Source organism: Cryptomeria japonica, unplaced genomic scaffold (assembly GCF_030272615.1).
Source record: "Cryptomeria japonica unplaced genomic scaffold, Sugi_1.0 HiC_scaffold_182, whole genome shotgun sequence".
Taxonomy (NCBI): domain Eukaryota; kingdom Viridiplantae; phylum Streptophyta; class Pinopsida; order Cupressales; family Cupressaceae; genus Cryptomeria; species Cryptomeria japonica.
The window spans coordinates 198,315-270,403 of NW_026729004.1; the positions used below are offsets into that span (position 1 = coordinate 198,315).

General features: G+C 34.0%; 4 protein-coding genes across 4 annotated transcripts; all 4 read left to right on the forward strand.

Moving 5' to 3' along the window:
* Positions 1-14,665: 14,665 nt before the first annotated feature.
* LOC131867732 (putative germin-like protein 2-1) lies at positions 14,666-15,419 on the forward strand. The gene is made up of 2 exons (XM_059215539.1): positions 14,666-14,792; positions 14,887-15,419. The coding sequence occupies exons 1-2, from the start codon at positions 14,666-14,668 to the stop codon at positions 15,417-15,419; spliced, it is 660 nt and encodes a 219-aa protein (XP_059071522.1).
* A 16,523-nt stretch (positions 15,420-31,942) lies between these two features.
* Positions 31,943-32,696, forward strand: LOC131867733 (putative germin-like protein 2-1). Its single transcript, XM_059215540.1, has 2 exons — positions 31,943-32,069; positions 32,164-32,696. Exons 1-2 carry the CDS (start codon positions 31,943-31,945, stop codon positions 32,694-32,696), a joined length of 660 nt encoding a protein of 219 aa, XP_059071523.1.
* Positions 32,697-49,214: 16,518 nt separating this feature from the next.
* Positions 49,215-49,968, forward strand: LOC131867734 (putative germin-like protein 2-1). Its single transcript, XM_059215541.1, has 2 exons — positions 49,215-49,341; positions 49,436-49,968. The coding sequence occupies exons 1-2, from the start codon at positions 49,215-49,217 to the stop codon at positions 49,966-49,968; spliced, it is 660 nt and encodes a 219-aa protein (XP_059071524.1).
* Positions 49,969-66,486: 16,518 nt separating this feature from the next.
* Positions 66,487-67,240, forward strand: LOC131078323 (putative germin-like protein 2-1). The gene is made up of 2 exons (XM_058015991.2): positions 66,487-66,613; positions 66,708-67,240. The coding sequence occupies exons 1-2, from the start codon at positions 66,487-66,489 to the stop codon at positions 67,238-67,240; spliced, it is 660 nt and encodes a 219-aa protein (XP_057871974.2).
* The last annotated feature ends 4,849 nt before the right edge of the window (positions 67,241-72,089 follow it).

Here is a 72,089-nt window from a genome sequence, read left to right on the forward strand (position 1 = left end):
ATGAGGTATAAGTAATTACTTGATCATGTTCCACGAGGATTCTATTTATTCACCGGGTTTCTCGTCTCTCTATGAAAGATTCGCACGTCAATCATATGAGTCCTGCAAATAGTGGTGGTTCGGGAATCTAAATAGATTTAAACACTAGCACAAATAATTCATGACATTCACTAAACCTAGGGTTCTCTCTCAAGGTCATTGTGGTTAATGCTACACCAAAATAGAATAATGTGGCTTTGGTTATTTATGTACAAGATTCAAGTTGGGAAAATCCAAAATATTGGAAAATGTAGACAAAATGCATGACCCAATGGTGAGCAATATCTCCGATATTTTTTATGTTTTGCAAGAACTTGAGTTATTGTTCATTATTTGAGTAAGTGGTCTTAATAGCATGCATCCAAATAAAAGAGAGTGATTGCAAATTCTAGAATTGAGGTAGATCTTCAAAGGAAAGGACAAAACAATAGTGGACATGTTGCATCGAGTTGAGCCATGTGTGACCTTAGATATCCAAATTTAAAAAATGTAAAAGAGACAATTTACATTAAATGATATAGAACTCTAGATAACCAATAGATTTATTTGACTCACAAATTTGTCATTGAAGAGGTTTTAGGTCAATACAATACAACTAATTCAGGTCAATAATCTATTGTTGCAAGTCTTTACAAATATGATGTCATTTCCTATCACCGAGTCATCCATAGGTGATCATTCCTTTGGTTTTAGCTTGACGATCTATCTAGATCACATACCGGTTCCATAATTTGCATCGTAAGATCTTTTATATTGGTTCCATCATTCTAATATATCTCCACTTGCACTAAAATCAGGAATCCCCATTAAAAATAGGGTTTTAAGGAAATATATTTCAATAGAACATGCTCTATCCATATTGTTGACACAAATTTGAGTCAATCATTTCATAATTTTTTCACCCTCAAATCCAAAAATATAAACTGGTGATAAATTTTTACAACCTTTCGAAAAATATAAAAATATAAGAAAATCATGTGCTAACTGACTGAGGAGAAAATTTATGAAAACCCCTAAAATTGTAATGAGTTACTCAAAATGAATTCAAGTCTAGACTTTTGGTGGATCAATGTGCCCTTGTTTAACCACCTAGAATAAATAAAAACAACAATCACTGTTTTGCAACACTAAGAGTGAATTTTGTGGAACCCCTAAGTTCACAATAGCTACCTCAAATATGCTAAAAATCAATATTGTAATAGACTGGACAAGTTCTTGATTGAAAGCCTCTATGAATTATAATTTTCTTTTGTCAAATCGAGAGAGATATGAGCTTCACATGTTGACCTTCTTAATTGATATACAAAAATAGAATAATGCCTTGAGGTCCGATAACAGTTTATAATATTCCTTATGGAAGAATTCGCTACATACTATATCTCCAAGGGACTCCAAATGCAATGTCGTATTCAACACATGTCTTTGCAATGACAATCGTGTCCTATATCTAGAACTCCTAGCAATATAACTGAGGTGTAAACCACTAAATTCATCTAGGCCTCCTAATTATCTAATATAGCTTATGACCAATTATAACTAATTTAAGGTATGTGTACCACATGTTGGCATATGCATTGAATAATATACATTATAATATCATATCCTTGGCTACATAATATATTTCGCATACTCCAAACAATATGATTTGACAAGCACTTTATAATAGTAGAGGAAATGAAGATAAACAAGGATAATGAATGAAAACATATAAAGTTGCTATTATTAAGACCAATATTCGAAATCTTCATCATGCTTGACTGGTTCGCCTACATATGAACTTGATCTACAGAAGATGGGGATGTGTAAATAATTTTCTCTACAACTAGATGAGCCCCATACAAGACAAAAAGATGAACAGTCTGGAGAGATCTTAGATTGATATTACTTTAGTTATTGTGTGTTAGATGTGTTTTAATTCCTCTAGATGCAACTTAATCACGCACTTGTAATTATACATATACCCGTTCAGGTCATGTCCAAATAAATAATTTCATTGAAACATCTATTCTCATATTGGTGACATGTAGAAGATGATTGTTGCAATAGTCAAGCATGTGGATTAAGCGAGTCTTCCTTATAATGCAAGCTAGTGAATTGTGAGCGTTCTAGAAAAGGTCCAAAATGTATTTGAAAGGTCATTAAGCATTTGGCTTGTAAAACTTCTGAGATGATAATGGACTAAGCACCTCACCTTTTCAGCATTTTTTTATTAGGATAAAACAAGTTTTGAAGGGGCCCCAAACCCCTTTACAAACAGAGGGTTTGCATTGAGAAATGGACCAGACTACCTGACAGTGGACAACAGGTTTTAAAAAGGACCTGAAACCTTCTGGACTTACGTGCATCCACCAATCAAAATATGAGCATCACAAAACAGGATGGCACAACCATAAGCTCGAAAACAACAAACAAAACATCTCAAAAAACGGAGAACGAGGGTTTTTCTGGCACCCTCGGCCAACTAGAAGCGTTTTCCTAGGCTCCCTCAACTTGTAATAGATTCGTAGGACCACATAAAGCCACAAAGACCAATGCTAACCAAAAACCAACATTGGCCAAACTTGGCCCTTGAAAACTGCTAGCATCCAACCTGTCCCTACAAGAAACAAAAAACATGGGGTTTTTCTGAGCTCCCTCAACCACCGTGGGTTTTATCATGGCTCCAAAAACCATATGCTTTAAAATATGCCATACTGAGAGAAACTTTCCCAACAACCAACTCTCCACCTCTATAGGAGACGCACAAGAGTCAGCAAGAACATCGGCATCAACATCCTTACAGCCAAGAAGAGGGGCCCCATCAACACCCCAACGACACTTCCAGGAAACACCAGAAACATCATACTCCACCTCAATAGGAGACAAGTCAACTCCAACTACATCCATCTCCCCCTCAATAGAAGGGAACCTTCCACAGAGAATCCCACGGACCCGAAAAAAACAGCACTCCAAAACAGCCCAACTCGCAAGAAACCAAACAAGCAGACCAAAAACATCATGTGTTTCAAGACCGATACACAGAGGGAACTGCCCGAAGCCCATTCGGAAGGTAAATAACACCTCAAGGACCACCAAATAGTTACATGAGCCACAAGAATCATTATACTCTTTGTGGCACTATTGGTCTTGTGGATTTAGAGGAATCACATTATTGCATGGAACATAAAAGGGTGCGAGGATAGCATTGTTGGTATTTATGAGAGAATGTACACAATTTCAAGAGAAGTGAAATATGAAGATAGAACCAAAAAAAAATTCCTTCATATCAATGTTGGCTTCAGTAGTACCACATTTATATCAACGTAATATGCAATATTTTGTACTTAAATAAATATTGGTTTCCGTGGCATGTTGAATTATACCATCCCGTAAATTAAGTTAAATATCAAAATGGAGGAAACAAGATCATAACATTAACCAATGCCAATGACATTAGGAATAAGAAAAGGCCTAGTTGTTATCTTTAAGGAAGAGCTAGGAACTTAGGTTCCTTTTCCTTTTGTTGCGAGGGATTGAGATTTTTTCTAAATCATGAGAATGAATCTAAATGGCATTGATGCATGAATTAATATCTGTTCATTTTGAGAATCTTTGTTACCAATTTACATAATCAAATAAAAGGAGTATAGCCATAATTTCCCAGTTTTGGCAAATGAGGCTCACACATTCATTTTCCTAATTGTTTGCAGCTCACAAGTATGCAAGCATCTCCCATGCTAGACTTATCAAATTCCTAAGACTTGGCTCAATTTTTGCAAAGCCAACTGAGAAAATTCAGATGAAAGTAGATATGAGAAGCATTATTTCAGTACAGCCACTTCAACCTTTCTAATGTGACAAGATTTTGGAGTCCTATTTTTAGAGGACCTGCGAATTGCAACGAATGTTGATCTACCAGGTATGTCACTTTCAATAAGATATGTAAAGTAGGAAAAAAAAAAAAAAAAAGGGAGTTAATTATATATTATTTTTAAAATATATTTTGGGGAAGAAATATATTGCAGTTAATGTCACCATGAAGCTTTATGCCTGTACTTTTTATTTGATACGTACAGAACAAATTCACTTTTTTAGGATTTGGTTTAAGTCTGGTCTAATATCAATTTTCTAAAATTTTATTAATCGCACATAGCAGCCCCGACATGCTTAGCGGTTACATGAACAATGGTTAAAAGTAAATGATATGTTGTAAATTGTGGTGTTTGCAACCTAGATATAGAGATTGGTAGTTAGAATGAAACTTTAACAATTTGCACATGATTGGAAATGGCATATTCTAATACCACAACGAAGATGTAATCTGTGAACCTTACCCTTCACAAATTGAAACTTGTAAATAAAGAAATGTGTAGCTGTACAGTGATAGATTAACAAAGAAAGACAAATCATAATTTCTAATCTATTTTTGAATTTGGCTCAAATGATCGAATCTGTGAATGCAAAAAATTTTATGTGAAGTAGATTGCTAGAATTTAATTGGAGATCTTTGGAAAAAAACAAATTCTTATTTTAACAGTTGAGTATAACTGATTACAACACAAATTACCAACCAAGTCTTGCATTGAAGAGTAGGAGCTCTTTGGTAACACTTGCAATGAAATATTCAATTATTTCCAATTGATATTGCATGCAAGCAAGAGAAATTTGGTATACTTGGAATGAAAAGTTAATTATTTTGAATCCACATTGTATGTAATCAGTTCTATTCTCATTTTTTGATTACTACATATGCATTGTGCCTCATGTGTATGTCGGTATGTAATAGTAGGGGGATATGTGAATATCAACAAGGCAACAAACCCTTGATACAACAATGAATGGGAGGCCCTTCTGACCGTCATCTCCAGTGTTGATTGTTTCTTTCTCTATCATTAGCCCATGAAATTTATATATTTCTAATGAATACACTTTAAGGGGAAGTTGGTAGAACCCACCTTTATTTATTTGGATCTCAATGTGATACAATTATTTCGAGTGCAACTAGTCATCTCATTGATAAATTTTCTAGCATGAGGCATGCAGATGTTTGAATGTGTGGGTTGAACAATTGGACTCTATGAAATCAATAACAGAGACCTATAAAAGTTGGTGGTAATACGAGCATACCAATTTTTTCTAGTATCGAATTCACAAAGAACAATCATGCCAAATCCATTCATTTGAACACCTATATTGAGGTAGACTTGATAGGATTTTACATTCTTCAAGATTGTGGTGTTGCATTCTATCTTGACCGTTGCAAGATATCTCATTACTATGTGAATGGTCTGCTAGAAAAATCATAGAGTCTTATATATCATTTCAATTGAACTGGTGGAGAACCAATTAAATATGTGTTTCTCTCAGATGTATTTATATTTCAACTATTCTTAATTCACATTCAATTCAATGATCAAAGATAAACTTTTTAGCAATGAAGTTTTAAAATTACTACTAATTATATAAGAGTTTTATGGGAGCTCCTCAATCAACAATTTGAGTGGATGGCATACTGGGTTTAGGCAAGATCTAGTGATCACAAGCTACGCATATTTCTAAAAATCTGATGTGATTTTAAACTCTTAATGTTATTTGAGTGTCTCACAATGGATGCACATGTTAAGGTTATAGTTGACAGATATTTGTTAGGTTTCACAAATTATTACGTACTTTTCCACAAATAAAGTGTTGCAACATTTTCTTTCTAAATTCTTTGGATTAAGGTGGAACATTGTCAACTAAATTTCACTATGAAAGAGTATTGTTATTGATTTGAGAATAATCTTGAACATCTTGATGTAGAGTAGATATATCCTAGACTATGAGAGGTGCATGGTTGACAAAGGAGTACATATTCATGTAGAATTTAATGAATGACAATATGGATTAGATGGGAGATATCGTAGAGGTGGACCTGGAAACCATGCGATTAGAAGGTAGCTTTCACACAAGGAGGTTTAAATTGACAACCATGCCATGTGTCAAGAGGAGAGGATAAAGGAGATGGCTTTGGGATGGGAAACAACGTGCTAATAGTTACTAATAGTTAAAATTCCCATGTTTTCTCTAGGGTTCAAGTCAATTGGTTGGATTGATTCACAACAACAAGAACCTATGGGGCACACAAATGGAGCTAAAAAAATTTGGGGCTCTGTTAGAGGTAAACAAGCCTAGTTTCACACTTGTTGTACAATTGTATCATGTAGATTACAAAATTGGAATTCGCAAGGCTGATCTAGAGGCCTCGCATGACATATTTGTGTGGTGCATAATTGATATAGATAGCATTGAACAACTTGATTTTAAGGGAAAAGTACTTATAGGTAAGAGGTAATTTGAAAGATTCATAGGAGAAAAAGAGAAAATTCTATAAGATCCATCATTGCTTGTATTTATTTTAAAAGAAATGGTGAAGCATGCTATAGAAACTAGGTTTTGTCTATTGTTAATAATAATTTGTACATGTATGCTTTATTGAAATCAAAAGGGGGAAAATTGTTTTTTTGTTAAAACTTATTTTTAATTATTGAATTATTTGATGTTAAGGAATAATTAAATTTTTAGGCTGTAATGTCGTAAATCGCATACATTCGCAACTTCACCTACGTTTTGTGTGTACTTTGGTGTCCATTCGCTTAATATTTTTGTAGGCTCATTTTAGTACTTACATAAGCCTTCTTCTTTACCAAGGTGCTCAGGCCGCATTTCTCATGGACATTGGTTTATGTCACCTTTGCATTAGTCCTATATTTTCTTTTCTCCCAAAATTTTTGAACGTATATTATCTAGATACGACTTTTTCACACGGACATTTGCACATCATGATAGCATCCTACAAAAAAAAATATGCAAGCATTTCTAAACAAAATTCAACTTTTTGGCTTTATAGGGCAGTTGCAATGTTTCGAGATGAATCTAAATGAATCATCAGTATTTTTTCATTCCCCACTCTCTTTATGAACCTTTCTTTTATTTGGCCTGCTCTCTCTTGGCTCTCTCTTTCTCTCTCAATATCTCACACGCTACTCTTAATCTTTTCACGCTACTCTCACGATATTTGTAAAAAGTTGGATTCTGATGTCTCTAAGTAACTCCATTTAGTTTGATTGATTCGCATTAATCAAAATTTAAAGACCTCCCACCGAGGGAGCTAGAGGATGATGGCTCTTTTGGAGGTAGAAAAAAGTAGTTTCATAACTATCACAATCGCCTAATGCAGATTCTAAAATTGGGGAATTGGAATGGTGATTTAGAGGATTCACATGAGATAGTTGTGAGGTACATAATTTATTTGGATAGAGTTGAACAACCGAATTTTAGGGAAAAATAACTCATAGAGAAAAGGTAATTTGAGAGATTTCTTGGAGAAAAATAGAACTTTTTATAAGATGCATGTTTTTACCTTTTTTCAAAAGGAATGGAGAGGTAGTCTATATAAATTCGGTCTTGCCTATTGTCAAATAACAATGAGTAGTTTCATCCTTTAAAAATTAATAAAATATATATTAAAATTTAGTTTTTTAGTTTGCTGATTAAACTTTCTTTAATTATTAAGTTATCTGATATTTACGAATATCAAAAAAATTATTTGAATTACATGAATTTAAGTAGTCGGCTATGACTGAATTCGGATCAAGATTCGAAACTACTAGTTGTGAGGCCCACCCTTTGGTGGCTTCGATATTGGCATTATTGGACCATGATTGAATTCTAGGGCTGTATAAGTTTTTAAAGTTATTAGTATTAACACATGATGATGTTATTAGAATATGTCAAATGTGGAGTGCATCTGTAGAGCAGTTTGATTTTTATATATGCATATGATGAGGACAAAAATTTTGATAGTTAATTAGGTATTTTGATTTCCATGTGATTATAGTGGGTTAATTGATGCTTTGACTTTATAAACATGAAATTCATCTATATCGTGAATTATTAAATTATCAAATTTATTAGAAGTAGCACCCTGTCGGGTTTATGCTTCTAGAAAGGAGCACTTGGTTTGGATTTTGATAGCTACCTTTGTTCATTTGAAATAATATTAGAACTGTTATAAAATGAAGAACGATTAAAGTTGAATGTAAATCTTGACTGTGGATTCGCATGGTCATTGAAATATCCCAAATGTCTAGTTGGCATAAAAGTGCATGTAGCATATTTGAAGTTTTAAAATCTCTGATCATGGATGCTATCACTTTTTAATTCACAAAAAGGAATGGACTAAAGGGATGAGATTATTAAAGTTGTAAGATTCAAAATATTTATTACCTTATTGGGCTTAGTTTTCCTCCAATGATTATAATCCTACTAAAGATGGCAAAGCTCGAAATATGTTAATAGTAATCTAATCGTGTCGCTTCTTCCTTTTTTGAGAAAGTCCAACTTTTCCAAAAGATTTGTGGGTATAAAAAATTACGGAAATCGATATGAGAAAATATTAGAGTTGATCAACCTATGAGCTTCTGAAGAAGAACAACATGCGAAGGATTTGTGAAGTTGGAGGGGTTTCAAATTAATTCATGGCCATGTAGAACGGCCACAATCTACTTCTTTCAAAGAAGTTCACATTCTCTAAGAACCTGAGGGAAGTGAAAATGGATGGGATGAGTTCTATTGTAACTTACAAGATGATAGAAAAGGATACTGTAATCAGTTGCTAGGGGTGAAAGGTTAAGAGAAACCATAAATATCAGGACATCCCTAGCCTACATCAAGGCTTAATATACTACCTTCACCAAATCTATTTGCATAGAACCTCTCCTATGCTCTAATCTAGCCTAATTTTGGTATCAAAGAGATCAAAGTGAAAGATGGCTTCAAGAGCCCTCAAAATTACCAAGAAACCCCTTAGAATTTCTAGTGGTTTTGGAATTGCTTCCACATAAGCATTCAATCTCCCTAAAAATTCCCAAAAGGGCAATTCCCATATCGAGAAAGATAAAAAAGGGAATGCCCTAGAGATAAAGAGCTAAAAATTGTGTCAAAAGAAGATAATGTTAACAGTAGACTGCATGTAGAATTACAATCTCTCTTGGGATACCAATTTGAAACTGCGGAAAGAAGTAAAGATAAAAAAGAAAAACACATTAAAAATCGAAAAAATAGAAAAGGCAAATCTAAAAAATGAAAGGGTAATGAAGGAGAGTAAGAAGAGGAGATCGACATTAATTGTGGTAATTAATATCCAAGACAAAGAAATTTGAAACTAAAACGATGACACATATATGATAACTAACACTTTGAAAGTGATATTGTACTCAGTTGAGGAAAGAAAAGGTCAAGTATTTGACCTACCTACAAAATATTTCACTTTGGACCTATCCCTTAAAGACGTCTCCAAATCATAGTATCTTATCATCGTGGAGGAGGAGGACTTGGAAACCAGCTTGGCTTCCATAGCACCAGATCCCACCCCGCTTATTTAAACTTCACAAAGAAACAAGAGTGTTAAGCATGGTGAAGAGGAGGATAACGATGACTATGAGATGGAGGTAAAACAAGGTAGACTGAAAGAGAAAACAAATTTATTGGGCAATAGAGATTCTCAATTTGGGGACTCAATTTTCCATTTTCTTGCTATCATTAAGGACCTAATGGATTTATTCTATGACTTCTCGACCTATTTGGCTGAGTATCGCAATAGGCATAAGTCTAGGGTGGAACAAAAAAGGCACAAAGAAAAAAGAAATTGAACCAAATATGGAAGGTGAAAAGAGGCAAAGAGGGTGCTACTTGAGAGAACTAGAATTCAAGACTAAAATTGGTCATGAAAGAGTTTGATGCTCTTATGAGCCTCCATAATATGAAGTCTACATAGTTTTTCGTGGTTTGTTATTTCGGTAGTGTTGGGGTTGTGTTGGTGCAATAACTTGTTTGTTATTGAGCTTCTCTGTTTTAATATTCTAACTTTGGGCATGGGACCCTCTTCCCACCTTATCTAATCAAAAACAAATTTTTTGTACACTTTTAATATTACAAATCAATGTTAGATGTGGTTAAAAAACATTAAAATATAGTCAGGTCATAGTATGATGTTGCATTGGACTATGTTGGTAGTGAAGAATTAAATTGTTTACGAGTTTATTTTTATCAAATGAATTGTGGAAACCTCATATCTTTAATTAAATTGTTATCAAATGTATGATTATGTGTGTATCTTATTTCAAGTTATATTGGAAATAATTAATTTTTTTATTTGAGCGTGTAGGAAATTTTCATAGCTAATATAAATTGGAGTTCCCTAAGAGAATCCTAGTCATTTTCAATTCCTAGTGAAGCCTTGACCTTAGTTAATGATAGGGACTAAGGTCTCTGATTTTAGTAATTGTTGTAATGTGATGTATTTTGTGTTTTAAATATAGTTTTATTTTATTTTGATATTTGAGTAATTTAGCATTTGCGTCCAGCGGCATCCTTATGGAAAGATAGATTTCACACTGAGTAGGTTTTTGAATGACTTTCAAGTGTTTGTTTCATCTATTTATAAGTGTACATAGACCCATACTGAAACACTTAGGAGATGGAGGTAAAACAAGGTAGACTGAAAGAGAAAATAAATTTATTAGGCGATAGAGTTTCTCAATTTGGGGACTCATTTTTTTCATTTTCTTACTATCATTAAGGACCTAATGGATTTTTTCTATGACTTCTCGATCTTTTTGACTGACTATCGCAATAGGCATAAGTCAAGGATGGAACAAAAAAGGCAAAAAGAAAAAAGAAATCAAACTAAATATGGAAGGTGAAAAGAAGCAACGAGGGTACTGCTTGAGAGAGCTATAAACAAAGACAAAAATTGGTCATGAAAGAGTCAAATGCTCTTATGAGCCTCCATAATATGAAGTCTAAATATTTTTTCGTGGTTTGTTATTTTGGTAGTTTTGCGGTTGTGTCGGCGGAGTAACTTGTTTGTTATTGAACTTCTTTATTCTAGTATTCTAACTTTGGTTGTGGGACCCTCTTCCCACCTTATCCAATCAAAAACAAATTTTATCTACACTTTTTATATTACAAATCAATGTCAGATTTCGTTAATAAACATTAAAATATAATCAAGTTATAGTACGATGTTGTATTGGACTATGTTGGTAGTGAAGAATTATTCTTTTATCAAATGTATGATTATGTGTGCATTTTATTTCAACCTATATTGGAAATTTATTTATTTTCTTTGAGTGTGTAGGAAATTTTCATAGCTAATAGAAATTGGAGTTTCCTAAGAAAATCCTATTCATTTTAAATTCTTAGTGAAGCCTTGACCTTAGTTAATGATAGGGACTAAGGTCTTTGATTTTAGCAATTGTTGTAATGTGATGTATTTTTTTTTTTAAATATATTTTTATTTTGTTTTTATATATGAGTAAGTTAGTATCTGCGCCCAGTGGCATCCTTATAGAAAAAATAGGTGTTATGTTGAGCATTTTTTTGAATGATTTTAAAGTGTCGGTTTCATCTATTTTTGAGTGTATTTAGGCCCATAAAGAAACACTTATGAGTTGGATACCTTTTTGGGAATTAGTCCGTGGGATTTTGCCATCATTTGATCTTGTCCAAGTCTCTTAGAAAAAAGGTGTCGAAAGTCTAACTTGCGGGTGACAGTAAGTAAATTACCACTTTCAAATCCACTCCAACAATTTTGTGAATGGTGCTTCCGCATGCCTCACACATATGAGTGGATCCAAAGGATCCTATTGGGGAAGAGTATACAATATTATTCCTCTCATCCCAATGCTCTCACACGTAGGAGCATTTGTGATATCCACATACCCTTAGGTTTTGGTGAGAAGGGGTTAGAGGAGGTGAATGAGATCAATGTGGTACCTCCTGACCAGGGGAGGGGAGGCCATATGACACATATTGTATATACCATTCTAAGAGTCTTTGTATGGCTTATTATTTTATTTTTTGCATCTTTCTTTTTGGGATTTTTTGGGAGGCCTTGTGGAAGGACTCAAAAGAGTCTTTGAGAAATTTCTATCAAACCCTCCTCATCTATTAAGGAAATATTTTGATATGATTCAATCTTTAGAATGCTATATTCCATTTTGTTGTAAATATGTTAGTGGAGGCTTTTGATTTGATTTTTAAATTTCATCTTTCTATGTCTTTTCTTATGTATATGACACGTGTGTGAGGGTTTAGGCTCTCCCAAGTTGATCAGAGAAACTCATGTGTAGGGTGAGGGATATGTGGAACCTCCAAGGGAACGATTTTTTCTCGTTGAGAAGGAGATTTCTTGGGTATGAGTATCCTTGATTCTTTTGGAAAATCTGTGGAAAAATGGTTCGATATAATTTAGAAGGGATGTGAATTATATGGTGTTGGACTCCCTTAATGGATTTTACATCTGCGTGGAGTATTTATATTGGGAAATCAAGTTTCTCATGGGCCTCTTAGCTTGGGGGTTGGTTGTGAGAAAGCCCAAATGTTGGAAGGTGAGCTCTCCATTGGCTTGTTTAAAAATTGTGTTTTGTAAGATTTTTTGTGGAATCAAATGGGGTGCTACCTTGACATTGGAATGAAAATATTCATTCTCACGTTTGGGTTAGAATTTTTATTACATTTTTTAAATGGGTTGGAGTAAGTTGTTAAAAATTTTATCAAATGGGTCCCTTGCAATGTTGTGTATATCAAGTTGATAAATGATGATGTTGTTGTGTTTAGAAGCGATTATATTTTACTTTTCTAAAAAATATACATATTGTTTAAGGGCTGAGTTTGTTTAAGAAATAACTTAGCGCTTGTGATAATTTGCATTTCATACATTTAAAAGTTATTGATACTTAATGAACAAATTAAAGTTATTAGTAATAGTGGATTAAATTAGCTTTAAGAGTGTGAAATTTTCATGCACTTTTCTTAATATTTTTAGTTAATAAAGTGAAGGGGATGTTTATCACGCAAATATTGTTCTCTTTGTTATCCTACAAAATAAAAAAACTTGCTCTACTTAAACTTTGGTTTAAAATTAAAAATAGTTATTTGTAATTAGATGTGTATGTTCACCTATTTAAAAATATATATTTTATACAAAGTATATTTACCTTTGTAAACACACACACACAGCAAACTTGAGTTTGGGTTTCTAGTGTTACCATATCGGTTAAGGCCCATTAAGCGGGTTTAGCATGATAATTAATTCTTTTAAGAGAATTTAATTTAATATAACTTTAGGAAATGAAAAACCTTAGGTGGAGTTGGTGTGCTAGGTTTTAGGATTTAACATGTCTTGTAATCGTTTAAATGTGATGTGGCCTCTCAAATTAATTAGTCAAGTGAAATAATTTAATTTATCTAATTGATAGTGAATGGTAATTAATTAAATTAAATCTGAAATCAAAGTGTAGTATACTTTTATTTCAAAAATTTGGTTTTAAAAGAAAGTAAAATATCAGCTTAGGATTGAGAAAATTCACTCTTTATTTCGTTTTAATTTAGTTGAGTTGGACTCTTCAGAAGAATAAACTATCGTTGTGGCTAATATTTAGTTAAAACAAACAGTATATTTACTTATTAAAAATATTTAATAGAAAATTATCATTTATTCGTTTGGCGCATTTAATCTCTTTATATATCATTGGTAATTAGTTAAAATTTGTTAAATTTATATATAATTTAGCTTAGTTAGGGTTTACTTAGCTATAGGTGTTAGGTCACGCCATAGAGGCCCGACCGGTTCACTACCAATTAGGAATTAGAGGGAATGTTGCCTTCAGGAGTTCCTCCCTTGAGACATGTTGCATAAGGGTTCCAAATCTCGATCACCTTATCATTCTTGTTTTACGTTGTGCGAAATGAGTGTCATAACGCCCGCTCATCTTATTCCTTTTCTCACCTCGTCTAGCATGAGTCCTATGACGTTGAGTATGTAACATATACATGCGCATGCCACGATGAATTTGCCTTGTACACCAAGTTCATCCTTTCAATCACAAAACAACCCATTCTCTTATTTATTTATTTAAATTCTCTTGCAACCAAACTCTATAATTAACATGAATCCTTAATATTATAAACCAAAAATATTAATGATAATTTAGAACTATTCTTTGTTTTAAAGGCTCACGAATATAACACATATATTTTTATAATAAAACTGAGATTATCCTACCCGAGCGTAAAAAGGTTTTCAAGAAAGACGCAATATAAAGCATGCATGGACGGTGTTTGTGTCAACATCCAAGAAAATTTCCTCTTTTACCAATTCTGAGACGGCTGAGAAAAATGTATATATTAGTTCCTTTGAAGAAGGCCATCGCTCCAATAAAGTCTAATCGTTTCCACATTACTAAATTAATGGCGGTGGCGAGAATATGAGGAAGAATACGTCTAAGGCAGGAGGTAAGCTGATCTTCAGATAAGCATATGCAGCAGAAGATAGAAAATTTCAACGATAATGAAAGAATGGTGAGAATACATCTGCGGTAGCAGGTGAGATAGCCATATGCTGCAGCAAGACTTACTCTGACGTATCGAAAAGAGCAACAACTCTGGAAGTATATTATTATAATATTACAAGGATTGGTGATTTAATATACGGAGTGAAGATGAATTAGTCATAAGGTTTGGGCTATATAAAGCTTGTAATGGGCTTGTAACACACATTCATATCCTTCTGAGCTCTTGTACTATCTGCGTTTCTATTATAATGGCTAACCGAATGATTTACTTCACACTGGGACTTTTTCTGTTGATATGTTGTTACAGCGACAGGGTCATGGCAGGGGATTCCGATCCCTTGCAAGATTTCTGCGTTGCAGATGAGGAAAGCAAAGGTGAGTAAAAAACTTTATACATAAACAATGGTAATGATTTGCTTATTAGACGAGTCGAGTTAGTAATAGATTGATTTGATTTTGCTTTAAACAGTTTTGGTGAACGGGTTCGTTTGCAAAGACCCAATGCAAGTTTCAGCAGACGACTTCTTCTTCCGGGGACTTGGGCAGGCAGGGAACACCGACAATGATGTGGGCTCCAACGTAACGATGGCGAACGTTAAACAGATACCAGGCCTCAATACGTTGGGAATATCGTTGGTCCGCATCGACTACGCAGTGGGTGGAATAAATCCTCCTCACACACACCCAAGAGCCACCGAAGTTCTTGTTTTACTGGAAGGCCAGCTTCTTGTGGGTTTCATTGACACCAACAACAAGTTTTTCAGCAAAACGTTGGAGAAGGGAGATGTGTTTGTGTTTCCAAAGGCACTTGTGCATTTCCAGCAGAATGTGGGGCATGAAAATGCGGTGGCCATATCTGCATTGAGCAGCCAGCTTCCGGGAGTTCAGACAATCGCCAACTCTCTGTTTGCAGCGGATCCTCCTCTCCCAGATTCCGTATTGGCCAAGGCCTTCCGCATCACACAGGAAGTTGTGGATTACATTCAGAAGAAATTCGCATAAGAATTTGCTGTGTTCTATCAAACAAAACAATCAAGAGGGGACCAAGTCTTTCCCAAATTCTTTTTCCTTGCCGTTCAATAAAACAATCTTTCTAGAGTTATTGCCGTCCTCTTCTGCTATTCATAGCATCTGTTTTGAACATGACTATATCCTCCGCATATTCCAAAGATGAAGGATTAATTTGAAGCATCTGAAGGCATTTATGAATATTTTATACAAGAGCATCCTTGTATTAGGTATACATTCATTTGCAACATGTTAACAATATATTCTTTAACATAAATATTGCAGGAACAACAACAAACAAAGTGCTTGACTTGGATAGAATGAGTAACACTATAATTCTTGCATGCCAATCTGTCAAGGGTGTTCTTTAACATAGTCTTAACCTCATTTTAGCTCTGACATAAAAGGTGAATGGTTTGGAAGTAGGAAATAGTTATTGGGAAATATAATTAGTAGTTGTTCTTCAAATCACCCTCACAATCATCCAATGCTTCAAGACTCCCCATCAAAGAAGTCATTCCAGAAGGTTAGGGACTCTCCTCAAGATAAGAATGATTGCTCTAATAAATGTAGTATACCTTCGATGGAATGCAACACGGTTTCATTATGTCTAAATTCCAAGAAAATCCGTAGAACTAGAATATCCATTGCATCCAATATCGCAATATTTGATCGGGGATAATATGATAACCTTGACACATATCACACCTATTCTTACATCAATCTACCTACATAAGGGTTATGATTGAGGGGCCTCTTGTATTAAACATTTCTAATAAGTTGGAATGACATGGAAAATCTAAGACAGTGAAGATAGATTATTGATAATAACACAATTCATTTACATGGTGTTAATTAATTTATGGCCTCCCAAAATAAGCTTTTCTAAATCTCCCCTAATTCATTCCTACGTTATAATAAATATGTCACTGTGGATGTTATGTATGAAGATCTAAATACTAAAGGGAAAAAGGATAATGCTCATGTTGATTTTAAAAACTTTGTATGTAATATTAAAAATATGATTAGTTGAAAAATTTAGCAATATATTACCTTGCTCAATCATAAACTCCCAGATCGGTTACAAAAAAAATTCCTCAAACCATTTCCTCCTTGTATAAGCATTTCTATAGATCATCAAATATGATAACCAATAATTTAACCATAGGTTTCCTATCAAAGCAAATGCAAATCTGCATATGTGAATAAGCACAATAGGATAGGAAAATATTGTTGTCGTAGGCCATGTATGTTTCATGCTGGAAAAATATTATTGTTGCAAGCCTAAGAGGTGCATAAAGGAGCTCCTTGGATCCATGGATATGCAGGTGTAAGTTTGAGAAATATGTGAAGGCGGAAGGATATTTTCATATTGAAGCCATTTGCTAATTGATATGAGGAAGACAAAAGTGTCGTCATATTGAGAAGTTGTCAATTACACTGTAATGAAGAATAAGATAATAGATATAACTGATACATTATCGGTGAGATATGTCAATTTTATAATCTTCTATTTTTCCTATGTATTTTTAGGGCTTCAAATGAATAAAGCTTCATATATAGCCCCTCTAGCGATCAGTTCATTGTGAAGCTTAAAAGCCTCTTCCGTCATGCCTTGGATGTCTATACCTCAAATAATCTAGTAATATGAGAAGTTTCATTGCGCTTGCATCCATCTCCAACTGTATCGATCAATATATTAATTATCAAGCCCATTCTACATTGTTCACATAGATAACAAATAAGGCTATTGTAAGATGACACATTGCTCTGATAGATTGTGCTTATGATCTTTTCTTTAGCATGTCTAATGCCACATATGTGATCCCTTGCCTACGCAAATAGGGAGTCAATGAGGTATAAGTAATTACTTGATCATGTTCCACGAGGATTCTATTTATTCACCGGGTTTCTCGTCTCTCTATGAAAGATTCGCACGTCAATCATATGAGTCCTGCAAATAGTGGTGGTTCGGGAATCTAAATAGATTTAAACACTAGCACAAATAATTCATGACATTCACTAAACCTAGGGTTCTCTCTCAAGGTCATTGTGGTTAATGCTACACCAAAATAGAATAATGTGGCTTTGGTTATTTATGTACAAGATTCAAGTTGGGAAAATCCAAAATATTGGAAAATGTAGACAAAATGCATGACCCAATGGTGAGCAATATCTCCGATATTTTTTATGTTTTGCAAGAACTTGAGTTATTGTTCATTATTTGAGTAAGTGGTCTTAATAGCATGCATCCAAATAAAAGAGAGTGATTGCAAATTCTAGAATTGAGGTAGATCTTCAAAGGAAAGGACAAAACAATAGTGGACATGTTGCATCGAGTTGAGCCATGTGTGACCTTAGATATCCAAATTTAAAAAATGTAAAAGAGACAATTTACATTAAATGATATAGAACTCTAGATAACCAATAGATTTATTTGACTCACAAATTTGTCATTGAAGAGGTTTTAGGTCAATACAATACAACTAATTCAGGTCAATAATCTATTGTTGCAAGTCTTTACAAATATGATGTCATTTCCTATCACCGAGTCATCCATAGGTGATCATTCCTTTGGTTTTAGCTTGACGATCTATCTAGATCACATACCGGTTCCATAATTTGCATCGTAAGATCTTTTATATTGGTTCCATCATTCTAATATATCTCCACTTGCACTAAAATCAGGAATCCCCATTAAAAATAGGGTTTTAAGGAAATATATTTCAATAGAACATGCTCTATCCATATTGTTGACACAAATTTGAGTCAATCATTTCATAATTTTTTCACCCTCAAATCCAAAAATATAAACTGGTGATAAATTTTTACAACCTTTCGAAAAATATAAAAATATAAGAAAATCATGTGCTAACTGACTGAGGAGAAAATTTATGAAAACCCCTAAAATTGTAATGAGTTACTCAAAATGAATTCAAGTCTAGACTTTTGGTGGATCAATGTGCCCTTGTTTAACCACCTAGAATAAATAAAAACAACAATCACTGTTTTGCAACACTAAGAGTGAATTTTGTGGAACCCCTAAGTTCACAATAGCTACCTCAAATATGCTAAAAATCAATATTGTAATAGACTGGACAAGTTCTTGATTGAAAGCCTCTATGAATTATAATTTTCTTTTGTCAAATCGAGAGAGATATGAGCTTCACATGTTGACCTTCTTAATTGATATACAAAAATAGAATAATGCCTTGAGGTCCGATAACAGTTTATAATATTCCTTATGGAAGAATTCGCTACATACTATATCTCCAAGGGACTCCAAATGCAATGTCGTATTCAACACATGTCTTTGCAATGACAATCGTGTCCTATATCTAGAACTCCTAGCAATATAACTGAGGTGTAAACCACTAAATTCATCTAGGCCTCCTAATTATCTAATATAGCTTATGACCAATTATAACTAATTTAAGGTATGTGTACCACATGTTGGCATATGCATTGAATAATATACATTATAATATCATATCCTTGGCTACATAATATATTTCGCATACTCCAAACAATATGATTTGACAAGCACTTTATAATAGTAGAGGAAATGAAGATAAACAAGGATAATGAATGAAAACATATAAAGTTGCTATTATTAAGACCAATATTCGAAATCTTCATCATGCTTGACTGGTTCGCCTACATATGAACTTGATCTACAGAAGATGGGGATGTGTAAATAATTTTCTCTACAACTAGATGAGCCCCATACAAGACAAAAAGATGAACAGTCTGGAGAGATCTTAGATTGATATTACTTTAGTTATTGTGTGTTAGATGTGTTTTAATTCCTCTAGATGCAACTTAATCACGCACTTGTAATTATACATATACCCGTTCAGGTCATGTCCAAATAAATAATTTCATTGAAACATCTATTCTCATATTGGTGACATGTAGAAGATGATTGTTGCAATAGTCAAGCATGTGGATTAAGCGAGTCTTCCTTATAATGCAAGCTAGTGAATTGTGAGCGTTCTAGAAAAGGTCCAAAATGTATTTGAAAGGTCATTAAGCATTTGGCTTGTAAAACTTCTGAGATGATAATGGACTAAGCACCTCACCTTTTCAGCATTTTTTTATTAGGATAAAACAAGTTTTGAAGGGGCCCCAAACCCCTTTACAAACAGAGGGTTTGCATTGAGAAATGGACCAGACTACCTGACAGTGGACAACAGGTTTTAAAAAGGACCTGAAACCTTCTGGACTTACGTGCATCCACCAATCAAAATATGAGCATCACAAAACAGGATGGCACAACCATAAGCTCGAAAACAACAAACAAAACATCTCAAAAAACGGAGAACGAGGGTTTTTCTGGCACTCTCGGCCAACTAGAAGCGTTTTCCTAGGCTCCCTCAACTTGTAATAGATTCGTAGGACCACATAAAGCCACAAAGACCAATGCTAACCAAAAACCAACATTGGCCAAACTTGGCCCTTGAAAACTGCTAGCATCCAACCTGTCCCTACAAGAAACAAAAAACATGGGGTTTTTCTGAGCTCCCTCAACCACCGTGGGTTTTATCATGGCTCCAAAAACCATATGCTTTAAAATATGCCATACTGAGAGAAACTTTCCCAACAACCAACTCTCCACCTCTATAGGAGACGCACAAGAGTCAGCAAGAACATCGGCATCAACATCCTTACAGCCAAGAAGAGGGGCCCCATCAACACCCCAACGACACTTCCAGGAAACACCAGAAACATCATACTCCACCTCAATAGGAGACAAGTCAACTCCAACTACATCCATCTCCCCCTCAATAGAAGGGAACCTTCCACAGAGAATCCCACGGACCCGAAAAAAACAGCACTCCAAAACAGCCCAACTCGCAAGAAACCAAACAAGCAGACCAAAAACATCATGTGTTTCAAGACCGATACACAGAGGGAACTGCCCGAAGCCCATTCGGAAGGTAAATAACACCTCAAGGACCACCAAATAGTTACATGAGCCACAAGAATCATTATACTCTTTGTGGCACTATTGGTCTTGTGGATTTAGAGGAATCACATTATTGCATGGAACATAAAAGGGTGCGAGGATAGCATTGTTGGTATTTATGAGAGAATGTACACAATTTCAAGAGAAGTGAAATATGAAGATAGAACCAAAAAAAAATTCCTTCATATCAATGTTGGCTTCAGTAGTACCACATTTATATCAACGTAATATGCAATATTTTGTACTTAAATAAATATTGGTTTCCGTGGCATGTTGAATTATACCATCCCGTAAATTAAGTTAAATATCAAAATGGAGGAAACAAGATCATAACATTAACCAATGCCAATCACATTAGGAATAAGAAAAGGCCTAGTTGTTATCTTTAAGGAAGAGCTAGGAACTTAGGTTCCTTTTCCTTTTGTTGCGAGGGATTGAGATTTTTTCTAAATCATGAGAATGAATCTAAATGGCATTGATGCATGAATTAATATCTGTTCATTTTGAGAATCTTTGTTACCAATTTACATAATCAAATAAAAGGAGTATAGCCATAATTTCCCAGTTTTGGCAAATGAGGCTCACACATTCATTTTCCTAATTGTTTGCAGCTCACAAGTATGCAAGCATCTCCCATGCTAGACTTATCAAATTCCTAAGACTTGGCTCAATTTTTGCAAAGCCAACTGAGAAAATTCAGATGAAAGTAGATATGAGAAGCATTATTTCAGTACAGCCACTTCAACCTTTCTAATGTGACAAGATTTTGGAGTCCTATTTTTAGAGGACCTGCGAATTGCAACGAATGTTGATCTACCAGGTATGTCACTTTCAATAAGATATGTAAAGTAGGAAAAAAAAAAAAAAAAAGGGAGTTAATTATATATTATTTTTAAAATATATTTTGGGGAAGAAATATATTGCAGTTAATGTCACCATGAAGCTTTATGCCTGTACTTTTTATTTGATACGTACAGAACAAATTCACTTTTTTAGGATTTGGTTTAAGTCTGGTCTAATATCAATTTTCTAAAATTTTATTAATCGCACATAGCAGCCCCGACATGCTTAGCGGTTACATGAACAATGGTTAAAAGTAAATGATATGTTGTAAATTGTGGTGTTTGCAACCTAGATATAGAGATTGGTAGTTAGAATGAAACTTTAACAATTTGCACATGATTGGAAATGGCATATTCTAATACCACAACGAAGATGTAATCTGTGAACCTTACCCTTCACAAATTGAAACTTGTAAATAAAGAAATGTGTAGCTGTACAGTGATAGATTAACAAAGAAAGACAAATCATAATTTCTAATCTATTTTTGAATTTGGCTCAAATGATCGAATCTGTGAATGCAAAAAATTTTATGTGAAGTAGATTGCTAGAATTTAATTGGAGATCTTTGGAAAAAAACAAATTCTTATTTTAACAGTTGAGTATAACTGATTACAACACAAATTACCAACCAAGTCTTGCATTGAAGATTAGGAGCTCTTTGGTAACACTTGCAATGAAATATTCAATTATTTCCAATTGATATTGCATGCAAGCAAGAGAAATTTGGTATACTTGGAATGAAAAGTTAATTATTTTGAATCCACATTGTATGTAATCAGTTCTATTCTCATTTTTTGATTACTACATATGCATTGTGCCTCATGTGTATGTCGGTATGTAATAGTAGGGGGATATGTGAATATCAACAAGGCAACAAACCCTTGATACAACAATGAATGGGAGGCCCTTCTGACCGTCATCTCCAGTGTTGATTGTTTCTTTCTCTATCATTAGCCCATGAAATTTATATATTTCTAATGAATACACTTTAAGGGGAAGTTGGTAGAACCCACCTTTATTTATTTGGATCTCAATGTGATACAATTATTTCGAGTGCAACTAGTCATCTCATTGATAAATTTTCTAGCATGAGGCATGCAGATGTTTGAATGTGTGGGTTGAACAATTGGACTCTATGAAATCAATAACAGAGACCTATAAAAGTTGGTGGTAATACGAGCATACCAATTTTTTCTAGTATCGAATTCACAAAGAACAATCATGCCAAATCCATTCATTTGAACACCTATATTGAGGTAGACTTGATAGGATTTTACATTCTTCAAGATTGTGGTGTTGCATTCTATCTTGACCGTTGCAAGATATCTCATTACTATGTGAATGGTCTGCTAGAAAAATCATAGAGTCTTATATATCATTTCAATTGAACTGGTGGAGAACCAATTAAATATGTGTTTCTCTCAGATGTATTTATATTTCAACTATTCTTAATTCACATTCAATTCAATGATCAAAGATAAACTTTTTAGCAATGAAGTTTTAAAATTACTACTAATTATATAAGAGTTTTATGGGAGCTCCTCAATCAACAATTTGAGTGGATGGCATACTGGGTTTAGGCAAGATCTAGTGATCACAAGCTACGCATATTTCTAAAAATCTGATGTGATTTTAAACTCTTAATGTTATTTGAGTGTCTCACAATGGATGCACATGTTAAGGTTATAGTTGACAGATATTTGTTAGGTTTCACAAATTATTACGTACTTTTCCACAAATAAAGTGTTGCAACATTTTCTTTCTAAATTCTTTGGATTAAGGTGGAACATTGTCAACTAAATTTCACTATGAAAGAGTATTGTTATTGATTTGAGAATAATCTTGAACATCTTGATGTAGAGTAGATATATCCTAGACTATGAGAGGTGCATGGTTGACAAAGGAGTACATATTCATGTAGAATTTAATGAATGACAATATGGATTAGATGGGAGATATCGTAGAGGTGGACCTGGAAACCATGCGATTAGAAGGTAGCTTTCACACAAGGAGGTTTAAATTGACAACCATGCCATGTGTCAAGAGGAGAGGATAAAGGAGATGGCTTTGGGATGGGAAACAACGTGCTAATAGTTACTAATAGTTAAAATTCCCATGTTTTCTCTAGGGTTCAAGTCAATTGGTTGGATTGATTCACAACAACAAGAACCTATGGGGCACACAAATGGAGCTAAAAAAATTTGGGGCTCTGTTAGAGGTAAACAAGCCTAGTTTCACACTTGTTGTACAATTGTATCATGTAGATTACAAAATTGGAATTCGCAAGGCTGATCTAGAGGCCTCGCATGACATATTTGTGTGGTGCATAATTGATATAGATAGCATTGAACAACTTGATTTTAAGGGAAAAGTACTTATAGGTAAGAGGTAATTTGAAAGATTCATAGGAGAAAAAGAGAAAATTCTATAAGATCCATCATTGCTTGTATTTATTTTAAAAGAAATGGTGAAGCATGCTATAGAAACTAGGTTTTGTCTATTGTTAATAATAATTTGTACATGTATGCTTTATTGAAATCAAAAGGGGGAAAATTGTTTTTTTGTTAAAACTTATTTTTAATTATTGAATTATTTGATGTTAAGGAATAATTAAATTTTTAGGCTGTAATGTCGTAAATCGCATACATTCGCAACTTCACCTACGTTTTGTGTGTACTTTGGTGTCCATTCGCTTAATATTTTTGTAGGCTCATTTTAGTACTTACATAAGCCTTCTTCTTTACCAAGGTGCTCAGGCCGCATTTCTCATGGACATTGGTTTATGTCACCTTTGCATTAGTCCTATATTTTCTTTTCTCCCAAAATTTTTGAACGTATATTATCTAGATACGACTTTTTCACACGGACATTTGCACATCATGATAGCATCCTACAAAAAAAAATATGCAAGCATTTCTAAACAAAATTCAACTTTTTGGCTTTATAGGGCAGTTGCAATGTTTCGAGATGAATCTAAATGAATCATCAGTATTTTTTCATTCCCCACTCTCTTTATGAACCTTTCTTTTATTTGGCCTGCTCTCTCTTGGCTCTCTCTTTCTCTCTCAATATCTCACACGCTACTCTTAATCTTTTCACGCTACTCTCACGATATTTGTAAAAAGTTGGATTCTGATGTCTCTAAGTAACTCCATTTAGTTTGATTGATTCGCATTAATCAAAATTTAAAGACCTCCCACCGAGGGAGCTAGAGGATGATGGCTCTTTTGGAGGTAGAAAAAAGTAGTTTCATAACTATCACAATCGCCTAATGCAGATTCTAAAATTGGGGAATTGGAATGGTGATTTAGAGGATTCACATGAGATAGTTGTGAGGTACATAATTTATTTGGATAGAGTTGAACAACCAAATTTTAGGGAAAAATAACTCATAGAGAAAAGGTAATTTGAGAGATTTCTTGGAGAAAAATAGAACTTTTTATAAGATGCATGTTTTTACCTTTTTTCAAAAGGAATGGAGAGGTAGTCTATATAAATTCGGTCTTGCCTATTGTCAAATAACAATGAGTAGTTTCATCCTTTAAAAATTAATAAAATATATATTAAAATTTAGTTTTTTAGTTTGCTGATTAAACTTTCTTTAATTATTAAGTTATCTGATATTTACGAATATCAAAAAAATTATTTGAATTACATGAATTTAAGTAGTCGGCTATGACTGAATTCGGATCAAGATTCGAAACTACTAGTTGTGAGGCCCACCCTTTGGTGGCTTCGATATTGGCATTATTGGACCATGATTGAATTCTAGGGCTGTATAAGTTTTTAAAGTTATTAGTATTAACACATGATGATGTTATTAGAATATGTCAAATGTGGAGTGCATCTGTAGAGCAGTTTGATTTTTATATATGCATATGATGAGGACAAAAATTTTGATAGTTAATTAGGTATTTTGATTTCCATGTGATTATAGTGGGTTAATTGATGCTTTGACTTTATAAACATGAAATTCATCTATATCGTGAATTATTAAATTATCAAATTTATTAGAAGTAGCACCCTGTCGGGTTTATGCTTCTAGAAAGGAGCACTTGGTTTGGATTTTGATAGCTACCTTTGTTCATTTGAAATAATATTAGAACTGTTATAAAATGAAGAACGATTAAAGTTGAATGTAAATCTTGACTGTGGATTCGCATGGTCATTGAAATATCCCAAATGTCTAGTTGGCATAAAAGTGCATGTAGCATATTTGAAGTTTTAAAATCTCTGATCATGGATGCTATCACTTTTTAATTCACAAAAAGGAATGGACTAAAGGGATGAGATTATTAAAGTTGTAAGATTCAAAATATTTATTACCTTATTGGGCTTAGTTTTCCTCCAATGATTATAATCCTACTAAAGATGGCAAAGCTCGAAATATGTTAATAGTAATCTAATCGTGTCGCTTCTTCCTTTTTTGAGAAAGTCCAACTTTTCCAAAAGATTTGTGGGTATAAAAAATTACGGAAATCGATATGAGAAAATATTAGAGTTGATCAACCTATGAGCTTCTGAAGAAGAACAACATGCGAAGGATTTGTGAAGTTGGAGGGGTTTCAAATTAATTCATGGCCATGTAGAACGGCCACAATCTACTTCTTTCAAAGAAGTTCACATTCTCTAAGAACCTGAGGGAAGTGAAAATGGATGGGATGAGTTCTATTGTAACTTACAAGATGATAGAAAAGGATACTGTAATCAGTTGCTAGGGGTGAAAGGTTAAGAGAAACCATAAATATCAGGACATCCCTAGCCTACATCAAGGCTTAATATACTACCTTCACCAAATCTATTTGCATAGAACCTCTCCTATGCTCTAATCTAGCCTAATTTTGGTATCAAAGAGATCAAAGTGAAAGATGGCTTCAAGAGCCCTCAAAATTACCAAGAAACCCCTTAGAATTTCTAGTGGTTTTGGAATTGCTTCCACATAAGCATTCAATCTCCCTAAAAATTCCCAAAAGGGCAATTCCCATATCGAGAAAGATAAAAAAGGGAATGCCCTAGAGATAAAGAGCTAAAAATTGTGTCAAAAGAAGATAATGTTAACAGTAGACTGCATGTAGAATTACAATCTCTCTTGGGATACCAATTTGAAACTGCGGAAAGAAGTAAAGATAAAAAAGAAAAACACATTAAAAATCGAAAAAATAGAAAAGGCAAATCTAAAAAATGAAAGGGTAATGAAGGAGAGTAAGAAGAGGAGATCGACATTAATTGTGGTAATTAATATCCAAGACAAAGAAATTTGAAACTAAAACGATGACACATATATGATAACTAACACTTTGAAAGTGATATTGTACTCAGTTGAGGAAAGAAAAGGTCAAGTATTTGACCTACCTACAAAATATTTCACTTTGGACCTATCCCTTAAAGACGTCTCCAAATCATAGTATCTTATCATCGTGGAGGAGGAGGACTTGGAAACCAGCTTGGCTTCCATAGCACCAGATCCCACCCCGCTTATTTAAACTTCACAAAGAAACAAGAGTGTTAAGCATGGTGAAGAGGAGGATAACGATGACTATGAGATGGAGGTAAAACAAGGTAGACTGAAAGAGAAAACAAATTTATTGGGCAATAGAGATTCTCAATTTGGGGACTCAATTTTCCATTTTCTTGCTATCATTAAGGACCTAATGGATTTATTCTATGACTTCTCGACCTATTTGGCTGAGTATCGCAATAGGCATAAGTCTAGGGTGGAACAAAAAAGGCACAAAGAAAAAAGAAATTGAACCAAATATGGAAGGTGAAAAGAGGCAAAGAGGGTGCTACTTGAGAGAACTAGAATTCAAGACTAAAATTGGTCATGAAAGAGTTTGATGCTCTTATGAGCCTCCATAATATGAAGTCTACATAGTTTTTCGTGGTTTGTTATTTCGGTAGTGTTGGGGTTGTGTTGGTGCAATAACTTGTTTGTTATTGAGCTTCTCTGTTTTAATATTCTAACTTTGGGCATGGGACCCTCTTCCCACCTTATCTAATCAAAAACAAATTTTTTGTACACTTTTAATATTACAAATCAATGTTAGATGTGGTTAAAAAACATTAAAATATAGTCAGGTCATAGTATGATGTTGCATTGGACTATGTTGGTAGTGAAGAATTAAATTGTTTACGAGTTTATTTTTATCAAATGAATTGTGGAAACCTCATATCTTTAATTAAATTGTTATCAAATGTATGATTATGTGTGTATCTTATTTCAAGTTATATTGGAAATAATTAATTTTTTTATTTGAGCGTGTAGGAAATTTTCATAGCTAATATAAATTGGAGTTCCCTAAGAGAATCCTAGTCATTTTCAATTCCTAGTGAAGCCTTGACCTTAGTTAATGATAGGGACTAAGGTCTCTGATTTTAGTAATTGTTGTAATGTGATGTATTTTGTGTTTTAAATATAGTTTTATTTTATTTTGATATTTGAGTAATTTAGCATTTGCGTCCAGCGGCATCCTTATGGAAAGATAGATTTCACACTGAGTAGGTTTTTGAATGACTTTCAAGTGTTTGTTTCATCTATTTATAAGTGTACATAGACCCATACTGAAACACTTAGGAGATGGAGGTAAAACAAGGTAGACTGAAAGAGAAAATAAATTTATTAGGCGATAGAGTTTCTCAATTTGGGGACTCATTTTTTTCATTTTCTTACTATCATTAAGGACCTAATGGATTTTTTCTATGACTTCTCGATCTTTTTGACTGACTATCGCAATAGGCATAAGTCAAGGATGGAACAAAAAAGGCAAAAAGAAAAAAGAAATCAAACTAAATATGGAAGGTGAAAAGAAGCAACGAGGGTACTGCTTGAGAGAGCTATAAACAAAGACAAAAATTGGTCATGAAAGAGTCAAATGCTCTTATGAGCCTCCATAATATGAAGTCTAAATATTTTTTCGTGGTTTGTTATTTTGGTAGTTTTGCGGTTGTGTCGGCGGAGTAACTTGTTTGTTATTGAACTTCTTTATTCTAGTATTCTAACTTTGGTTGTGGGACCCTCTTCCCACCTTATCCAATCAAAAACAAATTTTATCTACACTTTTTATATTACAAATCAATGTCAGATTTCGTTAATAAACATTAAAATATAATCAAGTTATAGTACGATGTTGTATTGGACTATGTTGGTAGTGAAGAATTATTCTTTTATCAAATGTATGATTATGTGTGCATTTTATTTCAACCTATATTGGAAATTTATTTATTTTCTTTGAGTGTGTAGGAAATTTTCATAGCTAATAGAAATTGGAGTTTCCTAAGAAAATCCTATTCATTTTAAATTCTTAGTGAAGCCTTGACCTTAGTTAATGATAGGGACTAAGGTCTTTGATTTTAGCAATTGTTGTAATGTGATGTATTTTTTTTTTTAAATATATTTTTATTTTGTTTTTATATATGAGTAAGTTAGTATCTGCGCCCAGTGGCATCCTTATAGAAAAAATAGGTGTTATGTTGAGCATTTTTTTGAATGATTTTAAAGTGTCGGTTTCATCTATTTTTGAGTGTATTTAGGCCCATAAAGAAACACTTATGAGTTGGATACCTTTTTGGGAATTAGTCCGTGGGATTTTGCCATCATTTGATCTTGTCCAAGTCTCTTAGAAAAAAGGTGTCGAAAGTCTAACTTGCGGGTGACAGTAAGTAAATTACCACTTTCAAATCCACTCCAACAATTTTGTGAATGGTGCTTCCGCATGCCTCACACATATGAGTGGATCCAAAGGATCCTATTGGGGAAGAGTATACAATATTATTCCTCTCATCCCAATGCTCTCACACGTAGGAGCATTTGTGATATCCACATACCCTTAGGTTTTGGTGAGAAGGGGTTAGAGGAGGTGAATGAGATCAATGTGGTACCTCCTGACCAGGGGAGGGGAGGCCATATGACACATATTGTATATACCATTCTAAGAGTCTTTGTATGGCTTATTATTTTATTTTTTGCATCTTTCTTTTTGGGATTTTTTGGGAGGCCTTGTGGAAGGACTCAAAAGAGTCTTTGAGAAATTTCTATCAAACCCTCCTCATCTATTAAGGAAATATTTTGATATGATTCAATCTTTAGAATGCTATATTCCATTTTGTTGTAAATATGTTAGTGGAGGCTTTTGATTTGATTTTTAAATTTCATCTTTCTATGTCTTTTCTTATGTATATGACACGTGTGTGAGGGTTTAGGCTCTCCCAAGTTGATCAGAGAAACTCATGTGTAGGGTGAGGGATATGTGGAACCTCCAAGGGAACGATTTTTTCTCGTTGAGAAGGAGATTTCTTGGGTATGAGTATCCTTGATTCTTTTGGAAAATCTGTGGAAAAATGGTTCGATATAATTTAGAAGGGATGTGAATTATATGGTGTTGGACTCCCTTAATGGATTTTACATCTGCGTGGAGTATTTATATTGGGAAATCAAGTTTCTCATGGGCCTCTTAGCTTGGGGGTTGGTTGTGAGAAAGCCCAAATGTTGGAAGGTGAGCTCTCCATTGACTTGTTTAAAAATTGTGTTTTGTAAGATTTTTTGTGGAATCAAATGGGGTGCTACCTTGACATTGGAATGAAAATATTCATTCTCACGTTTGGGTTAGAATTTTTATTACATTTTTTAAATGGGTTGGAGTAAGTTGTTAAAAATTTTATCAAATGGGTCCCTTGCAATGTTGTGTATATCAAGTTGATAAATGATGATGTTGTTGTGTTTAGAAGCGATTATATTTTACTTTTCTAAAAAATATACATATTGTTTAAGGGCTGAGTTTGTTTAAGAAATAACTTAGCGCTTGTGATAATTTGCATTTCATACATTTAAAAGTTATTGATACTTAATGAACAAATTAAAGTTATTAGTAATAGTGGATTAAATTAGCTTTAAGAGTGTGAAATTTTCATGCACTTTTCTTAATATTTTTAGTTAATAAAGTGAAGGGGATGTTTATCACGCAAATATTGTTCTCTTTGTTATCCTACAAAATAAAAAAACTTGCTCTACTTAAACTTTGGTTTAAAATTAAAAATAGTTATTTGTAATTAGATGTGTATGTTCACCTATTTAAAAATATATATTTTATACAAAGTATATTTACCTTTGTAAACACACACACACAGCAAACTTGAGTTTGGGTTTCTAGTGTTACCATATCGGTTAAGGCCCATTAAGCGGGTTTAGCATGATAATTAATTCTTTTAAGAGAATTTAATTTAATATAACTTTAGGAAATGAAAAACCTTAGGTGGAGTTGGTGTGCTAGGTTTTAGGATTTAACATGTCTTGTAATCATTTAAATGTGATGTGGCCTCTCAAATTAATTAGTCAAGTGAAATAATTTAATTTATCTAATTGATAGTGAATGGTAATTAATTAAATTAAATCTGAAATCAAAGTGTAGTATACTTTTATTTCAAAAATTTGGTTTTAAAAGAAAGTAAAATATCAGCTTAGGATTGAGAAAATTCACTCTTTATTTCGTTTTAATTTAGTTGAGTTGGACTCTTCAGAAGAATAAACTATCGTTGTGGCTAATATTTAGTTAAAACAAACAGTATATTTACTTATTAAAAATATTTAATAGAAAATTATCATTTATTCGTTTGGCGCATTTAATCTCTTTATATATCATTGGTAATTAGTTAAAATTTGTTAAATTTATATATAATTTAGCTTAGTTAGGGTTTACTTAGCTATAGGTGTTAGGTCACGCCATAGAGGCCCGACCGGTTCACTACCAATTAGGAATTAGAGGGAATGTTGCCTTCAGGAGTTCCTCCCTTGAGACATGTTGCATAAGGGTTCCAAATCTCGATCACCTTATCATTCTTGTTTTACGTTGTGCGAAATGAGTGTCATAACGCCCGCTCATCTTATTCCTTTTCTCACCTCGTCTAGCATGAGTCCTATGACGTTGAGTATGTAACATATACATGCGCATGCCACGATGAATTTGCCTTGTACACCAAGTTCATCCTTTCAATCACAAAACAACCCATTCTCTTATTTATTTATTTAAATTCTCTTGCAACCAAACTCTATAATTAACATGAATCCTTAATATTATAAACCAAAAATATTAATGATAATTTAGAACTATTCTTTGTTTTAAAGGCTCACGAATATAACACATATATTTTTATAATAAAACTGAGATTATCCTACCCGAGCGTAAAAAGGTTTTCAAGAAAGACGCAATATAAAGCATGCATGGACGGTGTTTGTGTCAACATCCAAGAAAATTTCCTCTTTTACCAATTCTGAGACGGCTGAGAAAAATGTATATATTAGTTCCTTTGAAGAAGGCCATCGCTCCAATAAAGTCTAATCGTTTCCACATTACTAAATTAATGGCGGTGGCGAGAATATGAGGAAGAATACGTCTAAGGCAGGAGGTAAGCTGATCTTCAGATAAGCATATGCAGCAGAAGATAGAAAATTTCAACGATAATGAAAGAATGGTGAGAATACATCTGCGGTAGCAGGTGAGATAGCCATATGCTGCAGCAAGACTTACTCTGACGTATCGAAAAGAGCAACAACTCTGGAAGTATATTATTATAATATTACAAGGATTGGTGATTTAATATACGGAGTGAAGATGAATTAGTCATAAGGTTTGGGCTATATAAAGCTTGTAATGGGCTTGTAACACACATTCATATCCTTCTGAGCTCTTGTACTATCTGCGTTTCTATTATAATGGCTAACCGAATGATTTACTTCACACTGGGACTTTTTCTGTTGATATGTTGTTACAGCGACAGGGTCATGGCAGGGGATTCCGATCCCTTGCAAGATTTCTGCGTTGCAGATGAGGAAAGCAAAGGTGAGTAAAAAACTTTATACATAAACAATGGTAATGATTTGCTTATTAGACGAGTCGAGTTAGTAATAGATTGATTTGATTTTGCTTTAAACAGTTTTGGTGAACGGGTTCGTTTGCAAAGACCCAATGCAAGTTTCAGCAGACGACTTCTTCTTCCGGGGACTTGGGCAGGCAGGGAACACCGACAATGATGTGGGCTCCAACGTAACGATGGCGAACGTTAAACAGATACCAGGCCTCAATACGTTGGGAATATCGTTGGTCCGCATCGACTACGCAGTGGGTGGAATAAATCCTCCTCACACACACCCAAGAGCCACCGAAGTTCTTGTTTTACTGGAAGGCCAGCTTCTTGTGGGTTTCATTGACACCAACAACAAGTTTTTCAGCAAAACGTTGGAGAAGGGAGATGTGTTTGTGTTTCCAAAGGCACTTGTGCATTTCCAGCAGAATGTGGGGCATGAAAATGCGGTGGCCATATCTGCATTGAGCAGCCAGCTTCCGGGAGTTCAGACAATCGCCAACTCTCTGTTTGCAGCGGATCCTCCTCTCCCAGATTCCGTATTGGCCAAGGCCTTCCGCATCACACAGGAAGTTGTGGATTACATTCAGAAGAAATTCGCATAAGAATTTGCTGTGTTCTATCAAACAAAACAATCAAGAGGGGACCAAGTCTTTCCCAAATTCTTTTTCCTTGCCGTTCAATAAAACAATCTTTCTAGAGTTATTGCCGTCCTCTTCTGCTATTCATAGCATCTGTTTTGAACATGACTATATCCTCCGCATATTCCAAAGATGAAGGATTAATTTGAAGCATCTGAAGGCATTTATGAATATTTTATACAAGAGCATCCTTGTATTAGGTATACATTCATTTGCAACATGTTAACAATATATTCTTTAACATAAATATTGCAGGAACAACAACAAACAAAGTGCTTGACTTGGATAGAATGAGTAACACTATAATTCTTGCATGCCAATCTGTCAAGGGTGTTCTTTAACATAGTCTTAACCTCATTTTAGCTCTGACATAAAAGGTGAATGGTTTGGAAGTAGGAAATAGTTATTGGGAAATATAATTAGTAGTTGTTCTTCAAATCACCCTCACAATCATCCAATGCTTCAAGACTCCCCATCAAAGAAGTCATTCCAGAAGGTTAGGGACTCTCCTCAAGATAAGAATGATTGCTCTAATAAATGTAGTATACCTTCGATGGAATGCAACACGGTTTCATTATGTCTAAATTCCAAGAAAATCCGTAGAACTAGAATATCCATTGCATCCAATATCGCAATATTTGATCGGGGATAATATGATAACCTTGACACATATCTATTCTTACATCAATCTACCTACATAAGGGTTATGATTGAGGGGCCTCTTGTATTAAACATTTCTAATAAGTTGGAATGACATGGAAAATCTAAGACAGTGAAGATAGATTATTGATAATAACACAATTCATTTACATGGTGTTAATTAATTTATGGCCTCCCAAAATAAGCTTTTCTAAATCTCCCCTAATTCATTCCTACGTTATAATAAATATGTCACTGTGGATGTTATGTATGAAGATCTAAATACTAAAGGGAAAAAGGATAATGCTCATGTTGATTTTAAAAACTTTGTATGTAATATTAAAAATATGATTAGTTGAAAAATTTAGCAATATATTACCTTGCTCAATCATAAACTCCCAGATCGGTTACAAAAAAAATTCCTCAAACCATTTCCTCCTTGTATAAGCATTTCTATAGATCATCAAATATGATAACCAATAATTTAACCATAGGTTTCCTATCAAAGCAAATGCAAATCTGCATATGTGAATAAGCACAATAGGATAGGAAAATATTGTTGTCGTAGGCCATGTATGTTTCATGCTGGAAAAATATTATTGTTGCAAGCCTAAGAGGTGCATAAAGGAGCTCCTTGGATCCATGGATATGCAGGTGTAAGTTTGAGAAATATGTGAAGGCGGAAGGATATTTTCATATTGAAGCCATTTGCTAATTGATATGAGGAAGACAAAAGTGTCGTCATATTGAGAAGTTGTCAATTACACTGTAATGAAGAATAAGATAATAGATATAACTGATACATTATCGGTGAGATATGTCAATTTTATAATCTTCTATTTTTCCTATGTATTTTTAGGGCTTCAAATGAATAAAGCTTCATATATAGCCCCTCTAGCGATCAGTTCATTGTGAAGCTTAAAAGCCTCTTCCGTCATGCCTTGGATGTCTATACCTCAAATAATCTAGTAATATGAGAAGTTTCATTGCGCTTGCATCCATCTCCAACTGTATCGATCAATATATTAATTATCAAGCCCATTCTACATTGTTCACATAGATAACAAATAAGGCTATTGTAAGATGACACATTGCTCTGATAGATTGTGCTTATGATCTTTTCTTTAGCATGTCTAATGCCACATATGTGATCCCTTGCCTACGCAAATAGGGAGTCAATGAGGTATAAGTAATTACTTGATCATGTTCCACGAGGATTCTATTTATTCACCGGGTTTCTCGTCTCTCTATGAAAGATTCGCACGTCAATCATATGAGTCCTGCAAATAGTGGTGGTTCGGGAATCTAAATAGATTTAAACACTAGCACAAATAATTCATGACATTCACTAAACCTAGGGTTCTCTCTCAAGGTCATTGTGGTTAATGCTACACCAAAATAGAATAATGTGGCTTTGGTTATTTATGTACAAGATTCAAGTTGGGAAAATCCAAAATATTGGAAAATGTAGACAAAATGCATGACCCAATGGTGAGCAATATCTCCGATATTTTTTATGTTTTGCAAGAACTTGAGTTATTGTTCATTATTTGAGTAAGTGGTCTTAATAACATGCATCCAAATAAAAGAGAGTGATTGCAAATTCTAGAATTGAGGTAGATCTTCAAAGGAAAGGACAAAACAATAGTGGACATGTTGCATCGAGTTGAGCCATGTGTGACCTTAGATATCCAAATTTAAAAAATGTAAAAGAGACAATTTACATTAAATGATATAGAACTCTAGATAACCAATAGATTTATTTGACTCACAAATTTGTCATTGAAGAGGTTTTAGGTCAATACAATACAACTAATTCAGGTCAATAATCTATTGTTGCAAGTCTTTACAAATATGATGTCATTTCCTATCACCGAGTCATCCATAGGTGATCATTCCTTTGGTTTTAGCTTGACGATCTATCTAGATCACATACCGGTTCCATAATTTGCATCGTAAGATCTTTTATATTGGTTCCATCATTCTAATATATCTCCACTTGCACTAAAATCAGGAATCCCCATTAAAAATAGGGTTTTAAGGAAATATATTTCAATAGAACATGCTCTATCCATATTGTTGACACAAATTTGAGTCAATCATTTCATAATTTTTTCACCCTCAAATCCAAAAATATAAACTGGTGATAAATTTTTACAACCTTTCGAAAAATATAAAAATATAAGAAAATCATGTGCTAACTGACTGAGGAGAAAATTTATGAAAACCCCTAAAATTGTAATGAGTTACTCAAAATGAATTCAAGTCTAGACTTTTGGTGGATCAATGTGCCCTTGTTTAACCACCTAGAATAAATAAAAACAACAATCACTGTTTTGCAACACTAAGAGTGAATTTTGTGGAACCCCTAAGTTCACAATAGCTACCTCAAATATGCTAAAAATCAATATTGTAATAGACTGGACAAGTTCTTGATTGAAAGCCTCTATGAATTATAATTTTCTTTTGTCAAATCGAGAGAGATATGAGCTTCACATGTTGACCTTCTTAATTGATATACAAAAATAGAATAATGCCTTGAGGTCCGATAACAGTTTATAATATTCCTTATGGAAGAATTCGCTACATACTATATCTCCAAGGGACTCCAAATGCAATGTCGTATTCAACACATGTCTTTGCAATGACAATCGTGTCCTATATCTAGAACTCCTAGCAATATAACTGAGGTGTAAACCACTAAATTCATCTAGGCCTCCTAATTATCTAATATAGCTTATGACCAATTATAACTAATTTAAGGTATGTGTACCACATGTTGGCATATGCATTGAATAATATACATTATAATATCATATCCTTGGCTACATAATATATTTCGCATACTCCAAACAATATGATTTGACAAGCACTTTATAATAGTAGAGGAAATGAAGATAAACAAGGATAATGAATGAAAACATATAAAGTTGCTATTATTAAGACCAATATTCGAAATCTTCATCATGCTTGACTGGTTCGCCTACATATGAACTTGATCTACAGAAGATGGGGATGTGTAAATAATTTTCTCTACAACTAGATGAGCCCCATACAAGACAAAAAGATGAACAGTCTGGAGAGATCTTAGATTGATATTACTTTAGTTATTGTGTGTTAGATGTGTTTTAATTCCTCTAGATGCAACTTAATCACGCACTTGTAATTATACATATACCCGTTCAGGTCATGTCCAAATAAATAATTTCATTGAAACATCTATTCTCATATTGGTGACATGTAGAAGATGATTGTTGCAATAGTCAAGCATGTGGATTAAGCGAGTCTTCCTTATAATGCAAGCTAGTGAATTGTGAGCGTTCTAGAAAAGGTCCAAAATGTATTTGAAAGGTCATTAAGCATTTGGCTTGTAAAACTTCTGAGATGATAATGGACTAAGCACCTCACCTTTTCAGCATTTTTTTATTAGGATAAAACAAGTTTTGAAGGGGCCCCAAACCCCTTTACAAACAGAGGGTTTGCATTGAGAAATGGACCAGACTACCTGACAGTGGACAACAGGTTTTAAAAAGGACCTGAAACCTTCTGGACTTACGTGCATCCACCAATCAAAATATGAGCATCACAAAACAGGATGGCACAACCATAAGCTCGAAAACAACAAACAAAACATCTCAAAAAACGGAGAACGAGGGTTTTTCTGGCACTCTCGGCCAACTAGAAGCGTTTTCCTAGGCTCCCTCAACTTGTAATAGATTCGTAGGACCACATAAAGCCACAAAGACCAATGCTAACCAAAAACCAACATTGGCCAAACTTGGCCCTTGAAAACTGCTAGCATCCAACCTGTCCCTACAAGAAACAAAAAACATGGGGTTTTTCTGAGCTCCCTCAACCACCGTGGGTTTTATCATGGCTCCAAAAACCATATGCTTTAAAATATGCCATACTGAGAGAAACTTTCCCAACAACCAACTCTCCACCTCTATAGGAGACGCACAAGAGTCAGCAAGAACATCGGCATCAACATCCTTACAGCCAAGAAGAGGGGCCCCATCAACACCCCAACGACACTTCCAGGAAACACCAGAAACATCATACTCCACCTCAATAGGAGACAAGTCAACTCCAACTACATCCATCTCCCCCTCAATAGAAGGGAACCTTCCACAGAGAATCCCACGGACCCGAAAAAAACAGCACTCCAAAACAGCCCAACTCGCAAGAAACCAAACAAGCAGACCAAAAACATCATGTGTTTCAAGACCGATACACAGAGGGAACTGCCCGAAGCCCATTCGGAAGGTAAATAACACCTCAAGGACCACCAAATAGTTACATGAGCCACAAGAATCATTATACTCTTTGTGGCACTATTGGTCTTGTGGATTTAGAGGAATCACATTATTGCATGGAACATAAAAGGGTGCGAGGATAGCATTGTTGGTATTTATGAGAGAATGTACACAATTTCAAGAGAAGTGAAATATGAAGATAGAACCAAAAAAAAAATCCTTCATATCAATGTTGGCTTCAGTAGTACCACATTTATATCAACGTAATATGCAATATTTTGTACTTAAATAAATATTGGTTTCCGTGGCATGTTGAATTATACCATCCCGTAAATTAAGTTAAATATCAAAATGGAGGAAACAAGATCATAACATTAACCAATGCCAATGACATTAGGAATAAGAAAAGGCCTAGTTGTTATCTTTAAGGAAGAGCTAGGAACTTAGGTTCCTTTTCCTTTTGTTGCGAGGGATTGAGATTTTTTCTAAATCATGAGAATGAATCTAAATGGCATTGATGCATGAATTAATATCTGTTCATTTTGAGAATCTTTGTTACCAATTTACATAATCAAATAAAAGGAGTATAGCCATAATTTCCCAGTTTTGGCAAATGAGGCTCACACATTCATTTTCCTAATTGTTTGCAGCTCACAAGTATGCAAGCATCTCCCATGCTAGACTTATCAAATTCCTAAGACTTGGCTCAATTTTTGCAAAGCCAACTGAGAAAATTCAGATGAAAGTAGATATGAGAAGCATTATTTCAGTACAGCCACTTCAACCTTTCTAATGTGACAAGATTTTGGAGTCCTATTTTTAGAGGACCTGCGAATTGCAACGAATGTTGATCTACCAGGTATGTCACTTTCAATAAGATATGTAAAGTAGGAAAAAAAAAAAAAAAAAGGGAGTTAATTATATATTATTTTTAAAATATATTTTGGGGAAGAAATATATTGCAGTTAATGTCACCATGAAGCTTTATGCCTGTACTTTTTATTTGATACGTACAGAACAAATTCACTTTTTTAGGATTTGGTTTAAGTCTGGTCTAATATCAATTTTCTAAAATTTTATTAATCGCACATAGCAGCCCCGACATGCTTAGCGGTTACATGAACAATGGTTAAAAGTAAATGATATGTTGTAAATTGTGGTGTTTGCAACCTAGATATAGAGATTGGTAGTTAGAATGAAACTTTAACAATTTGCACATGATTGGAAATGGCATATTCTAATACCACAACGAAGATGTAATCTGTGAACCTTACCCTTCACAAATTGAAACTTGTAAATAAAGAAATGTGTAGCTGTACAGTGATAGATTAACAAAGAAAGACAAATCATAATTTCTAATCTATTTTTGAATTTGGCTCAAATGATCGAATCTGTGAATGCAAAAAATTTTATGTGAAGTAGATTGCTAGAATTTAATTGGAGATCTTTGGAAAAAAACAAATTCTTATTTTAACAGTTGAGTATAACTGATTACAACACAAATTACCAACCAAGTCTTGCATTGAAGAGTAGGAGCTCTTTGGTAACACTTGCAATGAAATATTCAATTATTTCCAATTGATATTGCATGCAAGCAAGAGAAATTTGGTATACTTGGAATGAAAAGTTAATTATTTTGAATCCACATTGTATGTAATCAGTTCTATTCTCATTTTTTGATTACTACATATGCATTGTGCCTCATGTGTATGTCGGTATGTAATAGTAGGGGGATATGTGAATATCAACAAGGCAACAAACCCTTGATACAACAATGAATGGGAGGCCCTTCTGACCGTCATCTCCAGTGTTGATTGTTTCTTTCTCTATCATTAGCCCATGAAATTTATATATTTCTAATGAATACACTTTAAGGGGAAGTTGGTAGAACCCACCTTTATTTATTTGGATCTCAATGTGATACAATTATTTCGAGTGCAACTAGTCATCTCATTGATAAATTTTCTAGCATGAGGCATGCAGATGTTTGAATGTGTGGGTTGAACAATTGGACTCTATGAAATCAATAACAGAGACCTATAAAAGTTGGTGGTAATACGAGCATACCAATTTTTTCTAGTATCGAATTCACAAAGAACAATCATGCCAAATCCATTCATTTGAACACCTATATTGAGGTAGACTTGATAGGATTTTACATTCTTCAAGATTGTGGTGTTGCATTCTATCTTGACCGTTGCAAGATATCTCATTACTATGTGAATGGTCTGCTAGAAAAATCATAGAGTCTTATATATCATTTCAATTGAACTGGTGGAGAACCAATTAAATATGTGTTTCTCTCAGATGTATTTATATTTCAACTATTCTTAATTCACATTCAATTCAATGATCAAAGATAAACTTTTTAGCAATGAAGTTTTAAAATTACTACTAATTATATAAGAGTTTTATGGGAGCTCCTCAATCAACAATTTGAGTGGATGGCATACTGGGTTTAGGCAAGATCTAGTGATCACAAGCTACGCATATTTCTAAAAATCTGATGTGATTTTAAACTCTTAATGTTATTTGAGTGTCTCACAATGGATGCACATGTTAAGGTTATAGTTGACAGATATTTGTTAGGTTTCACAAATTATTACGTACTTTTCCACAAATAAAGTGTTGCAACATTTTCTTTCTAAATTCTTTGGATTAAGGTGGAACATTGTCAACTAAATTTCACTATGAAAGAGTATTGTTATTGATTTGAGAATAATCTTGAACATCTTGATGTAGAGTAGATATATCCTAGACTATGAGAGGTGCATGGTTGACAAAGGAGTACATATTCATGTAGAATTTAATGAATGACAATATGGATTAGATGGGAGATATCGTAGAGGTGGACCTGGAAACCATGCGATTAGAAGGTAGCTTTCACACAAGGAGGTTTAAATTGACAACCATGCCATGTGTCAAGAGGAGAGGATAAAGGAGATGGCTTTGGGATGGGAAACAACGTGCTAATAGTTACTAATAGTTAAAATTCCCATGTTTTCTCTAGGGTTCAAGTCAATTGGTTGGATTGATTCACAACAACAAGAACCTATGGGGCACACAAATGGAGCTAAAAAAATTTGGGGCTCTGTTAGAGGTAAACAAGCCTAGTTTCACACTTGTTGTACAATTGTATCATGTAGATTACAAAATTGGAATTCGCAAGGCTGATCTAGAGGCCTCGCATGACATATTTGTGTGGTGCATAATTGATATAGATAGCATTGAACAACTTGATTTTAAGGGAAAAGTACTTATAGGTAAGAGGTAATTTGAAAGATTCATAGGAGAAAAAGAGAAAATTCTATAAGATCCATCATTGCTTGTATTTATTTTAAAAGAAATGGTGAAGCATGCTATAGAAACTAGGTTTTGTCTATTGTTAATAATAATTTGTACATGTATGCTTTATTGAAATCAAAAGGGGGAAAATTGTTTTTTTGTTAAAACTTATTTTTAATTATTGAATTATTTGATGTTAAGGAATAATTAAATTTTTAGGCTGTAATGTCGTAAATCGCATACATTCGCAACTTCACCTACGTTTTGTGTGTACTTTGGTGTCCATTCGCTTAATATTTTTGTAGGCTCATTTTAGTACTTACATAAGCCTTCTTCTTTACCAAGGTGCTCAGGCCGCATTTCTCATGGACATTGGTTTATGTCACCTTTGCATTAGTCCTATATTTTCTTTTCTCCCAAAATTTTTGAACGTATATTATCTAGATACGACTTTTTCACACGGACATTTGCACATCATGATAGCATCCTACAAAAAAAAATATGCAAGCATTTCTAAACAAAATTCAACTTTTTGGCTTTATAGGGCAGTTGCAATGTTTCGAGATGAATCTAAATGAATCATCAGTATTTTTTCATTCCCCACTCTCTTTATGAACCTTTCTTTTATTTGGCCTGCTCTCTCTTGGCTCTCTCTTTCTCTCTCAATATCTCACACGCTACTCTTAATCTTTTCACGCTACTCTCACGATATTTGTAAAAAGTTGGATTCTGATGTCTCTAAGTAACTCCATTTAGTTTGATTGATTCGCATTAATCAAAATTTAAAGACCTCCCACCGAGGGAGCTAGAGGATGATGGCTCTTTTGGAGGTAGAAAAAAGTAGTTTCATAACTATCACAATCGCCTAATGCAGATTCTAAAATTGGGGAATTGGAATGGTGATTTAGAGGATTCACATGAGATAGTTGTGAGGTACATAATTTATTTGGATAGAGTTGAACAACCGAATTTTAGGGAAAAATAACTCATAGAGAAAAGGTAATTTGAGAGATTTCTTGGAGAAAAATAGAACTTTTTATAAGATGCATGTTTTTACCTTTTTTCAAAAGGAATGGAGAGGTAGTCTATATAAATTCGGTCTTGCCTATTGTCAAATAACAATGAGTAGTTTCATCCTTTAAAAATTAATAAAATATATATTAAAATTTAGTTTTTTAGTTTGCTGATTAAACTTTCTTTAATTATTAAGTTATCTGATATTTACGAATATCAAAAAAATTATTTGAATTACATGAATTTAAGTAGTCGGCTATGACTGAATTCGGATCAAGATTCGAAACTACTAGTTGTGAGGCCCACCCTTTGGTGGCTTCGATATTGGCATTATTGGACCATGATTGAATTCTAGGGCTGTATAAGTTTTTAAAGTTATTAGTATTAACACATGATGATGTTATTAGAATATGTCAAATGTGGAGTGCATCTGTAGAGCAGTTTGATTTTTATATATGCATATGATGAGGACAAAAATTTTGATAGTTAATTAGGTATTTTGATTTCCATGTGATTATAGTGGGTTAATTGATGCTTTGACTTTATAAACATGAAATTCATCTATATCGTGAATTATTAAATTATCAAATTTATTAGAAGTAGCACCCTGTCGGGTTTATGCTTCTAGAAAGGAGCACTTGGTTTGGATTTTGATAGCTACCTTTGTTCATTTGAAATAATATTAGAACTGTTATAAAATGAAGAACGATTAAAGTTGAATGTAAATCTTGACTGTGGATTCGCATGGTCATTGAAATATCCCAAATGTCTAGTTGGCATAAAAGTGCATGTAGCATATTTGAAGTTTTAAAATCTCTGATCATGGATGCTATCACTTTTTAATTCACAAAAAGGAATGGACTAAAGGGATGAGATTATTAAAGTTGTAAGATTCAAAATATTTATTACCTTATTGGGCTTAGTTTTCCTCCAATGATTATAATCCTACTAAAGATGGCAAAGCTCGAAATATGTTAATAGTAATCTAATCGTGTCGCTTCTTCCTTTTTTGAGAAAGTCCAACTTTTCCAAAAGATTTGTGGGTATAAAAAATTACGGAAATCGATATGAGAAAATATTAGAGTTGATCAACCTATGAGCTTCTGAAGAAGAACAACATGCGAAGGATTTGTGAAGTTGGAGGGGTTTCAAATTAATTCATGGCCATGTAGAACGGCCACAATCTACTTCTTTCAAAGAAGTTCACATTCTCTAAGAACCTGAGGGAAGTGAAAATGGATGGGATGAGTTCTATTGTAACTTACAAGATGATAGAAAAGGATACTGTAATCAGTTGCTAGGGGTGAAAGGTTAAGAGAAACCATAAATATCAGGACATCCCTAGCCTACATCAAGGCTTAATATACTACCTTCACCAAATCTATTTGCATAGAACCTCTCCTATGCTCTAATCTAGCCTAATTTTGGTATCAAAGAGATCAAAGTGAAAGATGGCTTCAAGAGCCCTCAAAATTACCAAGAAACCCCTTAGAATTTCTAGTGGTTTTGGAATTGCTTCCACATAAGCATTCAATCTCCCTAAAAATTCCCAAAAGGGCAATTCCCATATCGAGAAAGATAAAAAAGGGAATGCCCTAGAGATAAAGAGCTAAAAATTGTGTCAAAAGAAGATAATGTTAACAGTAGACTGCATGTAGAATTACAATCTCTCTTGGGATACCAATTTGAAACTGCGGAAAGAAGTAAAGATAAAAAAGAAAAACACATTAAAAATCGAAAAAATAGAAAAGGCAAATCTAAAAAATGAAAGGGTAATGAAGGAGAGTAAGAAGAGGAGATCGACATTAATTGTGGTAATTAATATCCAAGACAAAGAAATTTGAAACTAAAACGATGACACATATATGATAACTAACACTTTGAAAGTGATATTGTACTCAGTTGAGGAAAGAAAAGGTCAAGTATTTGACCTACCTACAAAATATTTCACTTTGGACCTATCCCTTAAAGACGTCTCCAAATCATAGTATCTTATCATCGTGGAGGAGGAGGACTTGGAAACCAGCTTGGCTTCCATAGCACCAGATCCCACCCCGCTTATTTAAACTTCACAAAGAAACAAGAGTGTTAAGCATGGTGAAGAGGAGGATAACGATGACTATGAGATGGAGGTAAAACAAGGTAGACTGAAAGAGAAAACAAATTTATTGGGCAATAGAGATTCTCAATTTGGGGACTCAATTTTCCATTTTCTTGCTATCATTAAGGACCTAATGGATTTATTCTATGACTTCTCGACCTATTTGGCTGAGTATCGCAATAGGCATAAGTCTAGGGTGGAACAAAAAAGGCACAAAGAAAAAAGAAATTGAACCAAATATGGAAGGTGAAAAGAGGCAAAGAGGGTGCTACTTGAGAGAACTAGAATTCAAGACTAAAATTGGTCATGAAAGAGTTTGATGCTCTTATGAGCCTCCATAATATGAAGTCTACATAGTTTTTCGTGGTTTGTTATTTCGGTAGTGTTGGGGTTGTGTTGGTGCAATAACTTGTTTGTTATTGAGCTTCTCTGTTTTAATATTCTAACTTTGGGCATGGGACCCTCTTCCCACCTTATCTAATCAAAAACAAATTTTTTGTACACTTTTAATATTACAAATCAATGTTAGATGTGGTTAAAAAACATTAAAATATAGTCAGGTCATAGTATGATGTTGCATTGGACTATGTTGGTAGTGAAGAATTAAATTGTTTACGAGTTTATTTTTATCAAATGAATTGTGGAAACCTCATATCTTTAATTAAATTGTTATCAAATGTATGATTATGTGTGTATCTTATTTCAAGTTATATTGGAAATAATTAATTTTTTTATTTGAGCGTGTAGGAAATTTTCATAGCTAATATAAATTGGAGTTCCCTAAGAGAATCCTAGTCATTTTCAATTCCTAGTGAAGCCTTGACCTTAGTTAATGATAGGGACTAAGGTCTCTGATTTTAGTAATTGTTGTAATGTGATGTATTTTGTGTTTTAAATATAGTTTTATTTTATTTTGATATTTGAGTAATTTAGCATTTGCGTCCAGCGGCATCCTTATGGAAAGATAGATTTCACACTGAGTAGGTTTTTGAATGACTTTCAAGTGTTTGTTTCATCTATTTATAAGTGTACATAGACCCATACTGAAACACTTAGGAGATGGAGGTAAAACAAGGTAGACTGAAAGAGAAAATAAATTTATTAGGCGATAGAGTTTCTCAATTTGGGGACTCATTTTTTTCATTTTCTTACTATCATTAAGGACCTAATGGATTTTTTCTATGACTTCTCGATCTTTTTGACTGACTATCGCAATAGGCATAAGTCAAGGATGGAACAAAAAAGGCAAAAAGAAAAAAGAAATCAAACTAAATATGGAAGGTGAAAAGAAGCAACGAGGGTACTGCTTGAGAGAGCTATAAACAAAGACAAAAATTGGTCATGAAAGAGTCAAATGCTCTTATGAGCCTCCATAATATGAAGTCTAAATATTTTTTCGTGGTTTGTTATTTTGGTAGTTTTGCGGTTGTGTCGGCGGAGTAACTTGTTTGTTATTGAACTTCTTTATTCTAGTATTCTAACTTTGGTTGTGGGACCCTCTTCCCACCTTATCCAATCAAAAACAAATTTTATCTACACTTTTTATATTACAAATCAATGTCAGATTTCGTTAATAAACATTAAAATATAATCAAGTTATAGTACGATGTTGTATTGGACTATGTTGGTAGTGAAGAATTATTCTTTTATCAAATGTATGATTATGTGTGCATTTTATTTCAACCTATATTGGAAATTTATTTATTTTCTTTGAGTGTGTAGGAAATTTTCATAGCTAATAGAAATTGGAGTTTCCTAAGAAAATCCTATTCATTTTAAATTCTTAGTGAAGCCTTGACCTTAGTTAATGATAGGGACTAAGGTCTTTGATTTTAGCAATTGTTGTAATGTGATGTATTTTTTTTTTTAAATATATTTTTATTTTGTTTTTATATATGAGTAAGTTAGTATCTGCGCCCAGTGGCATCCTTATAGAAAAAATAGGTGTTATGTTGAGCATTTTTTTGAATGATTTTAAAGTGTCGGTTTCATCTATTTTTGAGTGTATTTAGGCCCATAAAGAAACACTTATGAGTTGGATACCTTTTTGGGAATTAGTCCATGGGATTTTGCCATCATTTGATCTTGTCCAAGTCTCTTAGAAAAAAGGTGTCGAAAGTCTAACTTGCGGGTGACAGTAAGTAAATTACCACTTTCAAATCCACTCCAACAATTTTGTGAATGGTGCTTCCGCATGCCTCACACATATGAGTGGATCCAAAGGATCCTATTGGGGAAGAGTATACAATATTATTCCTCTCATCCCAATGCTCTCACACGTAGGAGCATTTGTGATATCCACATACCCTTAGGTTTTGGTGAGAAGGGGTTAGAGGAGGTGAATGAGATCAATGTGGTACCTCCTGACCAGGGGAGGGGAGGCCATATGACACATATTGTATATACCATTCTAAGAGTCTTTGTATGGCTTATTATTTTATTTTTTGCATCTTTCTTTTTGGGATTTTTTGGGAGGCCTTGTGGAAGGACTCAAAAGAGTCTTTGAGAAATTTCTATCAAACCCTCCTCATCTATTAAGGAAATATTTTGATATGATTCAATCTTTAGAATGCTATATTCCATTTTGTTGTAAATATGTTAGTGGAGGCTTTTGATTTGATTTTTAAATTTCATCTTTCTATGTCTTTTCTTATGTATATGACACGTGTGTGAGGGTTTAGGCTCTCCCAAGTTGATCAGAGAAACTCATGTGTAGGGTGAGGGATATGTGGAACCTCCAAGGGAACGATTTTTTCTCGTTGAGAAGGAGATTTCTTGGGTATGAGTATCCTTGATTCTTTTGGAAAATCTGTGGAAAAATGGTTCGATATAATTTAGAAGGGATGTGAATTATATGGTGTTGGACTCCCTTAATGGATTTTACATCTGCGTGGAGTATTTATATTGGGAAATCAAGTTTCTCATGGGCCTCTTAGCTTGGGGGTTGGTTGTGAGAAAGCCCAAATGTTGGAAGGTGAGCTCTCCATTGGCTTGTTTAAAAATTGTGTTTTGTAAGATTTTTTGTGGAATCAAATGGGGTGCTACCTTGACATTGGAATGAAAATATTCATTCTCACGTTTGGGTTAGAATTTTTATTACATTTTTTAAATGGGTTGGAGTAAGTTGTTAAAAATTTTATCAAATGGGTCCCTTGCAATGTTGTGTATATCAAGTTGATAAATGATGATGTTGTTGTGTTTAGAAGCGATTATATTTTACTTTTCTAAAAAATATACATATTGTTTAAGGGCTGAGTTTGTTTAAGAAATAACTTAGCGCTTGTGATAATTTGCATTTCATACATTTAAAAGTTATTGATACTTAATGAACAAATTAAAGTTATTAGTAATAGTGGATTAAATTAGCTTTAAGAGTGTGAAATTTTCATGCACTTTTCTTAATATTTTTAGTTAATAAAGTGAAGGGGATGTTTATCACGCAAATATTGTTCTCTTTGTTATCCTACAAAATAAAAAAACTTGCTCTACTTAAACTTTGGTTTAAAATTAAAAATAGTTATTTGTAATTAGATGTGTATGTTCACCTATTTAAAAATATATATTTTATACAAAGTATATTTACCTTTGTAAACACACACACACAGCAAACTTGAGTTTGGGTTTCTAGTGTTACCATATCGGTTAAGGCCCATTAAGCGGGTTTAGCATGATAATTAATTCTTTTAAGAGAATTTAATTTAATATAACTTTAGGAAATGAAAAACCTTAGGTGGAGTTGGTGTGCTAGGTTTTAGGATTTAACATGTCTTGTAATCGTTTAAATGTGATGTGGCCTCTCAAATTAATTAGTCAAGTGAAATAATTTAATTTATCTAATTGATAGTGAATGGTAATTAATTAAATTAAATCTGAAATCAAAGTGTAGTATACTTTTATTTCAAAAATTTGGTTTTAAAAGAAAGTAAAATATCAGCTTAGGATTGAGAAAATTCACTCTTTATTTCGTTTTAATTTAGTTGAGTTGGACTCTTCAGAAGAATAAACTATCGTTGTGGCTAATATTTAGTTAAAACAAACAGTATATTTACTTATTAAAAATATTTAATAGAAAATTATCATTTATTCGTTTGGCGCATTTAATCTCTTTATATATCATTGGTAATTAGTTAAAATTTGTTAAATTTATATATAATTTAGCTTAGTTAGGGTTTACTTAGCTATAGGTGTTAGGTCACGCCATAGAGGCCCGACCGGTTCACTACCAATTAGGAATTAGAGGGAATGTTGCCTTCAGGAGTTCCTCCCTTGAGACATGTTGCATAAGGGTTCCAAATCTCGATCACCTTATCATTCTTGTTTTACGTTGTGCGAAATGAGTGTCATAACGCCCGCTCATCTTATTCCTTTTCTCACCTCGTCTAGCATGAGTCCTATGACGTTGAGTATGTAACATATACATGCGCATGCCACGATGAATTTGCCTTGTACACCAAGTTCATCCTTTCAATCACAAAACAACCCATTCTCTTATTTATTTATTTAAATTCTCTTGCAACCAAACTCTATAATTAACATGAATCCTTAATATTATAAACCAAAAATATTAATGATAATTTAGAACTATTCTTTGTTTTAAAGGCTCACGAATATAACACATATATTTTTATAATAAAACTGAGATTATCCTACCCGAGCGTAAAAAGGTTTTCAAGAAAGACGCAATATAAAGCATGCATGGACGGTGTTTGTGTCAACATCCAAGAAAATTTCCTCTTTTACCAATTCTGAGACGGCTGAGAAAAATGTATATATTAGTTCCTTTGAAGAAGGCCATCGCTCCAATAAAGTCTAATCGTTTCCACATTACTAAATTAATGGCGGTGGCGAGAATATGAGGAAGAATACGTCTAAGGCAGGAGGTAAGCTGATCTTCAGATAAGCATATGCAGCAGAAGATAGAAAATTTCAACGATAATGAAAGAATGGTGAGAATACATCTGCGGTAGCAGGTGAGATAGCCATATGCTGCAGCAAGACTTACTCTGACGTATCGAAAAGAGCAACAACTCTGGAAGTATATTATTATAATATTACAAGGATTGGTGATTTAATATACGGAGTGAAGATGAATTAGTCATAAGGTTTGGGCTATATAAAGCTTGTAATGGGCTTGTAACACACATTCATATCCTTCTGAGCTCTTGTACTATCTGCGTTTCTATTATAATGGCTAACCGAATGATTTACTTCACACTGGGACTTTTTCTGTTGATATGTTGTTACAGCGACAGGGTCATGGCAGGGGATTCCGATCCCTTGCAAGATTTCTGCGTTGCAGATGAGGAAAGCAAAGGTGAGTAAAAAACTTTATACATAAACAATGGTAATGATTTGCTTATTAGACGAGTCGAGTTAGTAATAGATTGATTTGATTTTGCTTTAAACAGTTTTGGTGAACGGGTTCGTTTGCAAAGACCCAATGCAAGTTTCAGCAGACGACTTCTTCTTCCGGGGACTTGGGCAGGCAGGGAACACCGACAATGATGTGGGCTCCAACGTAACGATGGCGAACGTTAAACAGATACCAGGCCTCAATACGTTGGGAATATCGTTGGTCCGCATCGACTACGCAGTGGGTGGAATAAATCCTCCTCACACACACCCAAGAGCCACCGAAGTTCTTGTTTTACTGGAAGGCCAGCTTCTTGTGGGTTTCATTGACACCAACAACAAGTTTTTCAGCAAAACGTTGGAGAAGGGAGATGTGTTTGTGTTTCCAAAGGCACTTGTGCATTTCCAGCAGAATGTGGGGCATGAAAATGCGGTGGCCATATCTGCATTGAGCAGCCAGCTTCCGGGAGTTCAGACAATCGCCAACTCTCTGTTTGCAGCGGATCCTCCTCTCCCAGATTCCGTATTGGCCAAGGCCTTCCGCATCACACAGGAAGTTGTGGATTACATTCAGAAGAAATTCGCATAAGAATTTGCTGTGTTCTATCAAACAAAACAATCAAGAGGGGACCAAGTCTTTCCCAAATTCTTTTTCCTTGCCGTTCAATAAAACAATCTTTCTAGAGTTATTGCCGTCCTCTTCTGCTATTCATAGCATCTGTTTTGAACATGACTATATCCTCCGCATATTCCAAAGATGAAGGATTAATTTGAAGCATCTGAAGGCATTTATGAATATTTTATACAAGAGCATCCTTGTATTAGGTATACATTCATTTGCAACATGTTAACAATATATTCTTTAACATAAATATTGCAGGAACAACAACAAACAAAGTGCTTGACTTGGATAGAATGAGTAACACTATAATTCTTGCATGCCAATCTGTCAAGGGTGTTCTTTAACATAGTCTTAACCTCATTTTAGCTCTGACATAAAAGGTGAATGGTTTGGAAGTAGGAAATAGTTATTGGGAAATATAATTAGTAGTTGTTCTTCAAATCACCCTCACAATCATCCAATGCTTCAAGACTCCCCATCAAAGAAGTCATTCCAGAAGGTTAGGGACTCTCCTCAAGATAAGAATGATTGCTCTAATAAATGTAGTATACCTTCGATGGAATGCAACACGGTTTCATTATGTCTAAATTCCAAGAAAATCCGTAGAACTAGAATATCCATTGCATCCAATATCGCAATATTTGATCGGGGATAATATGATAACCTTGACACATATCTATTCTTACATCAATCTACCTACATAAGGGTTATGATTGAGGGGCCTCTTGTATTAAACATTTCTAATAAGTTGGAATGACATGGAAAATCTAAGACAGTGAAGATAGATTATTGATAATAACACAATTCATTTACATGGTGTTAATTAATTTATGGCCTCCCAAAATAAGCTTTTCTAAATCTCCCCTAATTCATTCCTACGTTATAATAAATATGTCACTGTGGATGTTATGTATGAAGATCTAAATACTAAAGGGAAAAAGGATAATGCTCATGTTGATTTTAAAAACTTTGTATGTAATATTAAAAATATGATTAGTTGAAAAATTTAGCAATATATTACCTTGCTCAATCATAAACTCCCAGATCGGTTACAAAAAAAATTCCTCAAACCATTTCCTCCTTGTATAAGCATTTCTATAGATCATCAAATATGATAACCAATAATTTAACCATAGGTTTCCTATCAAAGCAAATGCAAATCTGCATATGTGAATAAGCACAATAGGATAGGAAAATATTGTTGTCGTAGGCCATGTATGTTTCATGCTGGAAAAATATTATTGTTGCAAGCCTAAGAGGTGCATAAAGGAGCTCCTTGGATCCATGGATATGCAGGTGTAAGTTTGAGAAATATGTGAAGGCGGAAGGATATTTTCATATTGAAGCCATTTGCTAATTGATATGAGGAAGACAAAAGTGTCGTCATATTGAGAAGTTGTCAATTACACTGTAATGAAGAATAAGATAATAGATATAACTGATACATTATCGGTGAGATATGTCAATTTTATAATCTTCTATTTTTCCTATGTATTTTTAGGGCTTCAAATGAATAAAGCTTCATATATAGCCCCTCTAGCGATCAGTTCATTGTGAAGCTTAAAAGCCTCTTCCGTCATGCCTTGGATGTCTATACCTCAAATAATCTAGTAATATGAGAAGTTTCATTGCGCTTGCATCCATCTCCAACTGTATCGATCAATATATTAATTATCAAGCCCATTCTACATTGTTCACATAGATAACAAATAAGGCTATTGTAAGATGACACATTGCTCTGATAGATTGTGCTTATGATCTTTTCTTTAGCATGTCTAATGCCACATATGTGATCCCTTGCCTACGCAAATAGGGAGTCAATGAGGTATAAGTAATTACTTGATCATGTTCCACGAGGATTCTATTTATTCACCGGGTTTCTCGTCTCTCTATGAAAGATTCGCACGTCAATCATATGAGTCCTGCAAATAGTGGTGGTTCGGGAATCTAAATAGATTTAAACACTAGCACAAATAATTCATGACATTCACTAAACCTAGGGTTCTCTCTCAAGGTCATTGTGGTTAATGCTACACCAAAATAGAATAATGTGGCTTTGGTTATTTATGTACAAGATTCAAGTTGGGAAAATCCAAAATATTGGAAAATGTAGACAAAATGCATGACCCAATGGTGAGCAATATCTCCGATATTTTTTATGTTTTGCAAGAACTTGAGTTATTGTTCATTATTTGAGTAAGTGGTCTTAATAACATGCATCCAAATAAAAGAGAGTGATTGCAAATTCTAGAATTGAGGTAGATCTTCAAAGGAAAGGACAAAACAATAGTGGACATGTTGCATCGAGTTGAGCCATGTGTGACCTTAGATATCCAAATTTAAAAAATGTAAAAGAGACAATTTACATTAAATGATATAGAACTCTAGATAACCAATAGATTTATTTGACTCACAAATTTGTCATTGAAGAGGTTTTAGGTCAATACAATACAACTAATTCAGGTCAATAATCTATTGTTGCAAGTCTTTACAAATATGATGTCATTTCCTATCACCGAGTCATCCATAGGTGATCATTCCTTTGGTTTTAGCTTGACGATCTATCTAGATCACATACCGGTTCCATAATTTGCATCGTAAGATCTTTTATATTGGTTCCATCATTCTAATATATCTCCACTTGCACTAAAATCAGGAATCCCCATTAAAAATAGGGTTTTAAGGAAATATATTTCAATAGAACATGCTCTATCCATATTGTTGACACAAATTTGAGTCAATCATTTCATAATTTTTTCACCCTCAAATCCAAAAATATAAACTGGTGATAAATTTTTACAACCTTTCGAAAAATATAAAAATATAAGAAAATCATGTGCTAACTGACTGAGGAGAAAATTTATGAAAACCCCTAAAATTGTAATGAGTTACTCAAAATGAATTCAAGTCTAGACTTTTGGTGGATCAATGTGCCCTTGTTTAACCACCTAGAATAAATAAAAACAACAATCACTGTTTTGCAACACTAAGAGTGAATTTTGTGGAACCCCTAAGTTCACAATAGCTACCTCAAATATGCTAAAAATCAATATTGTAATAGACTGGACAAGTTCTTGATTGAAAGCCTCTATGAATTATAATTTTCTTTTGTCAAATCGAGAGAGATATGAGCTTCACATGTTGACCTTCTTAATTGATATACAAAAATAGAATAATGCCTTGAGGTCCGATAACAGTTTATAATATTCCTTATGGAAGAATTCGCTACATACTATATCTCCAAGGGACTCCAAATGCAATGTCGTATTCAACACATGTCTTTGCAATGACAATCGTGTCCTATATCTAGAACTCCTAGCAATATAACTGAGGTGTAAACCACTAAATTCATCTAGGCCTCCTAATTATCTAATATAGCTTATGACCAATTATAACTAATTTAAGGTATGTGTACCACATGTTGGCATATGCATTGAATAATATACATTATAATATCATATCCTTGGCTACATAATATATTTCGCATACTCCAAACAATATGATTTGACAAGCACTTTATAATAGTAGAGGAAATGAAGATAAACAAGGATAATGAATGAAAACATATAAAGTTGCTATTATTAAGACCAATATTCGAAATCTTCATCATGCTTGACTGGTTCGCCTACATATGAACTTGATCTACAGAAGATGGGGATGTGTAAATAATTTTCTCTACAACTAGATGAGCCCCATACAAGACAAAAAGATGAACAGTCTGGAGAGATCTTAGATTGATATTACTTTAGTTATTGTGTGTTAGATGTGTTTTAATTCCTCTAGATGCAACTTAATCACGCACTTGTAATTATACATATACCCGTTCAGGTCATGTCCAAATAAATAATTTCATTGAAACATCTATTCTCATATTGGTGACATGTAGAAGATGATTGTTGCAATAGTCAAGCATGTGGATTAAGCGAGTCTTCCTTATAATGCAAGCTAGTGAATTGTGAGCGTTCTAGAAAAGGTCCAAAATGTATTTGAAAGGTCATTAAGCATTTGGCTTGTAAAACTTCTGAGATGATAATGGACTAAGCACCTCACCTTTTCAGCATTTTTTTATTAGGATAAAACAAGTTTTGAAGGGGCCCCAAACCCCTTTACAAACAGAGGGTTTGCATTGAGAAATGGACCAGACTACCTGACAGTGGACAACAGGTTTTAAAAAGGACCTGAAACCTTCTGGACTTACGTGCATCCACCAATCAAAATATGAGCATCACAAAACAGGATGGCACAACCATAAGCTCGAAAACAACAAACAAAACATCTCAAAAAACGGAGAACGAGGGTTTTTCTGGCACCCTCGGCCAACTAGAAGCGTTTTCCTAGGCTCCCTCAACTTGTAATAGATTCGTAGGACCACATAAAGCCACAAAGACCAATGCTAACCAAAAACCAACATTGGCCAAACTTGGCCCTTGAAAACTGCTAGCATCCAACCTGTCCCTACAAGAAACAAAAAACATGGGGTTTTTCTGAGCTCCCTCAACCACCGTGGGTTTTATCATGGCTCCAAAAACCATATGCTTTAAAATATGCCATACTGAGAGAAACTTTCCCAACAACCAACTCTCCACCTCTATAGGAGACGCACAAGAGTCAGCAAGAACATCGGCATCAACATCCTTACAGCCAAGAAGAGGGGCCCCATCAACACCCCAACGACACTTCCAGGAAACACCAGAAACATCATACTCCACCTCAATAGGAGACAAGTCAACTCCAACTACATCCATCTCCCCCTCAATAGAAGGGAACCTTCCACAGAGAATCCCACGGACCCGAAAAAAACAGCACTCCAAAACAGCCCAACTCGCAAGAAACCAAACAAGCAGACCAAAAACATCATGTGTTTCAAGACCGATACACAGAGGGAACTGCCCGAAGCCCATTCGGAAGGTAAATAACACCTCAAGGACCACCAAATAGTTACATGAGCCACAAGAATCATTATACTCTTTGTGGCACTATTGGTCTTGTGGATTTAGAGGAATCACATTATTGCATGGAACATAAAAGGGTGCGAGGATAGCATTGTTGGTATTTATGAGAGAATGTACACAATTTCAAGAGAAGTGAAATATGAAGATAGAACCAAAAAAAAATTCCTTCATATCAATGTTGGCTTCAGTAGTACCACATTTATATCAACGTAATATGCAATATTTTGTACTTAAATAAATATTGGTTTCCGTGGCATGTTGAATTATACCATCCCGTAAATTAAGTTAAATATCAAAATGGAGGAAACAAGATCATAACATTAACCAATGCCAATGACATTAGGAATAAGAAAAGGCCTAGTTGTTATCTTTAAGGAAGAGCTAGGAACTTAGGTTCCTTTTCCTTTTGTTGCGAGGGATTGAGATTTTTTCTAAATCATGAGAATGAATCTAAATGGCATTGATGCATGAATTAATATCTATTCATTTTGAGAATCTTTGTTACCAATTTACATAATCAAATAAAAGGAGTATAGCCATAATTTCCCAGTTTTGGCAAATGAGGCTCACACATTCATTTTCCTAATTGTTTGCAGCTCACAAGTATGCAAGCATCTCCCATGCTAGACTTATCAAATTCCTAAGACTTGGCTCAATTTTTGCAAAGCCAACTGAGAAAATTCAGATGAAAGTAGATATGAGAAGCATTATTTCAGTACAGCCACTTCAACCTTTCTAATGTGACAAGATTTTGGAGTCCTATTTTTAGAGGACCTGCGAATTGCAACGAATGTTGATCTACCAGGTATGTCACTTTCAATAAGATATGTAAAGTAGGAAAAAAAAAAAAAAAAAGGGAGTTAATTATATATTATTTTTAAAATATATTTTGGGGAAGAAATATATTGCAGTTAATGTCACCATGAAGCTTTATGCCTGTACTTTTTATTTGATACGTACAGAACAAATTCACTTTTTTAGGATTTGGTTTAAGTCTGGTCTAATATCAATTTTCTAAAATTTTATTAATCGCACATAGCAGCCCCGACATGCTTAGCGGTTACATGAACAATGGTTAAAAGTAAATGATATGTTGTAAATTGTGGTGTTTGCAACCTAGATATAGAGATTGGTAGTTAGAATGAAACTTTAACAATTTGCACATGATTGGAAATGGCATATTCTAATACCACAACGAAGATGTAATCTGTGAACCTTACCCTTCACAAATTGAAACTTGTAAATAAAGAAATGTGTAGTTGTACAGTGATAGATTAACAAAGAAAGACAAATCATAATTTCTAATCTATTTTTGAATTTGGCTCAAATGATCGAATCTGTGAATGCAAAAAATTTTATGTGAAGTAGATTGCTAGAATTTAATTGGAGATCTTTGGAAAAAAACAAATTCTTATTTTAACAGTTGAGTATAACTGATTACAACACAAATTACCAACCAAGTCTTGCATTGAAGAGTAGGAGCTCTTTGGTAACACTTGCAATGAAATATTCAATTATTTCCAATTGATATTGCATGCAAGCAAGAGAAATTTGGTATACTTGGAATGAAAAGTTAATTATTTTGAATCCACATTGTATGTAATCAGTTCTATTCTCATTTTTTGATTACTACATATGCATTGTGCCTCATGTGTATGTCGGTATGTAATAGTAGGGGGATATGTGAATATCAACAAGGCAACAAACCCTTGATACAACAATGAATGGGAGGCCCTTCTGACCGTCATCTCCAGTGTTGATTGTTTCTTTCTCTATCATTAGCCCATGAAATTTATATATTTCTAATGAATACACTTTAAGGGGAAGTTGGTAGAACCCACCTTTATTTATTTGGATCTCAATGTGATACAATTATTTCGAGTGCAACTAGTCATCTCATTGATAAATTTTCTAGCATGAGGCATGCAGATGTTTGAATGTGTGGGTTGAACAATTGGACTCTATGAAATCAATAACAGAGACCTATAAAAGTTGGTGGTAATACGAGCATACCAATTTTTTCTAGTATCGAATTCACAAAGAACAATCATGCCAAATCCATTCATTTGAACACCTATATTGAGGTAGACTTGATAGGATTTTACATTCTTCAAGATTGTGGTGTTGCATTCTATCTTGACCGTTGCAAGATATCTCATTACTATGTGAATGGTCTGCTAGAAAAATCATAGAGTCTTATATATCATTTCAATTGAACTGGTGGAGAACCAATTAAATATGTGTTTCTCTCAGATGTATTTATATTTCAACTATTCTTAATTCACATTCAATTCAATGATCAAAGATAAACTTTTTAGCAATGAAGTTTTAAAATTACTACTAATTATATAAGAGTTTTATGGGAGCTCCTCAATCAACAATTTGAGTGGATGGCATACTGGGTTTAGGCAAGATCTAGTGATCACAAGCTACGCATATTTCTAAAAATCTGATGTGATTTTAAACTCTTAATGTTATTTGAGTGTCTCACAATGGATGCACATGTTAAGGTTATAGTTGACAGATATTTGTTAGGTTTCACAAATTATTACGTACTTTTCCACAAATAAAGTGTTGCAACATTTTCTTTCTAAATTCTTTGGATTAAGGTGGAACATTGTCAACTAAATTTCACTATGAAAGAGTATTGTTATTGATTTGAGAATAATCTTGAACATCTTGATGTAGAGTAGATATATCCTAGACTATGAGAGGTGCATGGTTGACAAAGGAGTACATATTCATGTAGAATTTAATGAATGACAATATGGATTAGATGGGAGATATCGTAGAGGTGGACCTGGAAACCATGCGATTAGAAGGTAGCTTTCACACAAGGAGGTTTAAATTGACAACCATGCCATGTGTCAAGAGGAGAGGATAAAGGAGATGGCTTTGGGATGGGAAACAACGTGCTAATAGTTACTAATAGTTAAAATTCCCATGTTTTCTCTAGGGTTCAAGTCAATTGGTTGGATTGATTCACAACAACAAGAACCTATGGGGCACACAAATGGAGCTAAAAAAATTTGGGGCTCTGTTAGAGGTAAACAAGCCTAGTTTCACACTTGTTGTACAATTGTATCATGTAGATTACAAAATTGGAATTCGCAAGGCTGATCTAGAGGCCTCGCATGACATATTTGTGTGGTGCATAATTGATATAGATAGCATTGAACAACTTGATTTTAAGGGAAAAGTACTTATAGGTAAGAGGTAATTTGAAAGATTCATAGGAGAAAAAGAGAAAATTCTATAAGATCCATCATTGCTTGTATTTATTTTAAAAGAAATGGTGAAGCATGCTATAGAAACTAGGTTTTGTCTATTGTTAATAATAATTTGTACATGTATGCTTTATTGAAATCAAAAGGGGGAAAATTGTTTTTTTGTTAAAACTTATTTTTAATTATTGAATTATTTGATGTTAAGGAATAATTAAATTTTTAGGCTGTAATGTCGTAAATCGCATACATTCGCAACTTCACCTACGTTTTGTGTGTACTTTGGTGTCCATTCGCTTAATATTTTTGTAGGCTCATTTTAGTACTTACATAAGCCTTCTTCTTTACCAAGGTGCTCAGGCCGCATTTCTCATGGACATTGGTTTATGTCACCTTTGCATTAGTCCTATATTTTCTTTTCTCCCAAAATTTTTGAACGTATATTATCTAGATACGACTTTTTCACACGGACATTTGCACATCATGATAGCATCCTACAAAAAAAAATATGCAAGCATTTCTAAACAAAATTCAACTTTTTGGCTTTATAGGGCAGTTGCAATGTTTCGAGATGAATCTAAATGAATCATCAGTATTTTTTCATTCCCCACTCTCTTTATGAACCTTTCTTTTATTTGGCCTGCTCTCTCTTGGCTCTCTCTTTCTCTCTCAATATCTCACACGCTACTCTTAATCTTTTCACGCTACTCTCACGATATTTGTAAAAAGTTGGATTCTGATGTCTCTAAGTAACTCCATTTAGTTTGATTGATTCGCATTAATCAAAATTTAAAGACCTCCCACCGAGGGAGCTAGAGGATGATGGCTCTTTTGGAGGTAGAAAAAAGTAGTTTCATAACTATCACAATCGCCTAATGCAGATTCTAAAATTGGGGAATTGGAATGGTGATTTAGAGGATTCACATGAGATAGTTGTGAGGTACATAATTTATTTGGATAGAGTTGAACAACCGAATTTTAGGGAAAAATAACTCATAGAGAAAAGGTAATTTGAGAGATTTCTTGGAGAAAAATAGAACTTTTTATAAGATGCATGTTTTTACCTTTTTTCAAAAGGAATGGAGAGGTAGTCTATATAAATTCGGTCTTGCCTATTGTCAAATAACAATGAGTAGTTTCATCCTTTAAAAATTAATAAAATATATATTAAAATTTAGTTTTTTAGTTTGCTGATTAAACTTTCTTTAATTATTAAGTTATCTGATATTTACGAATATCAAAAAAATTATTTGAATTACATGAATTTAAGTAGTCGGCTATGACTGAATTCGGATCAAGAATCGAAACTACTAGTTGTGAGGCCCACCCTTTGGTGGCTTCGATATTGGCATTATTGGACCATGATTGAATTCTAGGGCTGTATAAGTTTTTAAAGTTATTAGTATTAACACATGATGATGTTATTAGAATATGTCAAATGTGGAGTGCATCTGTAGAGCAGTTTGATTTTTATATATGCATATGATGAGGACAAAAATTTTGATAGTTAATTAGGTATTTTGATTTCCATGTGATTATAGTGGGTTAATTGATGCTTTGACTTTATAAACATGAAATTCATCTATATCGTGAATTATTAAATTATCAAATTTATTAGAAGTAGCACCCTGTCGGGTTTATGCTTCTAGAAAGGAGCACTTGGTTTGGATTTTGATAGCTACCTTTGTTCATTTGAAATAATATTAGAACTGTTATAAAATGAAGAACGATTAAAGTTGAATGTAAATCTTGACTGTGGATTCGCATGGTCATTGAAATATCCCAAATGTCTAGTTGGCATAAAAGTGCATGTAGCATATTTGAAGTTTTAAAATCTCTGATCATGGATGCTATCACTTTTTAATTCACAAAAAGGAATGGACTAAAGGGATGAGATTATTAAAGTTGTAAGATTCAAAATATTTATTACCTTATTGGGCTTAGTTTTCCTCCAATGATTATAATCCTACTAAAGATGGCAAAGCTCGAAATATGTTAATAGTAATCTAATCGTGTCGCTTCTTCCTTTTTTGAGAAAGTCCAACTTTTCCAAAAGATTTGTGGGTATAAAAAATTACGGAAATCGATATGAGAAAATATTAGAGTTGATCAACCTATGAGCTTCTGAAGAAGAACAACATGCGAAGGATTTGTGAAGTTGGAGGGGTTTCAAATTAATTCATGGCCATGTAGAACGGCCACAATCTACTTCTTTCAAAGAAGTTCACATTCTCTAAGAACCTGAGGGAAGTGAAAATGGATGGGATGAGTTCTATTGTAACTTACAAGATGATAGAAAAGGATACTGTAATCAGTTGCTAGGGGTGAAAGGTTAAGAGAAACCATAAATATCAGGACATCCCTAGCCTACATCAAGGCTTAATATACTACCTTCACCAAATCTATTTGCATAGAACCTCTCCTATGCTCTAATCTAGCCTAATTTTGGTATCAAAGAGATCAAAGTGAAAGATGGCTTCAAGAGCCCTCAAAATTACCAAGAAACCCCTTAGAATTTCTAGTGGTTTTGGAATTGCTTCCACATAAGCATTCAATCTCCCTAAAAATTCCCAAAAGGGCAATTCCCATATCGAGAAAGATAAAAAAGGGAATGCCCTAGAGATAAAGAGCTAAAAATTGTGTCAAAAGAAGATAATGTTAACAGTAGACTGCATGTAGAATTACAATCTCTCTTGGGATACCAATTTGAAACTGCGGAAAGAAGTAAAGATAAAAAAGAAAAACACATTAAAAATCGAAAAAATAGAAAAGGCAAATCTAAAAAATGAAAGGGTAATGAAGGAGAGTAAGAAGAGGAGATCGACATTAATTGTGGTAATTAATATCCAAGACAAAGAAATTTGAAACTAAAACGATGACACATATATGATAACTAACACTTTGAAAGTGATATTGTACTCAGTTGAGGAAAGAAAAGGTCAAGTATTTGACCTACCTACAAAATATTTCACTTTGGACCTATCCCTTAAAGACGTCTCCAAATCATAGTATCTTATCATCGTGGAGGAGGAGGACTTGGAAACCAGCTTGGCTTCCATAGCACCAGATCCCACCCCGCTTATTTAAACTTCACAAAGAAACAAGAGTGTTAAGCATGGTGAAGAGGAGGATAACGATGACTATGAGATGGAGGTAAAACAAGGTAGACTGAAAGAGAAAACAAATTTATTGGGCAATAGAGATTCTCAATTTGGGGACTCAATTTTCCATTTTCTTGCTATCATTAAGGACCTAATGGATTTATTCTATGACTTCTCGACCTATTTGGCTGAGTATCGCAATAGGCATAAGTCTAGGGTGGAACAAAAAAGGCACAAAGAAAAAAGAAATTGAACCAAATATGGAAGGTGAAAAGAGGCAAAGAGGGTGCTACTTGAGAGAACTAGAATTCAAGACTAAAATTGGTCATGAAAGAGTTTGATGCTCTTATGAGCCTCCATAATATGAAGTCTACATAGTTTTTCGTGGTTTGTTATTTCGGTAGTGTTGGGGTTGTGTTGGTGCAATAACTTGTTTGTTATTGAGCTTCTCTGTTTTAATATTCTAACTTTGGGCATGGGACCCTCTTCCCACCTTATCTAATCAAAAACAAATTTTTTGTACACTTTTAATATTACAAATCAATGTTAGATGTGGTTAAAAAACATTAAAATATAGTCAGGTCATAGTATGATGTTGCATTGGACTATGTTGGTAGTGAAGAATTAAATTGTTTACGAGTTTATTTTTATCAAATGAATTGTGGAAACCTCATATCTTTAATTAAATTGTTATCAAATGTATGATTATGTGTGTATCTTATTTCAAGTTATATTGGAAATAATTAATTTTTTTATTTGAGCGTGTAGGAAATTTTCATAGCTAATATAAATTGGAGTTCCCTAAGAGAATCCTAGTCATTTTCAATTCCTAGTGAAGCCTTGACCTTAGTTAATGATAGGGACTAAGGTCTCTGATTTTAGTAATTGTTGTAATGTGATGTATTTTGTGTTTTAAATATAGTTTTATTTTATTTTGATATTTGAGTAATTTAGCATTTGCGTCCAGCGGCATCCTTATGGAAAGATAGATTTCACACTGAGTAGGTTTTTGAATGACTTTCAAGTGTTTGTTTCATCTATTTATAAGTGTACATAGACCCATACTGAAACACTTAGGAGATGGAGGTAAAACAAGGTAGACTGAAAGAGAAAATAAATTTATTAGGCGATAGAGTTTCTCAATTTGGGGACTCATTTTTTTCATTTTCTTACTATCATTAAGGACCTAATGGATTTTTTCTATGACTTCTCGATCTTTTTGACTGACTATCGCAATAGGCATAAGTCAAGGATGGAACAAAAAAGGCAAAAAGAAAAAAGAAATCAAACTAAATATGGAAGGTGAAAAGAAGCAACGAGGGTACTGCTTGAGAGAGCTATAAACAAAGACAAAAATTGGTCATGAAAGAGTCAAATGCTCTTATGAGCCTCCATAATATGAAGTCTAAATATTTTTTCGTGGTTTGTTATTTTGGTAGTTTTGCGGTTGTGTCGGCGGAGTAACTTGTTTGTTATTGAACTTCTTTATTCTAGTATTCTAACTTTGGTTGTGGGACCCTCTTCCCACCTTATCCAATCAAAAACAAATTTTATCTACACTTTTTATATTACAAATCAATGTCAGATTTCGTTAATAAACATTAAAATATAATCAAGTTATAGTACGATGTTGTATTGGACTATGTTGGTAGTGAAGAATTATTCTTTTATCAAATGTATGATTATGTGTGCATTTTATTTCAACCTATATTGGAAATTTATTTATTTTCTTTGAGTGTGTAGGAAATTTTCATAGCTAATAGAAATTGGAGTTTCCTAAGAAAATCCTATTCATTTTAAATTCTTAGTGAAGCCTTGACCTTAGTTAATGATAGGGACTAAGGTCTTTGATTTTAGCAATTGTTGTAATGTGATGTATTTTTTTTTTTAAATATATTTTTATTTTGTTTTTATATATGAGTAAGTTAGTATCTGCGCCCAGTGGCATCCTTATAGAAAAAATAGGTGTTATGTTGAGCATTTTTTTGAATGATTTTAAAGTGTCGGTTTCATCTATTTTTGAGTGTATTTAGGCCCATAAAGAAACACTTATGAGTTGGATACCTTTTTGGGAATTAGTCCGTGGGATTTTGCCATCATTTGATCTTGTCCAAGTCTCTTAGAAAAAAGGTGTCGAAAGTCTAACTTGCGGGTGACAGTAAGTAAATTACCACTTTCAAATCCACTCCAACAATTTTGTGAATGGTGCTTCCGCATGCCTCACACATATGAGTGGATCCAAAGGATCCTATTGGGGAAGAGTATACAATATTATTCCTCTCATCCCAATGCTCTCACACGTAGGAGCATTTGTGATATCCACATACCCTTAGGTTTTGGTGAGAAGGGGTTAGAGGAGGTGAATGAGATCAATGTGGTACCTCCTGACCAGGGGAGGGGAGGCCATATGACACATATTGTATATACCATTCTAAGAGTCTTTGTATGGCTTATTATTTTATTTTTTGCATCTTTCTTTTTGGGATTTTTTGGGAGGCCTTGTGGAAGGACTCAAAAGAGTCTTTGAGAAATTTCTATCAAACCCTCCTCATCTATTAAGGAAATATTTTGATATGATTCAATCTTTAGAATGCTATATTCCATTTTGTTGTAAATATGTTAGTGGAGGCTTTTGATTTGATTTTTAAATTTCATCTTTCTATGTCTTTTCTTATGTATATGACACGTGTGTGAGGGTTTAGGCTCTCCCAAGTTGATCAGAGAAACTCATGTGTAGGGTGAGGGATATGTGGAACCTCCAAGGGAACGATTTTTTCTCGTTGAGAAGGAGATTTCTTGGGTATGAGTATCCTTGATTCTTTTGGAAAATCTGTGGAAAAATGGTTCGATATAATTTAGAAGGGATGTGAATTATATGGTGTTGGACTCCCTTAATGGATTTTACATCTGCGTGGAGTATTTATATTGGGAAATCAAGTTTCTCATGGGCCTCTTAGCTTGGGGGTTGGTTGTGAGAAAGCCCAAATGTTGGAAGGTGAGCTCTCCATTGGCTTGTTTAAAAATTGTGTTTTGTAAGATTTTTTGTGGAATCAAATGGGGTGCTACCTTGACATTGGAATGAAAATATTCATTCTCACGTTTGGGTTAGAATTTTTATTACATTTTTTAAATGGGTTGGAGTAAGTTGTTAAAAATTTTATCAAATGGGTCCCTTGCAATGTTGTGTATATCAAGTTGATAAATGATGATGTTGTTGTGTTTAGAAGCGATTATATTTTACTTTTCTAAAAAATATACATATTGTTTAAGGGCTGAGTTTGTTTAAGAAATAACTTAGCGCTTGTGATAATTTGCATTTCATACATTTAAAAGTTATTGATACTTAATGAACAAATTAAAGTTATTAGTAATAGTGGATTAAATTAGCTTTAAGAGTGTGAAATTTTCATGCACTTTTCTTAATATTTTTAGTTAATAAAGTGAAGGGGATGTTTATCACGCAAATATTGTTCTCTTTGTTATCCTACAAAATAAAAAAACTTGCTCTACTTAAACTTTGGTTTAAAATTAAAAATAGTTATTTGTAATTAGATGTGTATGTTCACCTATTTAAAAATATATATTTTATACAAAGTATATTTACCTTTGTAAACACACACACACAGCAAACTTGAGTTTGGGTTTCTAGTGTTACCATATCGGTTAAGGCCCATTAAGCGGGTTTAGCATGATAATTAATTCTTTTAAGAGAATTTAATTTAATATAACTTTAGGAAATGAAAAACCTTAGGTGGAGTTGGTGTGCTAGGTTTTAGGATTTAACATGTCTTGTAATCGTTTAAATGTGATGTGGCCTCTCAAATTAATTAGTCAAGTGAAATAATTTAATTTATCTAATTGATAGTGAATGGTAATTAATTAAATTAAATCTGAAATCAAAGTGTAGTATACTTTTATTTCAAAAATTTGGTTTTAAAAGAAAGTAAAATATCAGCTTAGGATTGAGAAAATTCACTCTTTATTTCGTTTTAATTTAGTTGAGTTGGACTCTTCAGAAGAATAAACTATCGTTGTGGCTAATATTTAGTTAAAACAAACAGTATATTTACTTATTAAAAATATTTAATAGAAAATTATCATTTATTCGTTTGGCGCATTTAATCTCTTTATATATCATTGGTAATTAGTTAAAATTTGTTAAATTTATATATAATTTAGCTTAGTTAGGGTTTACTTAGCTATAGGTGTTAGGTCACGCCATAGAGGCCCGACCGGTTCACTACCAATTAGGAATTAGAGGGAATGTTGCCTTCAGGAGTTCCTCCCTTGAGACATGTTGCATAAGGGTTCCAAATCTCGATCACCTTATCATTCTTGTTTTACGTTGTGCGAAATGAGTGTCATAACGCCCGCTCATCTTATTCCTTTTCTCACCTCGTCTAGCATGAGTCCTATGACGTTGAGTATGTAACATATACATGCGCATGCCACGATGAATTTGCCTTGTACACCAAGTTCATCCTTTCAATCACAAAACAACCCATTCTCTTATTTATTTATTTAAATTCTCTTGCAACCAAACTCTATAATTAACATGAATCCTTAATATTATAAACCAAAAATATTAATGATAATTTAGAACTATTCTTTGTTTTAAAGGCTCACGAATATAACACATATATTTTTATAATAAAACTGAGATTATCCTACCCGAGCGTAAAAAGGTTTTCAAGAAAGACGCAATATAAAGCATGCATGGACGGTGTTTGTGTCAACATCCAAGAAAATTTCCTCTTTTACCAATTCTGAGACGGCTGAGAAAAATGTATATATTAGTTCCTTTGAAGAAGGCCATCGCTCCAATAAAGTCTAATCGTTTCCACATTACTAAATTAATGGCGGTGGCGAGAATATGAGGAAGAATACGTCTAAGGCAGGAGGTAAGCTGATCTTCAGATAAGCATATGCAGCAGAAGATAGAAAATTTCAACGATAATGAAAGAATGGTGAGAATACATCTGCGGTAGCAGGTGAGATAGCCATATGCTGCAGCAAGACTTACTCTGACGTATCGAAAAGAGCAACAACTCTGGAAGTATATTATTATAATATTACAAGGATTGGTGATTTAATATACGGAGTGAAGATGAATTAGTCATAAGGTTTGGGCTATATAAAGCTTGTAATGGGCTTGTAACACACATTCATATCCTTCTGAGCTCTTGTACTATCTGCGTTTCTATTATAATGGCTAACCGAATGATTTACTTCACACTGGGACTTTTTCTGTTGATATGTTGTTACAGCGACAGGGTCATGGCAGGGGATTCCGATCCCTTGCAAGATTTCTGCGTTGCAGATGAGGAAAGCAAAGGTGAGTAAAAAACTTTATACATAAACAATGGTAATGATTTGCTTATTAGACGAGTCGAGTTAGTAATAGATTGATTTGATTTTGCTTTAAACAGTTTTGGTGAACGGGTTCGTTTGCAAAGACCCAATGCAAGTTTCAGCAGACGACTTCTTCTTCCGGGGACTTGGGCAGGCAGGGAACACCGACAATGATGTGGGCTCCAACGTAACGATGGCGAACGTTAAACAGATACCAGGCCTCAATACGTTGGGAATATCGTTGGTCCGCATCGACTACGCAGTGGGTGGAATAAATCCTCCTCACACACACCCAAGAGCCACCGAAGTTCTTGTTTTACTGGAAGGCCAGCTTCTTGTGGGTTTCATTGACACCAACAACAAGTTTTTCAGCAAAACGTTGGAGAAGGGAGATGTGTTTGTGTTTCCAAAGGCACTTGTGCATTTCCAGCAGAATGTGGGGCATGAAAATGCGGTGGCCATATCTGCATTGAGCAGCCAGCTTCCGGGAGTTCAGACAATCGCCAACTCTCTGTTTGCAGCGGATCCTCCTCTCCCAGATTCCGTATTGGCCAAGGCCTTCCGCATCACACAGGAAGTTGTGGATTACATTCAGAAGAAATTGGCATAAGAATTTGCTGTGTTCTATCAAACAAAACAATCAAGAGGGGACCAAGTCTTTCCCAAATTCTTTTTCCTTGCCGTTCAATAAAACAATCTTTCTAGAGTTATTGCCGTCCTCTTCTGCTATTCATAGCATCTGTTTTGAACATGACTATATCCTCCGCATATTCCAAAGATGAAGGATTAATTTGAAGCATCTGAAGGCATTTATGAATATTTTATACAAGAGCATCCTTGTATTAGGTATACATTCATTTGCAACATGTTAACAATATATTCTTTAACATAAATATTGCAGGAACAACAACAAACAAAGTGCTTGACTTGGATAGAATGAGTAACACTATAATTCTTGCATGCCAATCTGTCAAGGGTGTTCTTTAACATAGTCTTAACCTCATTTTAGCTCTGACATAAAAGGTGAATGGTTTGGAAGTAGGAAATAGTTATTGGGAAATATAATTAGTAGTTGTTCTTCAAATCACCCTCACAATCATCCAATGCTTCAAGACTCCCCATCAAAGAAGTCATTCCAGAAGGTTAGGGACTCTCCTCAAGATAAGAATGATTGCTCTAATAAATGTAGTATACCTTCGATGGAATGCAACACGGTTTCATTATGTCTAAATTCCAAGAAAATCCGTAGAACTAGAATATCCATTGCATCCAATATCGCAATATTTGATCGGGGATAATATGATAACCTTGACACATATCACACCTATTCTTACATCAATCTACCTACATAAGGGTTATGATTGAGGGGCCTCTTGTATTAAACATTTCTAATAAGTTGGAATGACATGGAAAATCTAAGACAGTGAAGATAGATTATTGATAATAACACAATTCATTTACATGGTGTTAATTAATTTATGGCCTCCCAAAATAAGCTTTTCTAAATCTCCCCTAATTCATTCCTACGTTATAATAAATATGTCACTGTGGATGTTATGTATGAAGATCTAAATACTAAAGGGAAAAAGGATAATGCTCATGTTGATTTTAAAAACTTTGTATGTAATATTAAAAATATGATTAGTTGAAAAATTTAGCAATATATTACCTTGCTCAATCATAAACTCCCAGATCGGTTACAAAAAAAATTCCTCAAACCATTTCCTCCTTGTATAAGCATTTCTATAGATCATCAAATATGATAACCAATAATTTAACCATAGGTTTCCTATCAAAGCAAATGCAAATCTGCATATGTGAATAAGCACAATAGGATAGGAAAATATTGTTGTCGTAGGCCATGTATGTTTCATGCTGGAAAAATATTATTGTTGCAAGCCTAAGAGGTGCATAAAGGAGCTCCTTGGATCCATGGATATGCAGGTGTAAGTTTGAGAAATATGTGAAGGCGGAAGGATATTTTCATATTGAAGCCATTTGCTAATTGATATGAGGAAGACAAAAGTGTCGTCATATTGAGAAGTTGTCAATTACACTGTAATGAAGAATAAGATAATAGATATAACTGATACATTATCGGTGAGATATGTCAATTTTATAATCTTCTATTTTTCCTATGTATTTTTAGGGCTTCAAATGAATAAAGCTTCATATATAGCCCCTCTAGCGATCAGTTCATTGTGAAGCTTAAAAGCCTCTTCCGTCATGCCTTGGATGTCTATACCTCAAATAATCTAGTAATATGAGAAGTTTCATTGCGCTTGCATCCATCTCCAACTGTATCGATCAATATATTAATTATCAAGCCCATTCTACATTGTTCACATAGATAACAAATAAGGCTATTGTAAGATGACACATTGCTCTGATAGATTGTGCTTATGATCTTTTCTTTAGCATGTCTAATGCCACATATGTGATCCCTTGCCTACGCAAATAGGGAGTCAATGAGGTATAAGTAATTACTTGATCATGTTCCACGAGGATTCTATTTATTCACCGGGTTTCTCGTCTCTCTATGAAAGATTCACACGTCAATCATATGAGTCCTGCAAATAGTGGTGGTTCGGGAATCTAAATAGATTTAAACACTAGCACAAATAATTCATGACATTCACTAAACCTAGGGTTCTCTCTCAAGGTCATTGTGGTTAATGCTACACCAAAATAGAATAATGTGGCTTTGGTTATTTATGTACAAGATTCAAGTTGGGAAAATCCAAAATATTGGAAAATGTAGACAAAATGCATGACCCAATGGTGAGCAATATCTCCGATATTTTTTATGTTTTGCAAGAACTTGAGTTATTGTTCATTATTTGAGTAAGTGGTCTTAATAGCATGCATCCAAATAAAAGAGAGTGATTGCAAATTCTAGAATTGAGGTAGATCTTCAAAGGAAAGGACAAAACAATAGTGGACATGTTGCATCGAGTTGAGCCATGTGTGACCTTAGATATCCAAATTTAAAAAATGTAAAAGAGACAATTTACATTAAATGATATAGAACTCTAGATAACCAATAGATTTATTTGACTCACAAATTTGTCATTGAAGAGGTTTTAGGTCAATACAATACAACTAATTCAGGTCAATAATCTATTGTTGCAAGTCTTTACAAATATGATGTCATTTCCTATCACCGAGTCATCCATAGGTGATCATTCCTTTGGTTTTAGCTTGACGATCTATCTAGATCACATACCAGTTCCATAATTTGCATCGTAAGATCTTTTATATTGGTTCCATCATTCTAATATATCTCCACTTGCACTAAAATCAGGAATCCCCATTAAAAATAGGGTTTTAAGGAAATATATTTCAATAGAACATGCTCTATCCATATTGTTGACACAAATTTGAGTCAATCATTTCATAATTTTTTCACCCTCAAATCCAAAAATATAAACTGGTGATAAATTTTTACAACCTTTCGAAAAATATAAAAATATAAGAAAATCATGTGCTAACTGACTGAGGAGAAAATTTATGAAAACCCCTAAAATTGTAATGAGTTACTCAAAATGAATTCAAGTCTAGACTTTTGGTGGATCAATGTGCCCTTGTTTAACCACCTAGAATAAATAAAAACAACAATCACTGTTTTGCAACACTAAGAGTGAATTTTGTGGAACCCCTAAGTTCACAATAGCTACCTCAAATATGCTAAAAATCAATATTGTAATAGACTGGACAAGTTCTTGATTGAAAGCCTCTATGAATTATAATTTTCTTTTGTCAAATCGAGAGAGATATGAGCTTCACATGTTGACCTTCTTAATTGATATACAAAAATAGAATAATGCCTTGAGGTCCGATAACAGTTTATAATATTCCTTATGGAAGAATTCGCTACATACTATATCTCCAAGGGACTCCAAATGCAATGTCGTATTCAACACATGTCTTTGCAATGACAATCGTGTCCTATATCTAGAACTCCTAGCAATATAACTGAGGTGTAAACCACTAAATTCATCTAGGCCTCCTAATTATCTAATATAGCTTATGACCAATTATAACTAATTTAAGGTATGTGTACCACATGTTGGCATATGCATTGAATAATATACATTATAATATCATATCCTTGGCTACATAATATATTTCGCATACTCCAAACAATATGATTTGACAAGCACTTTATAATAGTAGAGGAAATGAAGATAAACAAGGATAATGAATGAAAACATATAAAGTTGCTATTATTAAGACCAATATTCGAAATCTTCATCATGCTTGACTGGTTCGCCTACATATGAACTTGATCTACAGAAGATGGGGATGTGTAAATAATTTTCTCTACAACTAGATGAGCCCCATACAAGACAAAAAGATGAACAGTCTGGAGAGATCTTAGATTGATATTACTTTAGTTATTGTGTGTTAGATGTGTTTTAATTCCTCTAGATGCAACTTAATCACGCACTTGTAATTATACATATACCCGTTCAGGTCATGTCCAAATAAATAATTTCATTGAAACATCTATTCTCATATTGGTGACATGTAGAAGATGATTGTTGCAATAGTCAAGCATGTGGATTAAGCGAGTCTTCCTTATAATGCAAGCTAGTGAATTGTGAGCGTTCTAGAAAAGGTCCAAAATGTATTTGAAAGGTCATTAAGCATTTGGCTTGTAAAACTTCTGAGATGATAATGGACTAAGCACCTCACCTTTTCAGCATTTTTTTATTAGGATAAAACAAGTTTTGAAGGGGCCCCAAACCCCTTTACAAACAGAGGGTTTGCATTGAGAAATGGACCAGACTACCTGACAGTGGACAACAGGTTTTAAAAAGGACCTGAAACCTTCTGGACTTACGTGCATCCACCAATCAAAATATGAGCATCACAAAACAGGATGGCACAACCATAAGCTCGAAAACAACAAACAAAACATCTCAAAAAACGGAGAACGAGGGTTTTTCTGGCACCCTCGGCCAACTAGAAGCGTTTTCCTAGGCTCCCTCAACTTGTAATAGATTCGTAGGACCACATAAAGCCACAAAGACCAATGCTAACCAAAAACCAACATTGGCCAAACTTGGCCCTTGAAAACTGCTAGCATCCAACCTGTCCCTACAAGAAACAAAAAACATGGGGTTTTTCTGAGCTCCCTCAACCACCGTGGGTTTTATCATGGCTCCAAAAACCATATGCTTTAAAATATGCCATACTGAGAGAAACTTTCCCAACAACCAACTCTCCACCTCTATAGGAGACGCACAAGAGTCAGCAAGAACATCGGCATCAACATCCTTACAGCCAAGAAGAGGGGCCCCATCAACACCCCAACGACACTTCCAGGAAACACCAGAAACATCATACTCCACCTCAATAGGAGACAAGTCAACTCCAACTACATCCATCTCCCCCTCAATAGAAGGGAACCTTCCACAGAGAATCCCACGGACCCGAAAAAAACAGCACTCCAA

Bases quoted from the DNA above. Each gene is read 5' to 3' on its own strand.
- LOC131867734 (XM_059215541.1), top strand. From the start codon at position 49,215: ATGGCTAACCGAATGATTTACTTCACACTGGGACTTTTTCTGTTGATA. The intron at 49,342-49,435 runs GTGAGTAAAAAA...TGCTTTAAACAG, and splicing joins TGCAGATGAGGAAAGCAAAG to TTTTGGTGAACGGGTTCGTT.
- LOC131867733 (XM_059215540.1), top strand. From the start codon at position 31,943: ATGGCTAACCGAATGATTTACTTCACACTGGGACTTTTTCTGTTGATA. The intron at 32,070-32,163 runs GTGAGTAAAAAA...TGCTTTAAACAG, and splicing joins TGCAGATGAGGAAAGCAAAG to TTTTGGTGAACGGGTTCGTT.
- LOC131867732 (XM_059215539.1), top strand. From the start codon at position 14,666: ATGGCTAACCGAATGATTTACTTCACACTGGGACTTTTTCTGTTGATA. The intron at 14,793-14,886 runs GTGAGTAAAAAA...TGCTTTAAACAG, and splicing joins TGCAGATGAGGAAAGCAAAG to TTTTGGTGAACGGGTTCGTT.
- LOC131078323 (XM_058015991.2), top strand. From the start codon at position 66,487: ATGGCTAACCGAATGATTTACTTCACACTGGGACTTTTTCTGTTGATA. The intron at 66,614-66,707 runs GTGAGTAAAAAA...TGCTTTAAACAG, and splicing joins TGCAGATGAGGAAAGCAAAG to TTTTGGTGAACGGGTTCGTT.